Source organism: Mytilus trossulus, chromosome 3 (assembly GCF_036588685.1).
Source record: "Mytilus trossulus isolate FHL-02 chromosome 3, PNRI_Mtr1.1.1.hap1, whole genome shotgun sequence".
NCBI classification, from domain to species: domain Eukaryota; kingdom Metazoa; phylum Mollusca; class Bivalvia; order Mytilida; family Mytilidae; genus Mytilus; species Mytilus trossulus.
Genome location: NC_086375.1, coordinates 7,631,581 through 7,692,627, shown reverse-complemented (window position 1 = coordinate 7,692,627; position 61,047 = coordinate 7,631,581). Strand labels below are relative to the sequence as shown.

At 32.0% G+C, this 61,047-nt stretch overlaps 4 protein-coding genes across 6 annotated transcripts; 3 read left to right on the top strand and 1 right to left on the bottom strand.

Moving 5' to 3' along the window:
- Nucleotides 1–2,347: 2,347 nt before the first annotated feature.
- LOC134710076 (uncharacterized) lies at nt 2,348–9,485 on the top strand. Its single transcript, XM_063570252.1, has 3 exons — nt 2,348–2,575; nt 6,936–7,601; nt 8,375–9,485. The coding sequence occupies exons 1-3, from the start codon at nt 2,546–2,548 to the stop codon at nt 9,101–9,103; spliced, it is 1,425 nt and encodes a 474-aa protein (XP_063426322.1). The 5' UTR covers nt 2,348–2,545; the 3' UTR covers nt 9,104–9,485.
- Nucleotides 9,486–12,319: 2,834 nt separating this feature from the next.
- On the top strand, nt 12,320–13,192 carry LOC134709930 (serine-enriched protein-like). The gene has a single exon (XM_063570052.1). It carries the CDS (start codon nt 12,320–12,322, stop codon nt 13,190–13,192), a length of 873 nt encoding a protein of 290 aa, XP_063426122.1.
- A 3,567-nt stretch (nt 13,193–16,759) lies between these two features.
- LOC134710074 (thiosulfate sulfurtransferase-like) lies at nt 16,760–35,779 on the bottom strand. 3 transcript variants are annotated; one of them, XM_063570249.1, is made up of 8 exons: nt 35,644–35,779; nt 26,005–26,179; nt 24,522–24,717; nt 22,864–22,959; nt 21,851–21,992; nt 20,331–20,429; nt 18,370–18,494; nt 16,760–16,979 (listed from the first exon to the last, which is right to left on the bottom strand). In XM_063570249.1, the coding sequence occupies exons 2-8, from the start codon at nt 26,166–26,168 to the stop codon at nt 16,941–16,943; spliced, it is 861 nt and encodes a 286-aa protein (XP_063426319.1). In that variant the 5' UTR covers nt 26,169–26,179; nt 35,644–35,779; the 3' UTR covers nt 16,760–16,940. The 3 variants fall into 3 exon arrangements, with proteins under 3 accessions (XP_063426319.1, XP_063426320.1, XP_063426321.1); XM_063570250.1 differs by lacking the exon at nt 35,644–35,779 and adding an exon at nt 28,092–28,210; XM_063570251.1 differs by lacking the exon at nt 35,644–35,779 and adding an exon at nt 28,044–28,063.
- A 186-nt stretch (nt 35,780–35,965) lies between these two features.
- Nucleotides 35,966–47,613, top strand: LOC134710073 (ankyrin-3-like). Its single transcript, XM_063570248.1, has 5 exons — nt 35,966–36,058; nt 37,507–37,546; nt 43,594–43,710; nt 45,152–45,859; nt 46,647–47,613. Exons 2-5 carry the CDS (start codon nt 37,516–37,518, stop codon nt 47,561–47,563), a joined length of 1,773 nt encoding a protein of 590 aa, XP_063426318.1. The 5' UTR covers nt 35,966–36,058; nt 37,507–37,515; the 3' UTR covers nt 47,564–47,613.
- The last annotated feature ends 13,434 nt before the right edge of the window (nt 47,614–61,047 follow it).

Below are 61,047 nucleotides of genomic sequence, written 5' to 3'. Positions count from 1 at the left end.
TTAAGCAAAACAAACCCCATCAAGCACCATAATGTTATAATATGACTGTATACTGGAATACTAATACAAGTATTATACATGGTATGTGTATACTATCAAAACATCAGGCCTTGAAGGCATAAAACTTTGCTCAGTGCTCGGAGCAGAATAACCATGCTCGAAACATGAAATCCAGCAATTTGATTGGTTGATTTTCGAATCTTAGTACAAAAATCATGCTCGAAAGTTTTATGACCGTAAGTTCCACTTGTTTCTGCTTCTATGTGATTCAAATATAATTCAAATTACTGTTGAGGTCTTACATGATTCAGTTTCAACCAATCTGTATTTCTGTTAAAAAAAATAACAAACGGTAAAAACTGGGAATAAATAAAGAATATGTCAACAATATACTAAATGTTTTAAATTACATATTTATTTTATTTGATTGTTGGCTGCTTACGTGCAGTGGCAAATATGTCATGCATGTTCAGGACGAACATCTCCTTAAAAAAACAAGATGTGGTACCGGATTACTATTGAGATAACTCTCCTACAAAGATCTGTCAATAGAAAAAAATCATGACAGTTTCTACCACTAAATAGATATAAGAAGATGTGGCATGAGTGCCAATAAAATTACTCTCCATCCAAGTCACAATTTGTAAAAAGTAAACCATTATAGGTCAACACAGCCTTGCCTCACACCGGAAACCATTAAAGGCCCCAAAAATGATTTTTGTAAAACCATTCAAACAGGAAAAACAACGTTCTAATCTCTATATATATAAACGATAAATACTTATAAACAAACAACAACCAATGAACAACAGGTCCCTGACTTAGGACAGGTACAAACAAATGAAACGGGTTTAAACAGTTTTATCAGGTGCCAAAATTCACCCAAACCTGAATTAACATCAAAACATAAAAAAAACACTGGTCTAAGAAAATAAGATTCCTATTCACATCACACCACAGAAATATGTTCTCGTTCAGGGCTGCATGTTATACTTGCCACTGGACACACATCCATCCATACTTAATTGATTAAATAAAAAGTACACAGATGCACAAAATGTCAGAATTATATCATAGAAGTGAAGGCCCGTATTTAAAAACAAAAATATACGGATTGAAAGCAAGTGACCATCACATTTCGACTGCGAAAGAGCCTATTGTGGTATATCTGATGGTTACTTGCTTTCAAGTCGTTTAAATGTTCAAAAACACAGAATTCATTTCTTACATATTTACATATATATATAGTTTCAAAATGCAAATAAAAAAGAGAAAATCAATGCAAATGTGGAATGTGTCAAAGAGACAACAACCCAAGCAAAGAATAAAAAAACACAGCCGAGGGCCATCAATGGGTGTTAAACACTGCGAGAAAATCCTACACCCGGAGGCGGACTTCAGCTAAACAAACTGTGTATACAGTTCAGTTCAAACGGGTGTCAAAATTATTCTCCTTTTAACGGATGATATATGAGTAAAACTTCCAACACAGTTCGTCTGACTGAATTGTCTGCATGAGATGAAAACAGTATCATTCCACGCAATATAGATTTAAAAACGAAATACCGCTTAATTTTTCGTATAAAGTTGTCGATTTTAAAGAAGAAAGCTGGTTATATAAGCATTAATTTGTTGAATTTTAATCATTATTATACATATATGAGCTATGTCGGATATAGATGGACCTTTTACAAGTGCACGTAAACATGTACACTTGGTTTCAGAATGTTCATTCAAATATGATATAAAAGATGAATTATGGTCTGTTTTGTATCATCTCAAATTAAAGACTTGGCATAAAGATTATATATATATACAAATTAAAAGCATATGACGGAATCTAATGATTCGTCTTTTCGCCTATAAAAGATCATTACTTGTTTGAATTGAACACCTACTGTAAAATATATGAAAGAAGGGACAGCAAACAAACACACAAAAGGTGAAATTGCTGTTCTTCTTCAATGCACAGTGGGGTCGTCATGTTGACACAAAACAATTTACGTTATTTGAGTGGGTTTTTTCATTTGCAGGTAGTTTATTAATTGCTTTAAGCCCTGATAACCAAACATTTTTTGAATAAAAGTTTTGTGAAATTTGACTATTGGACTCTTTGTGTCGGCCTTCGACAGTTTAGGTCATTGACAGTTAGTATACAAGTTGTTTTCTTAATGTTTTATGAGACCAAGTGCAATCTGTTAAAAAATAAAATCAATTGTTATGTTTTTGTTGGTTTTCTTTGTTATGTGCTATATAATTATGCTGTAACATGTTAAATACGCATTTGGTCAGCCAATTAAGTTGATTACACCTTCCGATACCGTCCTCCATATTATATAATTATATCAATACTCTTGACCGTACACGGTGGTTACTTGTTTTGTTTTGGAAAATAAAAGACCCCAGTGGAATTTCTTGCTATCGAATCAGCCAAGTATTCAGGCATTCCATTTATAATTAATTCTTACCTGAGATGGAGGTATTAATAATTTATCAGGTAGATTTAGTTGGAAACATTTAATCACACAGAAGACGTGGAGACAAGATGCCAGCACCGTATCACTATGATGAACAGGTTGGATATTATTACTGTTTATTTGTTTTAATTTTCTTCTTTTATGAATTAATTGTTAAGAAATATTTATCTAATACTAGAACGATAAATGTGATATCGGGATTAACTTCATTGTATTTTTTTTATACCTTATCATTACTATAGGTGGGAGAAAATTTTGTAATTAATGGAGTTAGGTAAGGGGGATGGAAGAGATATGTTCTTCCGGGTCTGATATATAAATATTAAACTTTTTTGAAGTATGACAAGATCATATATGTTTGCAGTCATTGCTTTTCTAATTTTGTAATATTCAGCTTTTTACCGTTTTTTTTTCATATGTTAAATGTTAATGTTAATGGAAAGAAAAAAACTACCACTTTAATGAAGAATGAGAATATATAAAAAAAAAGATGATGTGGTATGATTGCCAATGAGACAACTATCCACAAAAGACCAAAATGACACAGACATTAACAACTATAGGTCATCGTACGGCCTTCAACAATGAGCAAAGTCCATACCGCATAGTCAGCTATAAAAGGCCCCGATAAGACAATGTAAAACAATTCAAACGAGAAAACAAACGGCCTTATTAATGTAAAAATAATGAACGAAAAACAAATATGTAACACTTAAACAAACGACAACCACTGAGGTACAGGTTCCTGGCTTGGGACAGGCACATACATAAATAATGTGGCGGGGTTAATCATGTTAGCGGGATCCCAACCCTCCCCTAACCTGGGACAGTGGTATAACAGTACAACATAAGAACGAACTATAAAAATTAGTTGAAATCAGATGGACAAAAATACAAGTGGACGTGGCCGGATACTTATATATATATATATATATATAATTATTCATCCCGACATAAAAAGACACAATGAACAGATTTGTGAGTACTCGCAGTTATCTGACAGATTGTTCAAAGCCACTTACAACTGATAAAAAAAATCATGCATCTAAGACTAAACATGAAATAAATAAGAGAAACATGTTATAGTAATTTTTCAATTTTGTATCAATATCCTTGGAAATTGCAACGAAAGAATTAAGAGTAACGGCTTAGTAGTTTCCTCTGCTATTCATTTCACAATAGCATTTTCCTTTACTGTTATTTCAATAGCTACATATAGCAAGGTCGTTTTTCTTCTCTGATTTTTATTTTATTTCACTAGCAATGTAATTTTTTTTACTCTGGTTTTTCATTTCACATGTCACTTTCTATCCACTGACTTTATTTCACATGCAAGTCAATTTCAGGTAGTCCTTAAATTGGAACTAAAATACACTGTAATTACTACCTCATGGGTATATTTTAAGGTGCTGTCTTTATTTTGTCACATATTCGAATATTTAATGATAACTTAAACACTTGAATTTTCGTTTTAAAAAGTTAAATAAATAACATAATGAATCAAAACCCAGATATTTTTGAATAACTGTATTGGTGTGAAATTAACATCTTTATGTTTTGTCCTGTACATACTAGAAAATCAAATGAAACAGCAAAATAGAAAAACAAACATTAAATGCACAGCAAAAAGAAACACACACAAATCTAAAAGTAACAGCGCTTGTATTGCTGTTCTTTATCTTCAAGTCACAATGAGGTCTTCAACAGTGAGCAAGCAACCTCGTACCTCACTACAAGACGGTCCTTAGAACCGAATGAGAGAAAATCTTAGCAAAATCAATTTGCATAGACTTAATTTGAAGCAACACCACCTAATCGGGCCTGGTAAAAAAAGAACATACTGGACAGTTGTACATATTTACAACAAAATAGTTCCAACGCATAGGTGCAAAACTAATCTTAAACTATGTAGAATATACTTTAGAAACAAAGGTGTTATATCATGTATAATTTATTATAGCTTTTAAATGTGTTTTTAAAGAAAACACTTTGTTTTTTGAAAATCTGTTATATATATGTGGAGGAGACATCGAAATCGATGCAATAAAAATAGGGTGTTGCTTAACTTATGGCGGACTATATATGTATGTGGAAAAGACCTTCGGCAACACGTAGCCTCAGGTTGTTAGCAATCCCCTATAAAAATAGATAAATAAATAAATTTAGAATTCGGTTCGGTTATGGACGCTCAATCTATTGCAATATTTGACAAGCCTTGAGGTTTTGGCGTATACACTTATTGTATCAAATTTTATAAGTAACTCATTTGTTTCAAAGGGTACTGAAAATAGATCCCACGTACATATTTATGTTTCCTGAAAAAAACGCAAGGCAATTAGAGTCCATTTATATCTACGAAGTCGGCCATAGCTGCAATTACTATTAAAATTTGATTCATTGCAATCGTATCGTTGCCTCGTGGTCGCCTCGACATTGAAAGGTTATTGGTTTCAACCTCCAACCAGGGCAAACCAATGACTTCAAATTGGTATTTGCTGCTTTTCTCCTTAGCAAGCAGCTGCAATGTTATATGAGCAACTACCCAACTCTAAATTAGAATGATGTGTCATTATAGCGTGCATGCGATATATGTTTTCCTGTGGACTGTTACCTTCTGAAAATCAAGATCAACGTGTCAAAAGTTCTTATGACAGAAATGTTCTCTTTACGGAAATGCATGTTATATTTGCTCATGGATGTTAAACATCAATGTATTTAATTTCAAATTGTTATACTTGTCATCATATATAAAGTAATGCGTCTTAGTTAGTTATATAATTTTTTTTTTAAAGTAGATCGTGGTATGATTGACAATATGTCTCTTATTTACAATTTTTTGTACTACAGTATTTTACTAGCGTGACAGTATTAAGTCTGAAACCTTTATGATGAAATTCAGCACCAAACGATAAAACCAGCACGAGGACACAGTTCCGTTTCAACTCTGTCGTTTTCAAAAGTTAATAACCGTTGTGGATGTTTATTGCTTTGATTGAGACAACAGGTCTTAAGATGGCATTACTGAAGGTTACAAAACACTTTAATTAATGGACTAAGTGATGAAACACTTTAGGTCGATAACTAGCCATTAAATGTATCTGATTAATTATTTACCGTATAGAAATCGGTTGCGATTGGCTACCACACAATATTTATTAGAACCAACACGCACCTGTCTCAGAGATCCTTACCTTATCAAACATTTAATATACATTGTAAGGGAATCTGTAAACTAATTAGATAGGATCGTGATTAATATACCAGCAACCAGATTCTGAATATCGTCGTTTTATACAATAGACTTTGACCCATTGTTTCTTTTTACATAACACATTTCCCCTCTCCCACCTTCTTTTGTCACGGCATATATATATTCATAATAAAATTGAAAATGGAAATAGAGAATGTGTCATAAAGGTAATAACCCGACTACAGAGCAGAAAACAGCCGAAGGCCAACAATGGGTCCTCAACACAGCGAGGAAACCTGAACTCGATCGGAGTGTACTAGTTTAGTGATAATGGACGTCATACTAAACTTTAATACATATAGATCTAAATGAACTAGAGTAAAAATTTAAACAATACAGTTAAATGCCAGAGGCTCCTGACTAGAGGCAGGCGCAAAAATTCGGCAGGGTTTAACACGTTTTGTAAGATCTCAATTATAAATGGATATGATTATCTCTTTCATCGATCAAAAGAGACCTGTGTTGCTTGCATGTGTTGGGATTCAAACCAGTGGTGACATGAAATATTATAATTTATAGGAGTTTTCTCATTTCTGAATATAAAAAAGAAGATGTGGTATGATTGCTAATGAGATAACTGTCCACAAGAGACCAGAATGACACAGACATAAACAACTATAGGTCACCGTACGGCTTTCAACAATGAGCAAAGCCCATACCGCATAGTCAGCTATAAAAGGCCCCGAAAAGACAATGTAAAGGCTGTACGGTTGCATATAATTGCTGACATCCACTTCATTGGTGGAAAGTTGTCTCATTGACAATCATACAACATCTCCTTATTTTTTATAACCCTCTTGGTTGCATTAACGATGAGTTAACATGTACCACGTTTATGGTATTGTTTGTAGAATGGTTTAAATCTTTACCAGGATAAATACAAATAAGAAACAATTTTTAGATACTTGTCAACGTACGTACGTATTCTGTAATACCCCACGAATCAATATACAGTAACATATAAAATATATCTGATATTAAAAAAAATGAAAAAATCTAATGGTATTTTTTAATGCGATGTATATACATGTATACAATTGTATTTGAATCTTGAGATACTCATTAAATATAAAAAAGAAGATGTGGTATGATTGCCAATGAGACAACTATCCACAAAAGACCAAAATGACACAAACATTAACAACTATAGGTCACCGTATTAAAGTCAACTGATCAAAACCAAGAACTTGTATTTCTTTATTCTTCAGAGATATGTTTCGGAGGATGACAGTGGTCTGAGAGGCTCACGTCAGTACCAGGCGCAACCTAATATGGCACGCTATGAACGTTATGAAATTGACCCTCCTTCCTTGAAAGCAAGACAAGACGATATGAAAGGAAAGAAAGTGACCTTCTGTATGTCTGGCGACAAAGATAGTAAAGGGGTAGATCTTTGTATTAACAACAAGATACGTACGTTCGGAAGTCTGTTGGCAGAGCTGGATAAGCATCCAAAGATCAAACCTAAAGGAGGTGTCCGATTTGTGTTCCGAAAAGACGAAAATAACAGATACAAGAGGATAGAGGATCTGGGCGAGATACAAAGTGGTGATCTCTTGGTGGTATCAGACAGAGCAAGAATTGACAAGAGCATTGACTATGGCTTTCCACTAGGACCTAGTCCTACAAAAAGTTTACAAAGGTCGCCCCTCCCACGGAGGTCAACAAAGGTTACTGCACCCTTCAGACGTAGTCTATCCAGGAAAAACGACACGATTGTAGTGATGAACAAGGAAAGGATGACAACCTATAAGGTCAATCCTAACACCACACAACTGTTTGAGCAAATTCTTGATGATATTGGTGATATGTTGAAGCTCAGTGCATACAAACCACTAAGTATGCATTCGGTCACACCAGCAGCATACACTCAGGTACGTTCACACTTTCGATCACACCAGGAACATACACTTTGGCAAATTCTCACATTCGATCACACCAAGAGCATACACTCAGGTAAGTTAGTTCATTTAATCACACCAGGAGCATACACTCAGGTAAATTCACACTTTCGATCACGTCAGGAGCATAAACGCAGGTTAGTTCACACATTCGATCACACCAGGAACATACACTTTGGTAAGTTCACACATTCGATCACACCATCAGCATACAATGAGGTAAATTCACACATTCGATCACACCAGGAGCATACACTTTGGTAAGTTCACACATTCGATCACACCATGCAGGAGCATACACTCAGGGAAGTTCACACATTCGATCACACCTAGATCATACACTCAAGTGAATCCACACATTTGTTCACACCAGGAGTAAACGGTGTTCGGTATTTTTTTTCCAACCAAATTTCTTATCAAAATGTAACAACTAAACCGAAGTTTTGAAAGCAAAAAAAGAAACAACGAAATACGAATAAAAACATCTTCACAACTTGGTAAAATGCAGAAAATTAGAGGAAAAACATAATTAAAAAGAGTTTAACACGTAAGAAGGGATTGACAAAACGAAGATCTTTTAAATGGAAAGTATCGAATTAACATTTAATACCACAAGTTTTATGAGTGACTGAGTCCGATAAAAAATGTTTAAGCACCTTCCCTAATTCATAATACATAACAGAAAACAAAACCAAAGACGAAGGAATGCAATTTTGTTCTAACATTTATATTTTTCATTACAACAGATAGACAGCTTCACTAAGTTAAACTCACAGTTACACACAACAGAACTGCGCAGTAGCGGAAAAGAAGTGCCGAAATTTGTCGTCTGCAAATCTGGTGAACATCCAGAGGACGCACTTTCTGAGAAACTGAGGAAAGCATACGAAAAGAAAGGCTTAATTAAATCAAATGATAAAAGTCCGGTGCAAAATGGTATTGGAAGATACGATGATGACGATGAAGATGCAGGTTATGATCAGGTAGAAGACGGAGCGCCAGAACCTGAAAAACATCCAAGAGGTTACCAGAGAAGTAAAGACTACGGCAGGGAACCATCCCCACAAAGACGGAACCAGAGAAGCAGAGACTTTGAACAGGAACAATCTCCTCCAAGACGGAACCAAAGAAATCGTGAATATGACCGCGATCCGTCTCCACCCAAACAGGTTGAAGAGCCACAAACTGCTCGTAGACCTACTCAAAGACAGAATGGTTTGTCGAAGTCCCAGTCGAAAGAAAGCGTTGGATCAAAACAGACTACTGGCCGCACCCCGCCTAGACAAGCTGCACCGCCGACCAAACCACAAACAAGAAAACAACCACCACAAAGAAAACAAGTGGAAGAAGAAACCAGTTCCGAATCTCAACAGAACCAAGAAGAAAGTGGCGAGGACTCCGATTCCGATTACCCAACTCCGAGACTTCTTACACCCAAAAGACCAAAGGAACGTGTCGAGACGCCTGAATGTTAAACTCACTGATTGATATAGATCGTAATGTTGTTGTATCTTGTATTGACAAACCCTTTTTTTTATATGTGCACCAAAACGTGTAAATGATATTGTTGATGGGTCTTAGGAAACTGTGATAATTGGTCTACTATTTTGAAGACGAGAACTTGTGTTCCATGTAATTTGTGTGAAAAATTACCTCAACCATACTTAATTATTATGTTGACGAATTATTATTACGCAACACAAAAATGTGCTGACTTTTTGGGTATTGGTTTTGCATTCATTTGTATATCCGCACTCTTGTACATGGAATAGACTGTATACTGATACCGCCTTTTCATGCCGTTCGTCTGTCCGTGATTTTTGTAACATTTGATATTTGGTCTGAAACTTACTAATGATGATTAGATTTGTACCGTGTTAACCTCTGATCTGCCAGGCAGTTACTGCCTACATGTTGACGATACGTTGAATAACACCCCCTGAACATTATTGTTTTCGTTATAAACTACATTTGCTTTAAATGATAGACAAAATTTAATATTTGGTCTGACTCTTTATAACTATCGAAGCAGGGACGTATATCGACGTCTATATATATAAGTCCTTGATCGACGTTAAGCGATTTAAAATCTGCCAGAGAATTACTTCATATGAAAAATGAAGCTTTTTTAGGTAAATTTATAATGACGAGCGATCAGAAATCATGTGCAGCTTTTTTAAATAACATTCATTCGAATAGTGCTTGTTCATCTCTCGAAATTTCAGTGTTAACTTGTTTTTCGGGAAAATAATTAATTTTCAATTCGAGGGATGACGATATAGCTTTATTCAATTGATATTTTGTAAAACGTATGTCTTACAATTAAAACAATTGAAACTAAGGACATGAACCGCTAGTTGACTAAATCAAAAAGACAAATTATTAATCTTATAATTGTTAAAATTGATCTATATATATATTTATGTTGAAATAAAAGTTTTATAACCCAAGAGACTTTAACAGATCCATTAATGCATTGTAAACAATCTGAAAAGGGTATCGTATATTTATTTTAGCAACCAATTGTCATGATTGAGAACTTTAGTATAAAATTAAGAATAGAAACGGGCACTGGGGAGGGAATGTGTCAAAGAGACAGCAACCCGACCAAAGGGCAATAAACACAAAAGGCCACCAATTGATCATCAACACAACGAGAAAATCACACACCTGGAAAACAAATTTAAATCGTTAAAGAAAGTTTTAGTGCATCATATATATATATGTCTTGCACGATGAAACCAATCAAGACTGGGTACAAGGCGAAAGAGTCAAATAATACATGGAAAACAAATTGTTAAAACAAAAAGGCAATTTGATAAAGAAAAAAAAAAACCCAAAAAAAAAAAAAAAAAAAACAGGATAATAAATCAGTTTCAATTTAGAATTTTAAAACCCAGAAAAAAATAAGAGGATAACATAATCTTTAACAAGTGACCAGTGCCGAAACAGGTTTTCAAGGTCTAAATCGCAAGGGTTCCAAGATCCAGTGTCGCTCAACGTGGTCTATATCATATTCAACATAGAACACTCTCCAACATTGTAGACGAGAATGGAATTAATAACAAAAATCTCTGTACTTGTATAACCGGAAGAAAAGTGACATTTAGCTTTTGCTCTGAATATAACAGAGGGTTAACAAAGTCCTTTAAAGAGTAATAGTCTACTTGTTATATCAGCAAACTTTGACTTGTTAGTATAGGTTTTGTCTTATAATGCAAACAGCAAACAAGTGACAAAAGTCGTAATTTAAGGGCATCCTATAAAAAGTCTTCAGGCAATTTTCCCGCCATTTGTCTTAACTGTAGACCATGTCTTTCTGATCATTTTAGTATACATTGTATTTAAGTTTCTTTATATCTATTGTTAGTTTTAAGATTTTTAAAGACAAAAAACGGCAAATGAATCAAACACCTGACTTTTTATCATTTTGACTCATTGGACTAGAATGAGGTCCATCAAAGAAAACAAAACAAAAGAATGGCACAAAAAAAAAGATTCCATCTTCTAGTTTTAAACCGTGACAATAAAACACAAATAGATGTCATAGATGTCAATACAGCGACTTATTTCACAGGACATTTTGAGACAAAGAAAAGAACACTGAGTCTCGTAAAAATTTTATAAGTCATAAAAATTTTTGTATAATTTATGATCAATTTATTGGTAAGATTTTTGGCAAAAAGAGACCATGATTTTCTGTAAGTTTATATTGATCCACAGCGCCAAAAAAAGCGCACGTAGACAATAAAAACAATGTTTTTAGGAGTATTTTGTCAAGATAATACGGAATGATGCCATGTTACACACTTAATTATTTTAAGATCACGTGATGATAGACCTACTTTACAAAATATTTCAGTAACATCATCATATGAACGACAAAGGAAGACATGATATCATGCAATGCTCAGAATAAACCTGTACAGAATTACAATGTAGGAAAAAAAATAAAAACGTAAGCTTACTTCAATCAATAAATATGCAAAATCAATAATGAGCACCGCAAAATATATAAGTCGCAATGATTAAACAATAATACTTTAATTGTAACCGTTAATAAATGGACCCAAAAAAAACCCAGCATCAACGTGAAAGCTTTATACAAATTTTATATGCATTCTGTTTAATTTTTGATAGATATTTTAAGCTCTAAATGAAGGCTTTAATAGAAGAAAACGAAGATTGTCATGCAGTACTCAAAGTTACTAATAAAAGAAAACTAGAGATATATTTTTCTCTCATTTTAAGAATTATGTATTTTAACAACTGGTTTTTTTTGCTAAACTATTATATACATCTCTCACAATTCATGATGTTTGGTTTTCTTTGCTAAATATCATTATTTTTTAAAAGTTTATTCCACATTCTTAAGTTTGACAAGGCTTATTAAGTTACTAAACACTGATTACTCGTCAACTCATAAAGGGCGATTAATCGTAATTATACAATTAATTATATCACTAGAATTGAATGCGGTTTGACTGATTACCCCAAGCCGACATTTTGAACAGAGTTTAGAACACAATTTTCGACAACTGAAAATCTGCTCTATGTGTCACGACCCTGACATATTGCAGTTCAAAATGTCATGTGACTTTGATCTATAAAATCAGATCAAGTTTTAGAATTTTCATCAAATATTCGATTTCAACAGTTCAATATACACGTTTTAATATTCTCAAATCAAGATGGCTTTATTTACTAGTACTCCCAAGTCTAAGCGGGGAGAAAAGGTTTTGTTACTGAATCTTGACAATAGTGACGATGATGTTTCATCTGGCTACGATTCTCCTGTATATATCTCAGACGAAAACAAAGACGATAAGAAAACAGTTACAGATAAAATGGTTGCCTCCGATTCATCAGACGATTCAGATTTCTCATCCGATGAAGCAGACGATGATTCCTCAGACGACGACAGCGACGATTTAGATGATATAGATGACATACAGTCAACCAATGATTCGATGAAAGTAACAAAGATACAGGCTGTGGTTGATAATATTCGCTATATTCTGTCTATGCCAGACTTATGTGACGTCATGTTCCTTGTTGGAGAACAGAGAATACCAGTGTATGGATTAAAGTCGATTCTTGGGATAAGGAGCAAAAATTTCCTCGATATGTTCATAAAGCAGTCGAGAGAAGACATGAATAGCAAGAAAAAATTGAAGAAATCCAAAGATGAGAAGCAAACCAGTAGTAGCACCAAGACCACCATAATAGTTGGAAGTTACGACATCGAAGTGTTCCGTTCATTTTTATTGTTTTTGCATTGTGGATCCGTTACCATGGATGCATCAACTGTTGTTGGTCTTCTTTGTTGTGCTGTTGAATTTGACATTGCAGATTTGAAGAAGGCATGCTTGGAATTTGTAGATACCTGTTTGTCGTCTGTTAGTACCGACATTGTTATAAAAGAAACATTCCGTTACGATGATCATAGTGCTGCACAGAAATTAAGACAAGTTGTTCTGAGCCGGCAAACCAGCATGACATTGAAAACCAGGAATGTTACGAAGCAGCGCCAATCTCCAATTGGACAAGAAACTGAAGTGTAGAGTAATGTTCTTGGATAGCAGAGTTTTAGTGCTGCCTACGTGTTTTATTTGACCATAATATGTACTAAACATTAACGAAAGTGCTCACAATTTATTATGTTATACTTGTATATTTTATAGTGCTTCATTAAATAATGTTTTTAATCAAGATGGTTCTTCGTTTTGATTGTAGTAAACGTTAAAGAAAAATTCAAAAGAACAAAACAAAACAAAGAACACACGAAATATTGACTGTTTTAATATTTACAGTAATCTTTTAAGGTTCCATTAGAAGATATTTCATGTTAACGGGTTAATGCCTACACATCAGTTCTTTCTTTGCATATGACAAAGGCTTACAACAATATTCCTATAATCAAACGCACCTTTATCAGATCTCTACCAAAGATTGCAGTACAAGCGAAAACAGTACTAAATTATCATTTACTGTTATTCTTCTTCCGTTAACACCCATATACCACAACCACTGATAATAATCATACTAATAAATAACAACAAATAGTAAAGTGCAATACCACACGACAGAGCCGAGGGCTGGTTTAATAACAACCATTAAATGATATTTATTGTATACAAATTTCGAATCAGTACGAAAAGTCATCATTTATATAGATATATATACAACTCGTCTAAACATCAACCAAATTAGATCTGTAAATTTGCTTCCGCAAATTCTTGTTCTTCCCTCGCCGGGATACGAACCTATGCTACTGAGATATCGTGACACCAAATCGCCTGCACTCTAGCCTTCCCGCTATATATATATGTATTAGTATTTCAATACAAACAAACATTTGTAAACAATCGATCTCTTAATGCATGATACAAACTAATATCAAATAGCATGGATGTAAAAATTAACGTGACCTATCGAGTAGACCCTGTCGTGCCGAATGATTTAACCGCCAAATCACACAAACCACTTAACCTAAACGCCACCTATATGGGCAGACAATTCAGAAGAAAATAATTTCATTCTAATTCATAAAATCAACCGACTGAAATTATATTCACTTTTTTGTAACTATTAAATATTCTACGTATACTGGATAATCCAATGCAAATATGATGTGCAGCATCGCTTCTAACAAAAACCTCAAAATCATCTTGCTCATGCATAGCTGTTAGATATGGACTAGTTTCTGGTCTTTTTCCGGGTTCAGTGGGCACGGTTTCAAGTAATATCTTTAGATTCAGTCAATATTTCGGTCTCGATGATCAGTGCAAAACATTGTACATCTGAAATGAACATCTAGTTAATCTTCATCGCACTGTTAGAACTATTTCTGTCCGTCTATGTTCAAGACATTAATCAAAGCGTTGTGTAGACATTTATGGAAAAACAGAAACATCATGACGTGTTTAATGTGTTGCATACAATAATCGTTATATCATAACGTGCATACAGTAATCATTACATCGTGACGTGTTTAATGTGTTGCATACAGTAATCATTACATCGTGACGTGTTTAATGTGTTGCATACAGTGAACATTACATCATGACGTGTTTAATGTGTAGCATACAGTAGTCATTACATCATGACGTGTTTAATGTGTTACATACAGTAATCATTACAATGTCATCATGTAGTGTTCAATGTGTTGCATACAGTAATCATTACATCATGACGCATTTAATGTATTGCATATAGTAATCATAATTTACATCGTGACGTGTTTAATGTGTTGCATACAGTAATCATTATATCGTGACGTGTTTAATGTGTTGCATACAGTTATCATTAAATCGTGACGTGTTTAAAGTGTTGCATACAGTAATCATTATATCGTGACGTGTTTAATGTGTTGCATACAGTTATCATTATATCGTGACGTGTTTAATGTGTTGCATACAGTAGTCATCACATCATGACGTGTTTAATGTGTTGCATACAGTAGTCATTACAATGTCATCATGTAGTGTTTAATGTGTTGCATACAGTAGTCATTATATCGTGACGTGTTTAATGTGTTGCATACAGTTATCATTACATCGTGACATGTTTAATGTGTTGCATACAGTAATCATTATATTGTGACGTGTTTAATGTGTTGCATTCTTGTCCCTTTCAATGAGGTATTGATAACTGTATTCAACTTTCTGAGAAAACTTTGATCTTTGAACTAACACTTACGTCAAGAAAAACGGATATTTATGAAATTTATTACTAATGAAAAGATATCACTTGTCCATATATTGATTGTCTTGTTTATTTTTATACTTAAAGTAAATGTAGACATGGGGCACACATCAATGAGACAGCAATTCAACAATACAAAATAACCAAAAAAAAAAACACCTGAAGGTCAATATACGGAACTCACCAACAGAAAATAATTTAGTGTTCTGATAATTTTCAAATAGGTCCAAAACATGATTGAAATGTCGTGAATGTATAATGACAGTCTATCAAAGATCTATCATTTACACAAATGACAAGCACAAGATATATGACAGAAAAACTAATTGCAACAACAGCATGTAATAATGTATTGCCTTCATTGATATTCCAAAGTAGTCTGACAAGGCAACAACTTGCTATGTAAGCAAGATATTAATCTGCCAAGATTACAAACGCGGAGAAAAGCAAAAATATCAAGTGTTAGCATGTGCACAATGTCTATTCTAGTCATAACAAAACCTCCATAAAGCAATATATCTGTGACAACAAATGAAGACACCAGGCAGTTGATGCAATAGTTTTTAAAAGTGTATAAAGCAGTTGTAATTCTCCTCTTTAGTGAGACACAAGATTTTCTATATCAATTCAGACATCCTCTTCCTTTGACGTGAAGATAACAAAGGTGGCTGTGTGTCAAATACTTATTCAGAATTGTTATAGCTTAAAGAAAAGAAACACTTTATATGAATTTAACGAATATCGAGTAATTTTAAGGTATGGATGAGTCAGACAGAGTTCACCCGACCTCGACCATATTTCTGAAACAGTTATTATGCATGTTTCTCAGATACTATACTTGATAAGCATTTGGTAAACTATATATTTGGTGTATGATTGATTGGAGTTGGTGCATGGATGTTTGCAGGTTTCATCCGACCTAGACCTCATTTTCATGGTTCATTGATCAACTAAAAAAATGGACTGGACACTGGACAGACAATCCAAGTGCCATGCATGTAAGATTTTTACTTGCTTGGCAAACAATATGCATCTTTAATATCTATCCAACCTACTTCAAAACATTACTGTTGAGTGCCACACAGAATTTTGACGTAACACATAATGCCAGAGTGCTTGATTTTGGAAAATGGCCAACTCCCTAAGCTGACCGCTCTTTGTTCTTACTCTTTTATGCTGAGTGATAAGTGGAGAGGCGTCAAATACCAATTTTATAGTGTTTGTATTCACCCCACCTGGGTTTGATACCACAACCCCCTGCATTCAAGGCAAACATGCTACCACAAGACCACTGAAATTGTAAATTTTTAACAGACATCAGTTCAGCCAGATAAAAATTAAGACAAAATTACGACCTTGCTTTTAAAGTTTAATAATCAAATATATCACCAAATACAAAATATGATGTACAAATTATAACAAAATCACACAAAATAAAATTTATTTCTGGATTAATATGAAAGTCATATACATGTAGTTATGTACTAAAAGTGAATAACAAATTTTACAAGGTATAAAATTCGTTAAAATCATGTGGTTTAAATGGTAACAAAGCTATGGGTCAACAATCTTCACAATCTTTATCAATGTACAGCTATGTCTATGTTACTCAGTCATTCTCCCACTCCATTCTTTCCAGGAACCCTGAAAAATATCACAATGGTTTAAAAACAAAATATTTTCAGCCTTATGTCTGATATTAACAGATCAGTTTTAGAGGGTACAAACACTTGTGCATAAATTTTTCCAGGTATAATATATATTAAATTACACATTAACTGACTAGTTCTTTCTAATTGTGAATATTACATTTCTGGTTAGTGTTGAAATGCAAAGTAAAGATCATGAGCTATACTCTTAAGAACCTGTGTCACTCATCTTGGTCTATGTGCATATTCAACAAAGGACATTATCTAACATTGTAGATGAGAATTGAATTTATTATGAAAATCTCTGTTTAGTATTGTTTTGATATAGTGTCTTTCTATCATTTTTAGTTTTTGCTCAAAACATAAAGAGGTAAAAAAATCCTAATATAAAAGCATACAGAAGAAGTACATATGGTCTACTAACAATATTGACAAAACTTGACAATTTAGTAAAAATTGCCTTATTGTTTATATAAATGTGATTTAAAGTGTCTGTTTGTCTATCACGATTTGAACATTTAAGGCAAAACACAAAAAAAGGTAAATACTATATAACTCTAATAAAAAGTGAACTGAAGATTTTGACTTTGCAGACTAATTTGTAGAATTTGTCATGCAAAATATTTTCTTAGATTTCAACATAATAGGCAAAACATAACAAAAATGAAAAAAATGAACATTTAAGGGAAATAACTCATAAGTTATCTGACAGTTTTGACATACTGTGGATTCATTATTATTCGTTGACTACTAATTCAAGTATAGGTGAACCACAAATTCAAATATTCAAGAATAATATATTTTCAATAGGTTTACTATAACCAAATTGCACCTATTCAACATAAACAGCTGAGAAATTCTTAAAAGTTTAACAATTTGTATTTGGATTATTTGACATTTTACACGTCTTACAAAATAGGTGAGTTAATTCAAGTATACACTAAACATTCACAATTTATATTAATAGATGAAGCTTTCATTGGAAAAGAAAAATGTATAAAAACACTGACATGCAATATTCACAAAAAGAGTCGTCTTGATCATGAAAAAAACATAGGTAAAAAACTGTCAAAATAGGTGCAATTTGGGTACTGTTACTTAACAGAGATTTGTCAAAATCATGAAATGAATTATTCACGAATATGCATGTTTTCAGTAATCCATGAAATTATACCCACAAAAATAGATGAATTCATGGTATATGAATAGTTACTGAATTAGAAAAGAGCTTATCAATCCGAATATTACTGCACTGTGAGATTTTAAATCTCCCTCATCAGTATAACAATTTTCAAAACAAAACTTGCAATTTTTATTTTAAACCATGGAGTGAAACCTTTATAATATAGAGGTGTAACATTTTTGCCTACAGATTTAAAACCTACGTAATATAAAGGTGTATCATGTTTGCCCAGAAGTTCAGCTGCTGCAGACAAAGCACAGCCAGTTATTCCTCTGTAACACATGGCTACCAATGGACGACTCAAATCAACATTTTGTTGGTTAAATACTGAAAATAAAGTACAAATACAAATATTAACACAATACATTTACAAACATTTCTATAGTTTTTGTATTCATCAAATCAGAACAAACTTTTTATAGGCTTTACTGTTAATCATGTTAAAATTTTCACACCAAATACAGAATTGAATCACTATAAACATCAAACAAAATGAAATGATTTGGCTTAATCTGGTACTGTGACTATCTTGAATATTCAGTTAGACACACTATCTAGTTTGTTGTTGAAAGGTTTGTGATAAAGAACAGCAATGAAGGGTTGTTCCTTTGCTACAGGTTTTTGTAAAGTATGTGTGTAGGGATGTAGTGTCATGAATGAATGGCAGTTGGTAAATTAAGAAATAATTCATGGAAGCCATAGATTATTGGAAATTTACACATGGCCTGGGCCGTGATATTCGAATTTTATCCTGAGGGTTAGCGAGGGATAAAATCAACGAATATCACGGCCCAGGCCATGTGTAAATTTCCAATAATCTATGGCTTCCATGAGTTATTTCGATTCTAATAGGACAAATACGATCATTAAAAAAACTGAAGCGAGGGTGGGTAAATCTGTGTGTATGGCTGTTCTTTTTTACTCCCTGTTAGATAAAGCTCATCATTTTAATAGATCCGTAGCTTGCACGGATTATTTCGTGAACAACCGCTGAAAAAAAATGTTTCATTCTCAAAACCATGTTGATTTATATGTTTTTTCCCGTGAGCTACCGTCAAATCCAAAGTTGACATTTCGTAACCAATGAGCCGCCATGTTGACTTGCTGAAATCAGTACATATGCGAATAATGCAATAGAATAGAAAATCAAACATAACCTACCTTGATAATCAATTTTAATACAATTGTAAACGACATGTCAATAGTTAACATAACAGAAAACGTTCAACTCTAGAGTTTTCATTTGTATGACGTCATGTTTTGAAATGACTTAAATGCGCCAAAAACATTAATAGACTTTCGCGGAATTTTATTTAAATTTTATTTTGTTGGTTTCTCCGAGCTCTTATGCATTACTTCTTTTTATTATGCATCCGAATAAGAATAAAAATGATTTTGTCTTTTCTGAATTGCAATTTTTAAAACAATTAAATCGGGTTTGCAAATAGGTTTCAATACATGTGGATTTACGTGGGAAGTATATTGTAACAGCCATTATTATGTACACCACGGAGTCTGCGCTAAGTATAGATATATCGAGAATTTTATCACAGTGTTGTTTACAAAGCGAAAGAAGCACGTCATATTAGAATAGTAATTAACAGCATCTGTATTTATGATGGTACCTAACACCTTCACTAAAATTAATTTGGCTCGTTTAATTTTCGTAAAATATTGACCAAGTATTTATTTTGACCCTTTGACATAAATATAAAAATTTTGAACCAACCATTTAATCAGAAAAATTACACAGGTTATAAAGCAGTTTAGCAAAAACTTACACATTTACTTAACAACAAAACGCCTTTTAAACGTTCTGCTGATTTTACAGAGTTATCTCCCTGTAGTGTTCGATACCACCTAAATTGATTATTATCTTTGTTATCTTCTGAATTAATTTTCAATAGGTTTCTCTGTTTATTACATGTATATCAATGGATATTGAATGTAATTTAGCAAAGAACTAAAGAGAATCTCGCTCAATTTTTATTTCATTTTATCTCATTTCATGTTTTTTTTTTATTGTAGCTGATTCAAGGACTGAAGTTGTCTCATAGGTAATTATACTACTATAAGCAAAATACATAGTGCAAATATCATTTGTACTAACATCATCCAAAAGAAATGTTTAACTTGGAGCTATTCGTATGACTATATTCTTACATTCCTTAATTTCATCTACAGCTTTAAAAGTTCCATCATCATTAAACAATGATCTATATGGTATATTCTTAGCACCGGGAATAAAGTTCTTTATATCACCTGAAATAGAAAAAAAATAAATAAATAAAATACTTCAAAGCAAATGTTTTTACAAGCATGATAAGTGGTCTGATTTTAAAAGATATTTGTTACTTAATTTTTATTCTAATTCAGTCCTAAATCCATGCACAAGAAAGTGAAAATTTCATATCTTCTCTCAATTATAAAATGGTTAAGTAGGGCTGTAAATTTGTCATTTCATACTGACAAGGCGACCGTTTATATCACTTAACAAACAGATTCTTTTAAACACAAAATTGTAACATTTTGAAAGTTTTAGGAAAATGCACAGACACATTGGGGTTGAAAAGCCTCCCCCTTTTTTAAAATTAAAAAAAAATTGGCAGGGGGGGGGGGGGGGGGGTAACATATTCTTTGAGTTTGTTAATCATGACTTTCAAGGTTTATTTGAAAACTAATTATTTTTGCAGATGGTTTTTAAATTATTCTTATCTTGCAATTTTTGAAAGAAAACAAATTTTGTAAAAAAAATCTAAATCACATACATTTGTATATATAATGAAAAAAAAGATACTTTTCTTGATTGGTATTGTGTATTTCATTTTTATTTCTTTTTGCAACAATTTTCACCTATAAATTGAGAGAGAAACCATGTGGTATCTGTGAACTAACATAATATAATTGATATGACAGTTTAATTTTAAAATATGGTGTTTTCTAAGTGGTGCAGGAGATAAGTTCACTTTTTATTCAACATCATTTTGATGCAAATTCTTGGGCTTAGATCATGGACTAAATTTACAATTTCTTGTATTTAAAAAAGTTGAAGAAATAAAAAATATAAGAACAAATGTGCCAAGAAACATGTCCTGATGAAAAGTAGTTATCACATCATAGAAAGGTAAATTTTAAGACTTCAATGAAGTTCATATATTTTGGTAGATTTTTAAATGGTTTTGGGCAGTCTTCTTATTTCAAACAAAAGTGCTGATGCCATAAATCTCATTAATAAGATTTTGTTTTCTTCATTTAATACCAAATACACAAAAACAAATGAAATAAATACCTTACTTACCTCAACCATTGTCATAAGATCACTTTGCCTGCTTACATATTAAAAACATTTGTCATAAAATAACTGTTGATGTGAAATTCAGGTGGAGTGTAGATCCAGGGCCCCCTTAAACATCCTCTAACAAAAATGTGCCCCTAGTACCTGGATGCCCTATTGGCACTATCATTTTGTATGTTCAATAAAATGTGAAAATGGGGTAAAAACTCTAATTTGGCATTAACATTAGAAAAATCATATCATAGGGAACATGTGTACTAAGTTTCAGGTTGATTGGATTTTAACTTTATCAAAACCTACCTCGACCAAAATCTTTAACCTGAAGCAGGACAGACCAGAAATCATAATGGCCATACATTGGGCATACAAATTTCATCTATAATGTTACCTATACTTGTCTGTATTACTTTATTAAATGCACCAGGACCACGAGCATCTATGATTTCCTCTTTCTGTGAATTGACACTATCCTTCATATGGTGGTAATTCTTCATCAATGATTGATCTAGTCTCGATTTGAAATCTCCTCTCTGATAAATAACAAAGGAAGATGAAACTGACATTTACCAAAATTATCTAAAGTTCTATAGAAATGTATACAGACTTTTGCAAAACTGTAACATCATTTTCGTGGGTATAGGCTATACAACTAAATCAAATATTTATGAAACATCATAGGTTCAATTTTTTTTTATAGATTTGCAAAACCATGAAATCAAATATCCACTAAAAAGTAAAGTGTCCACAATTTGCAAAAATGTGTATCAACGAAAATTAATGAATCCACTATATAATTATTATATATTTAAGAAAAGGAAGTTTTTCTGACTCCGTGATAATAGGTACCCACAAAAATTAAATGAATCTACAGTGCTTTTATTGTTATTAAAGTATAGAAAAAAAAAGAACCATACTATGAACAATAATCTATCCCTTGTGGTCAAGCAACTACTCAATTTTCAAATCAAAAGGTTTTTTGTTCTTGTGAAATTCAGGGTCAAATGAGCTTTAAAAATTTCTGCTTTCTTTGTTTTAATGATGGAAATTGACAAAAATGGCCTCTATATCTCAGTCAAAAGACATATGGCTCAAAGTTGCCTAGTCTTGTGCTATTTTAGCATGAGACTCATACATTTTCCTGTTTACTGATTTTCCTTTGATGTTTTGTTTTTTCTCGTTAATCTTTACTATTTTGGCTAGATCTCATGCATTTGCTTCATGAAAACTTGGCAGTGCTGTATGGCTTAAATCACACAAGCCAAGAACACCTTCAAAGTTGTTTTTTTCTGCTTTTTTGAAACTTGACATCTGAAGCATTTCAACATCAATTTTATTGAAATTTTACCCTTCAGACATAGGTTTAACAGTCATGCTGTAAAATATATTTTGAGCTCTATATACCTCTATATCTGGTTCCTCTGTAGTAACTGGATAACCATCTCTCACCCATTTTCTGAGTCCACCATCTAATACTGATGTGTTTCTGTGGCCATACAACTATAACATACACACAAAATTGTTATTGAAGAAAAAGTTCCAGGTATGAGATTGTAGACAAACAAAAATATTCATCTTAAAATTGAATGATTGGTTTACAAAATATTCTACAGAATATGTGATTTGTCACTTGCTTTCATTTCTAATAAAATTTTAAAGTTTATGTTTACAGATCTTAGAAATATAACATATCTGTTATCAACTAAGACATTGTATCTGAACTTAAACCTTTCATCAGAACATACACTGTTATATTATTCCACATGCTTTCAACTGTTTCAGTCATCAAGCCAAAAGGAGTAGGTCCCCCAAGACCCTTTTTTGGCCCCAAAATATAGCAGTTTTACAAAATTGTGTAAATGTTAAATTTTAGTTATTTATTGGGCAGAAGAATGCTTCTGCTACATAAATATGGGCTGTTTTTGAAAATACAATGCACATATATTGGGTACTAGCACCATTAAGTCCTGCTAAATTACTGAATTCTTCACAATTCCAGTATTGTAGTTAAATTTTAGACGGTTTCCGTGTAAAATGAAAGTGGCCGCATTCCTGTTCATCCAAAATATTGAAATGGAAGTTGTATTTGATGATAATACATAACATATATAAAGATTGAGGATGAACACGGATGAGGCCATTTTCGTTTTTAACAAAAAGATCTGAAAAGTGACATTTTTTCACATATTTGCTAGATTTTACATATTTGAGCTTGAATCCGATCGTTTTTAATGTCTTAATAAGTTAAAATCTTTCACATAAATTAATTGAATCATATGAAATAGACACTTAAGTGTTTAAAAAGTGGTCAAAATCTTTCTTTAGATGAAACTGAAATTTGAGGCCAAAATCCGTCCTTACTGGACCTACTCCTTTGTATAATATATGAAAGAAGTCCATTTGAAAGCAACCAGTAAGGATGTGTTGTAGCTATAGAAAAGTCATATGTCTCATGTTTCTGGTTCATATTTTTACTACTTATGTCTGAATTTTTGACAACTTTCGTAATGATGTGTTCACTGTGAAATTGGAGTAAAAATAATTAATTTGGCATTTAAGTTAGAAAGATCATATCATAGGGAACATGTTTACTAAGTTTCAAGTTGATTGGACTTCAACTTCAACAAAAATTACCTTGACCAAGAACTTTAACCTGAAGCGTGACAGACCAACTAACAGACAAATTGACGTACGAACTGACCCACACACCAGAAAACACAATGTCCCTCCATTATTGTAGGTGGGTTATAAAAATTGAGGTCATTGTTCATTTCATGTCATAAATGGCAATTTTGCACAAAAGGGAGATAGTTTTGAGCTTTTTCAATGATATAAACATTTTAAAGTCATTTGGGGCCAAAAAGAATTGATTTGTTTGGTTGATTTTTGTACCATATCATAAAGTTACTACTTACAGCATTGTACAGTGTAATAAATAAACTGTATAATGAAAAAAAAAATTATACCCTCGAGTCTCCTTAACATAAAAATCTCCCTTTGTTACTCTCTATCACATTAAAACATGAAAGCTCTGTAATACATTAACAACTATAATATATTACCCTAAGAAGCCACCAAGCTCTGAGCGCAGCATCAGAATTCATTCTATCGTATACTACAACATGCGTATCTGGTGAAACACCAAGACTCTGTACATAATCGGTGAAGCAATGGGGGTCCGGCAAGTCAAACGGAATTAGTGGAGTGCTCTTTGAACAATTCTGTGGATTAAAATACACAGAGGATGGTATGTGGCCCCTGTAATAAATAAAAAAAAGAATGTGTATCACGAAATAGGATATGTAATATGTATTGCTAATGTAGAAAAATAAACATGATCATAATGACTATGGTTTATATGGCCCCTCTCAAAACATTAAAACTGTTCATTATGGAATATATATGGTCTAAATTGCCCCTGTACAAAATTGAACAGTTCATGATGATATATAGTAGATTATGTCAAAAAAGTTTTTAATGACCTTTACTGGCTATATATACAGCCTAATGCACTGTTAGCTTTTCTTCACCGACCATGCAAGGGCTGTATAGCCAGTCAAGGTCGTTAAAAACTTCAATTTGTTAGCTTTTCTGGAACCATTTTTTTACATGCACTAAATAGATTATAAGCATATGAAGCATATATTTACAATATATGCTGATTTATTGCAAACAACCTTTAAAAAACTCAATTATCAAAATTTGCAATTTATGATAAAAACTAGATGTGTCAAAGCAACACAAATGTCACTGTCCAAAAAAGTTGGAAAATCTGCAATTTCAATATAAACACATGTGGACACAAACATGATGGTAGTCTCACATATCAAAAATCAGCTCAAAATCTGGAGGGAAATAGAAAAAAAGTCTGTATAACTGTGATTTTCAACAATTTCTCAAAGTCCAAACCCATTAATTTCAGCGAAAATAAGCAGAGTGGAACGAAACTTAAACTTGATCTGTAACTCAATATGGTTATCTCACATACCAAAAATCAGCCCAATATCTGAAAGCGTTAAGAAAAATGTCTGTATAACTGTGATTTTCAGCAATTTCTCAAAGTCCAAAGCCTGTAATTTCGGCAAAAATTAGTGGAGGGGAACAAAACTTAAACTTGATCTGTAACTCATCTTGGATAACTCACATACCAAAAATCAAAGGCATTTGAAAAAAATTCTGTATAATACTTTGTTGTGGAATGTCAAAATTTAGGAATGACGGACAAGGGTAAAACTATATGGCACCGACATCTTCGTTGGGGGTCATAAAAAATAATGATTTCCTGAATTTTATCATTCAGATTTTCCTCACATATGAATTAAAATTAATTTGCTAGTCAAAACTTTCTTTACATAGGCAGTAAGAGTTATGAAATATAAATTGGATTTTTTCAGACAAGTCAGAAAATTTGGTATCATGAGTTATCTCCCATCCTTTTTTATTTTTTTTATTTTAAAACAGACTTCTACATGTCATATAAATGTTCATACAATTTTTCTTATAAAATATATATTATACTTTGATAATAAGATCAAATATACATACTGTTGATAGAAATCTTTATATCCGTCAATTTTGTCATCATCAAAATCATAGGATGAATCAAGGACTCTGAAATCTTTACCAAGTCTGTTTCCTCTCCATACAGAGGCTAGCTTCTCCCTCAGATGGTTAGTGGAGACCAATAAACCAACCCTTTTTATGGTCATGTCTTCTTATTCTTAAATAAAAAGTATAAACACTTCTAATTAGGCCACAATAAATATAAAATTGTTTCCAGCCTCATGGCAGAACAAAATGTAGTGTATAAATGTTGTCTACGGCATGTATGGGGTGAGGATGGGTGTCTTTAAAAAAAAAAAATTCAAACCATTTATCTCTGATAATTATATATGTTTGCCCATAATCTCTATTCTTTATATTTTAGCTTCCACTTATTCCCTTTCACTTTTATTATTTCTAAGCTTAAAATTTTTCTCTTTTTTTTAATTGTTTTTCCTTTTTTCTGTCCCTTTTACCACTATTATATATTCTATAAACCTATCCAAACCCTCAATGAGGTGGTTAAACCCAACACCTTCACTAAAATTAATTCAGCTAGTTTAATTTTCATAAAATTTTGACAAAGTATTTACTTTGACCCTTTGACAAAAATATAAAAATTTCAAATATTTGAACCAACCATTTTATCAGAAAATTACACTTGCATGACTGGTTATATAATGTATATATATATATATAGTAGTTTGACAAACACTAATTTTGATCGTTGAGAAGCTTAATATTCCCTTAACAACACAACGTAATTAAAACATTTTAGTTGATTTTACAGAGTTATCTCCCTGTAGTGTTATTGTGATACATCTTTTTAACTCTTAAAGTATCTATAATTTATTTTAGTTCAGCAATTTTATGAATATCTAAAAAAAACTTTCTAGAAAATACTATATATCACAATCATGTCAGTCAATTTCAATGAAAATTGAATACACAGAAATTGTCTAATGCACACCTTTCATTTTTAAAATTGTGGTATGTTTGGGTTTTTAAACATGTAAAAAACATATATATGCAGTTGAGTGACTTCTTTTAGATTTTTTGGAATTTAAAAAAATAATAATATGCCAATCAATTCTTGCATCAATCAAAGCAACTGTACATACAAGGTTGTTTAATACATGTATGTACTCTTTATATTTTAAAAGTACATGTTTAAATAATAAAGCGCAAATTTATCCATGCATCTACCCCTTGTACATATTTTAGTTGTAGTGTTTCCTTAGAAAGTTTATGCATGGTGGGCTTCCATGCATTAATTAAGACCTTCATATCCTTTAAAATTCATTACTACTCCCATACACATGTATATATAAAAGCCCATTCTTCAAGATATTTGACTTTATCGCTATTTTGTTCATTTTTCCTTTGATCTTTTTTTTTGTTAATTATCATATCATGCTTCTCGCTTGATATGGAAAAATTATCGCTAGAAACTAAGGAGGCCACGTGGCTTGCTAACGAAATTGACATTGAAATTGATGTCATAGGTAAAATAGCTATAAACAGATTATCATTGGTCATCTCAACTCGATTGCTTTTCTCACTTTCGCTGTACCAGCTCAAGCGAGAAAATCAATCTCGTAGAGATAATCAACGATAATCTATAAATATCATCCTATCAGTCAGTATAATTAGAGGTAACATCATGAACATTCTTGGGAAGATTTCAAATTTTCTTCTCAAATTTTGGTTGTTTCTAAAAATCATGAAATTGTTGCACTCATAAATCCAATATGTCCAACATGCATGTCCAAGGGGATGCAATTCAATATATATTAAAATTTAGTATATATAACATGTATAAGTACTTATCAAAAGTGTAATCAACGAATTAACATTTATATATATTTGTAATAACTCTATAATTTCATATTTAGTTTTGAATTCACAGCAAACATTTCATAACATGTATATTACATTAAAAAATACAATTTCTATCTTGTTTCTTTCTTTAATTTGGTCATCATATAAAATTTTGTTATCATTTTTATACAAATACCTATATATATAAATGCTATTCAAACCTTTAGATAACTGATCCATGTATAAGTATTATAGCTCAAATACATTACATTTAAATATCTCTTAACAACAATTCTTCACATATGTCCCATTCACCATCAAACAAAATGAAAAATAATAATTATAATAATCTGTTTATATATAATGTTTTCTTGTTTTTTTATTATATAATCATATGCAGAACGTGCATCCTGAAGTTGACCTTGATCTGAAAACAAGGCCAAACTTACAATATCAATCAGTAGGAAATGATGTAATATTTTTTACATGTCAATGACCTCAAAAGTCACGTCTTCATTTCTAAGTCACATTTACCTATAATATAATAAAAAAAAGAAGATGTGGTATGATTAATAAAGAGACAACTGTTCACAAGAGATCAAAATGACATTTACAACTATAGGTCACCGTACGGCCTTCAACAATGAGCGAAGCAAAGCCCATACCGCATAGTCAGCTGTAAAAGGCCCCAATAAGACAATGTAAAACAATTCAAACAAGAAAACTTACGGCCTTATATATATATATAAATGAACGAAAACAAATATTTTGATTTGTCTACCCTGTCATTTTCCTGTATACGACATTGCCTCACATTCTCATTAAGAAAAATTCACACACCTAATTAAATGGGCATTCAAAAAATCAGAATGTGAATATATAACTCTTTTAGGTCATTTTTTAGTAGCAATAAACCAAAAAACTATGTTAATTGGACATGCTTTGATACTATATATATGTCCTTGAATTTTTACTAGATAACATTTTTGTTCGCTTTGGGGATTCTGTATATCGTCAGATTATCGGAATTCCAATGGGGACTCACTGTGCACCACTTATTGCGGACCTCTTTTTGTATTGTTATGAGTTACAATTTATGACAAAAATAGGCAAAGCCCCATGGAAACAACATCTGATAAACAAATTTAATAATACTTTTAGATATTTGGATGATATTTTGGCTCTCAATAATGATACTTCAGTATGCATATAAATGAAATTTATCCTGTTGAACTTACTTTAGATAAAGCTAATACTAACAATGACCACTGCCCTTTCCTCGATCTTGATATCTATATCACTAACGGAAAGCTGAATACTAAAATTTATGATAAAAGGGATGATTTTTCATTTCCTATCGTTAATTATCTGTTTTTAGATAGTGATGTTCCCTTGTCACCATCTTAAGGTGTTTATACATCTCAACTTGTACGATTCGCTAGTGTATGTAACAATGTTTTAGATTTTAACGAGAGAAATTTATGTATTACTGAAAAATTATTACACCAGGGTTTTCTATATCACAAACTAGTCAAAACATTACTAAATTTTATCATCGGTATAAAGACATCATTCGTTAATATAGCTCAACATGCAGACTTCTTATATGTTCAGGTAATTTTTTCACATCCAATTTTTTATGGAAATATTCTTTATAAAGCACAAAGGTGTCAGTATTCACCTCAGAAACTTACAAAACCTTTGAATAGACTTATTAAGAAGGGATATAATTACGATACTGTTGTCAAGTCATTAAAGATTGCATATTTTGGCGTTAATATTGAGTCAATGATAAGGTCTTTGCATCGGAACTAAACACATTTAATCTAAAAACATTTGTTGGCATGACACAGGTTATGTTCTTCTCATATATATGTTATGATGGTATGATACTAAACCCCTTACATCTTCTGACATCAGACTCGGACTTCTCTTGAACTGAATTTTAATGTGCGTATTGTTATGCTTTTACTGTTCTACATTGGTTAGAGGTATAGGGGGTTGAGATCTCACAAACATGTTTAACCCCGCCGCCTTTTTGCGCCTGTCCCAAGTCAGGAGCCTCTGGCCTTTGTTAGTCTTGTATTATTTTAATTTTAGTTTCTTGTGTACAATTTGGAAATTAGTATGGTGTTCATTTTCACTGAACTAGTATGTTTAAGGGCCAGCTGAAGGACGCCTCCAGGTGCCGGAATTTCTCGCTACATTGAAGACCTGTTGGTCGGGTTGTTGTCCCTTTGACACATTCCCCATGTCCATTCTCAATTTTATGTAACACATAAACAAACGAAAACCACTGAATTACAGGCTATAACGTCTGTCTGGGTTGCACACCAAATTTTGTCAATACAACTATCACACAAGTGGGTGGTTTGGCTAGCTATAAAACCAAGTTAAACCAGTTATTTCTTTAGAAAAAGTCTGTTCAAAGTCAGCAATATGACAGTTTTTTTTCTCATGTTCCTTTGATTCATAATGTTTGAATTAATCCACGTCAGTTTTAATCTAGCGGCGTACTACAGTACATGATATATTAGGCATGAAGATGTTTTTGTTACAGATCAGCTAAATTATCTATAGTAAAGGATCCTACAAATTAATGTAAGATACAGTCACAGAAAATAATTATATGCATAAGTACGTCTGAGTCAGTGACAACCCTACAACAGATGTATCCATCGGATCGCCATCAATGATGGTGATACATGGCTGTGTACATAATGTATATACAACTCGTCTAAACATCAACCCAACAATGTTAGATCTGTAAATTTGCTTTTGCAAATTTTTGGTTCTTCCCTCGCCGGGATTCGAACCCATGCTACTGTGATATCGTGACACTAAATATATATATATGTACATTCTTCAATTTGAAAAAAAATAACAAATAAACAAACTGATTTCCCACATTTTATCTGTTAGTTCATGGTCCCTCAGCGCACCGGTTATTAGAAACTACCGAGTTCAAACAGCAGTGATGTTATAAGATATCGGGGAAAAACAATTTGTGTCGTGTTCATATAGAAATTCAAAAGGTGCTTCAGAGTTTGGTATTTTTGTTATTTCTGTTTAACTTCATATAACCTAAACATGCTAAACCATCATAATGAAATTCGGGCAACATTAATGTACATGATGTATTTCAAACTAACAAGAATGTGTCCATAGTACACTGATGCCCCACTCGCACTATCATTTTCTATGTTCAGTAGATCGTGAAATTGGGGTCAAAACTTTAATTTTGAATTAAGATTAGAAAGATCATATCATAGGAAACATGTGTACTAAGTTTCAAGTTGATTGGACTTTAACTTCATCAAAAACTACCTTGACCAAAAACTTTAACCTGAACTTCACACTATCATTTTCTATGTTCAGTAGACCATAAAATTGGGGTCAAAACTATAATTTGGCATTAAAATTAGAAAGATCATATCATGGGGAACATGTGCACTAAGTTTCAAGTTGATTGGACTTCAACTTCTTTAAAAACTACCTTGGGTAGCAATACACAGTTAGGAGTTTAGTTTCGCATTATGGCCCCTGTGGATTTTTCAAATAGGAAAGTTATTGTGTAATAAAATTCATTTTAAGACAGATGAGTGCTAATTTAGCCTTCAAAGATGGTTTATAAGAGCATCAAGATTATTTTTTACATGTTTTATGGGCTGTTTTCTGTTTGACAGTCTGTATTTTCATAGCTAGACCGGCCATCGGTCCAGAAATTACTGTACTGTTTACAAACACTCTTTTTCTACACGAAGTTTTTGACGCAATTTTACAAAAAAATGAGACGAAAGACATATGATTTTCATTGGATTTGCTGAATGGTATATGTACACAGTTTCAGAAAAGGTATTACTTCAAGCGATTGAAATTCTAATTTTAGCCAAATTTTGGGGAAATATGTGACATCTTTCCCCCCCCTTTTTGCAATATTTTATAACAAATTAATGCAGATTGTTGCCATGGATACACCAAAAGAAATTATATTTTACAATTTTATATACTAGAAATAAAATATATGGAAGATTCTGATTCCATACATATGCCCATATATGACACAAACAGTAAGCTTGATATTGCAAGAAAGCAATGAAAAGGGAATGGTAAAATTCATAAGGGCAAATTTTAGTACTTTTTCCTAACTGTTTATTGCTACCTTATGGCATACTTACCAAGCTCAGAATTGTATAATTTAAGACTTTTCATGCCACAAATCTATTGATATTTAAATTCAAAATCAACTTCTGAGTAAATTAAGTGTTTAACAATGACAATATGTGTCAATTTTATTGTTTACAGTCCTTAGCAACCAAAATTAGACATTTTGACACTAGGCTTATATTTGTACTCCAGCGGCTTAACGCTTGCTTCTAATGGATTGGGCTGCATGTAGTAGCCTAAGTATTGAACGCGTTGGTTTTTTTCTTGCGAATATATCAAGTTATTGTTTTTATCAAGATTTCATGTTACATTTTGGCATATATTAAATGTATAGTTAAATCAGATGTAAGAAATTGATTCCCTATCACCAAGTTTCTTAATCAAGTCTTTGGTATGGAATAAGCATAAAGATTAACATTTTTATGCTTAAAATTGCTAAATTTTGTACAATGTTGCATCATCAGAGATCTTATTATGATATTCAACATAAAAAAACTGACAAAAGAGGTACAGTTTTTAAAATTTGGCTAAAAATTGAGGTAGAGACAAGATTTTACACTTTGACTTGGCACCTTTCTTAAAATCAGTTTTTGTCGTGTTTCAGTGTCAACTGCTAACCTTCATAAAATATTCATTACTCAACCAATTTTCAAAAATAAAAGGCCATTTTACTCGTTTTAGCTAGCAGAACTCAGAAAATAATTTAAAAGGGAGAATTTGAAAAAAATATTTACTATTAAGGTAGCAATACACAGTTAGGAGTTTAGTTTCGCATTATGGCCCCTGTGGATTTTTCAAATAGGAAAGTTATTGTGTAATAAAATTCATTTTAAGACAGATGAGTGCTAATTTAGCCTTCAAAGATGGTTTATAAGAGCATCAAGATTATTTTTTACATGTTTTATGGGCTGTTTTCTGTTTGACAGTCCGTATTTTCATAGCTAGACCGGCCATCGGTCCAGAAATTACTGTACTGTTTACAAACACTCTTTTTCTACACGAAGTTTTTGACGCAATTTTACAAAAAAATGAGACGAAAGACATATGATTTTCATTGGATTTGCTGAATGGTATATGTACACAGTTTCAGAAAAGGTATTACTTCAAGCGATTGAAATTCTAATTTTAGCCAAATTTTGGGGAAATATGTGACATCTTTCCCCCCCCCTTTTTGCAATATTTTATAACAAATTAATGCAGATTGTTGCCATGGATACACCAAAAGAAATTATATTTTACTATTTTATATACTAGAAATAAAATATATGGAAGATTCTGATTCCATACATATGCCCATATATGACACAAACAGTAAGCTTGATATTGCAAGAAAGCAATGAAAAGGGAATGGTAAAATTCATAAGGGCAAATTTTAGTACTTTTTCCTAACTGTTAGTCTGTTTATTGCTACCTTGACCAAAAACTTTAACCTGAAGCGAAAGGACGCATGGACGCACAGACGGATGAACGGAGGCACAGACCAGAAAACATAATGCCCCTCTACTATCGTAGGTGGGGCATAAAAAGTGTGAATATGCTGCAATATGTGCACGAAAATAACGCTTTACCACCTTCTATCCAGTCAAAAAAAATTATGTCCGCTGGTAAGGGAATAGCTTGCCAGACATCATAATTATTTAGACTACCCTCTTTCAAGACAGCAGAGTTATTAATGGACTATAAACAGGTTTATATAATATGATATAACAGGGGCGGATTCAGGATTTTATAAAGGGGGGCAATTTTTTTTTAAGGGTTGGCGAGTGGAGCGTGGCGTAACTTTTTTTGGTGACCTTTTTGGGGATAAAAATATAAAATAAGTATAATATGCACTTTTTTAACAGTTCCTGGGGTGGGGCATGTTTATTTTGTAGTTGCTGTAAAGTGTAAGGCTTGGACATTTTTAATGCTGTAATCTCTTTATTAATTGTCTATCATAAAATGATAGTATGATCCAAAGCTATGTACTGATAATTTGATGTTGGACTTGTTAGTAAAAAATAGAGATTGAAATTTCATGCCGTTTTGTTGTAAGTTAAGTGATCATAACCTCACAGATTTCTTGTTGTAAACAAGATATACGCCGGGCTATTCAATGACATTTAAAATACGACCGACACCAGTTAAAAAAAACTAGCAATTTTTATCCAAAAGTTTGGTTGATATGTTTCACACAATAAATTTAAGGAAAGTGAGGGTTTCCAAATCAACCAAAAGCTACGAATGAGTCTAAAATGAAAATGAATTTATGAATGATGATCAACAAATGGAGACATAAAGGCCACACCCAGCAGGGTGGTTGCAGTTGGTCTTGAAAAAAGTGTTAATATGTCAGTTTGGGCCATAATAAATAATAGGTTTGTTTGCCCAAACGCTACCTACCCAGAAAAAAGCTGCCTACTAAAATTCTTTTATTGTCCTGATTTGAAGAAGTTTTTTTTTAATCAATTAGGCATGAAGACTAATAAACATCTGATACTTAAATTTCTTTTTTTGAAAAAAAAAAGAAAATGCCTACCTACCTACCCATTGTCTCAACCTTTGGGTAGGGTTTGGGCAAACCAAAATATTTTTAAGTGTGGCCTTGGCAAAACAGACATTCTGGTCCCTGCCACAAAAAAAAATATGCCCGTTTTTATTCGTCATGTTCATTTAACATGTTTAATGCTAAATAACTCTGTTGGAAATTTTCGTTTCTTATAGCTATATGGACAAGATTATAATGTTTCCAATCCAGTTACAGCCAAAATTTTTATGTAAGGCAAAAATCAGTCATTTTTTTCTCTCTCAAATATCTCAGACTGTCTCCACAAATCAAATGGTTCGTACCTTAGACTTTAAATATATATAGAGCTTATACTGACTGGGGATCATTATTCAGCTATGTTATTTTAAAATAGGCAGGGGCATTTTGGGTTAAACATATTTTCGTAGGTAAACAATATTGCCTTGGAACTTTTTTCACAAGAGTGAAATAGTCTATATATATATATATAGAGAGTATAATTAACTTTCTGTTTGGTAGAATAGTGAAATAGAAGTCAATATGTTCTTGCTCAATCTTATTTCACTTTGTCACTGGGCCTAAGCAATGTGTTAATGAAATATGAATTTCAAAATGACTGAGCAATGTTTTTTCGACACACTGGTCAACTCCACAATAGCAACGATCAGTAATTTCCAGTGAAAAATATCTTCATAAAGAATTGTTGCATAAAAATTAAATTCGAGAGTAGACGGGAAATGGCAAAGTTCACAAAGTCTAGTCTGCTTTATCATTTTACCCCCCAAAAAAAGCCTGAGCAAAAAGAGGGGGTTGGCGTACGCCCTCTACGCTCCCCTCTGGATTCGCCACTGTATAATCTAAAATTATTTTTTCTGCTTATAAAATATGATCTATTATCTATAGTTTAACCTGGTATTATACAGAAACAGTGAAGATAACCTATCATTGAGAAATTGTGCCTCTTATCATTGAAAGAATATATATCTCTTTATATTTCTTTTTTGTTTATTTTTGTATTTGTACTTATAATAAAAGGTGAAAAAGTATTTTGAAACATAATTTTGACCTTTGACAGTTAGTTCATAAGACCCACTTGAAGTTTTCAATTCGTTCAATCATAAAACTGTATAAATTTATAGTTTCCTTACTTTCAATTTCCCCATTAAACTTTTCAACACAGGTAAAAACTTCTGCTCCACTGGGTTGATACTCATGGGAGATAACTAGAAATTAGTGCCACAAGAAGGGACCATCTCAAAATCCGACAAATAAATTACTTCAAGAAAGTATGCATTTTTTTGGTTCATCACTTCTAAGATCGTTATTTTTCCTTGTTTTGGACAATATATTGTAATGTCCAGTCGACATAAATACAAAGTAAAATAAAATTCATACAAATCATAAAGTTCTAATTTTTTTTGGTCACAGTTGTCTCCCCTTCCGAGCTCTTTTTTTTTATTTACTGGGTCCCTGTTATCTCCTAAGTAAGAAACCAGATAAACTTCGGACAAGGAATTGATTTTTTCTTTGATCAACATATAACTTAGTTATTAACAAACAGTGGTAATTGTTTACAGATAAAAACAAGAAATATTAACCGGATCCTTTTAACCGATGTATCACACATTTTTCAGAATTGAAAGTTTTGTGAAACGAAAAGCTTCAAAAGATAAACATAAACATGAAATCTATGTTACAGCCAAAATTTTTATGTAAGGCAATTGATTCATTCCTATTTTGTTATCCATGTTGTCAGACTTCTGTCACGTCTGTTGTTCTAGACAAAAGTACTGCATGATTTCACATTGTAAAAGACAAGACTTGGTGTCAGTGATGATTGCTTATATCTCCAATTATATATGAAGAGACATAATATGTGACCAATGACACTTTTTTAACTTGTTTATGTCACCTGTTTTGGTGAATTTATTAGAGAATGACACTATTGTTCGCATAAAAACTGTAGAGAGCTTTAAATCTGCTTTCGCGAAACATCAGTAAATCGACTGCACCTTCACTCCCATTGTTTAAAAGCCAGAATTGGTAATTATGTACCCATACAGATACAGAATGAAAAGAAAAGTTTGTTTTTCAAAATATATTGACTAATCTCTATTAGATATTACAAAAAAAAAAGTGTTATATAGAAGACTGATGTTACCTGAAATAAAAATACAATTAATTATTATTATATACACCAAACAAAGATCGAATTATCAAGACCTTGTTCATTACATAACTTTAATTTATCAGGATTTGATTGACTTAAGTGATTACGAGTGGCATTACCTTAGTTCACAATCATCAGACAATTGAATAAAAAAAACAATTATAGACTAATGATTTCTTTTCTAATTATACTGTTCAAAATTGTCACAAATTCCTCCATAGAGTGAATATAAGTTATTCATATTTTATTATCGACTTGGGGACGGATCAACTTGGGCTGGATCGACTTTGGACCGGATTGACTTGGGGCCAGATCGGTTTGGGGGCCGAACGACCGGATACGGATTTAATAAAAGATATAAAAAAAATGAAAGAGATTAATTCTGGTCAGTTTTTGAGTTACATTTTTGCAAAAGCTTTAAAGTTTAAGCATGTTAAGGTTGAACTTAGTCCAAATAATTATGACGTCTGGCAAGGCTATTTTAATTTTTTTTCTGGGACGCCTTCCTGTGACATCGTTAAAAAATAAAGTAGCCTTGCCAGACGTCATAATTATTTGGACTAGCTATAGGTTGAACTCTGATTATAATTATCAAACTAGAAAAATTTATGTGAAAGCATGTTTTGACTTCCCTCAACATGATGATGAACACAAGAGAATTAAGTTGCTGTAAAAATTGTAGAAGAATACTTTAAGTCAAGAGAAGATTACAGGAAAACTCTATATACATGATCATGATGATGTACACAGCTGTGTTCATTTTCTGGGGAAAATAAAAATTAAATAAGAAAATGTTTTAAAAAAAGTGTAATTAACTGATTACAATACTAATCTTTTTCAGAAAGAAGAGATGGATGAAGAATCAAAAATGTCTGATACAGGTGAACAATATTATATATCTTTTACATTTGTACCTTAATATTTAAGGTTGCAGTCTTGTAATTGACTGCTCCATAGGCTTACATGTTAAACAGCTGATCTTTGAAAATAAAAAAATAAAAAATGCTACATAGAAAAAAAAAATCATTTTCATATCATGTATGTACTAATGTGAAATTGTGATTTAATCGAAAAAAAAGGGGGTGTTGCCACGAAGAATAAAAAGTTACGCAATCCTGAAGTCAAAACATTGTTTTTCTACTTTCTGTTTGCTATTTTTACTAGGCCGCACCACTGCCAGTAAACATGATATCCTTCCTCTTTCCTGGATTGATATCCCCAAAAGATGCAAGATTTTTTTTAAAGTCTATATATATCTTTCAATTCAGCATAAACCTATAATCAAACAGAAAAAATTGAGTTCAGAAAAAAATTCAGAAAAAAATGCACTATTTTGTTTCCCTCCATGTTTTGACATGCACCGGAAATTGGAGTTGTAATACAAGACTGGTACCTATAACATTAATGAAATGTCTTAAAAAAATAATTCATTTACTTAGTTTCATTAAGTAGCCATATTTGAACATAAAAATGCCATTATTAGAACTGTTTGGCTATATTTATAAAAATAACCCCACTATTAAAGCAGTACCCCTTTCTGAAAACAGGCAAAATTTGGAAATCAGTCATGTCTACTAAATGATCTGTAAATCTCATTCTAGTCTATCTTCATGAATGTTTTTCTATTATTTGGATACTTTGGAGCTAGAAGAGTATTCTGATCTATTATTTTTATTTTTTTCCTCCTGTTTAAATGAACCACATTCAATAGTTTACCCCTCCCCCTTTTTTCAATGAAATCTACACAAGTGGGCCTCTTGTTTAAGTCAAAATTGAAAAACTACCCAAAACTTTTTCATATTGAAGAATTTGCTACAATACAACTATCTGGACACAAGAAATACCATACCTTTCTCTTGTTTCACTATACTGGTCTTTAAACATGCCTACTATATCATGGTTTTTAGCCTGTACTTGACCCACCTATGCATATAAAACTTGAAATAAAATTCAAGAAAAAGCAAAATGAATACTCAAGTTAGTGTTTTTGGTAAGAATATTGATTACTTGACACACCTAATCACAAAAAACCATGTCATGATGGATAGTTTTAGAAAAATTCAACTTTTTAAACAAATTTTTAACCCAAATATGGAAATTTCAATTAACCATGCAGTGCCGCAGACAGGAAAAGAAGTATATACTCATGAAAAATTAACATTTTGTGAAAATCTTTTCACCAAAAGTTCATTTTATACATATTCTACCTAAATGTCAACAATTGAGCCGTGAAAATAATAACACTAAAGAAAAAACAGTAATTTTGTATGTAGCTGTCTCTTCAACTTTGCTCTTATTTTCAATAAAACTGTGCAACTAAAGATTGCATCATAAGAAGAAGAATTCATTGAGAAAAAAATCTTTCTATGTTCTTTTTGATTAAAAATCATGTATGTAATACCATCAAAATCTCAATTTGCCTCAAACTGTTGTGCTTTATATCTATTAATACTTTTGAATGGTGTCTAGTATGAAAATGCATAATTATTACATAATTTCAGTTTTTTCAGTGTAACTTGATACCCCATAATTTTTTTCTCTTAAAAAGTTCTTAAATCATGATGTTTTATCATTCTGGGCACACATAAGTCCACATGAGCTACTTTCTTGCAGTGAACATATGAACAAATTACCCTATGCAGGTTGCAGTCTTGTAATTGACTGCTCCATAGGCTTACATGTTAAACAGCTGATCTTTGAAAATAAAAAAATAAAAAATGCTACATAGAAAAAAAAAATCATTTTCATATCATGTATGTACTAATGTGAAATTGTGATTTAATCGAAAAAAAAGGGGGTGTTGCCACGAAGAATAAAAAGTTACGCAATCCTGAAGTCAAAACATTGTTTTTCTACTTTCTGTTTGCTATTTTTACTAGGCCGCACCACTGCCAGTAAACATGATATCCTTCCTCTTTCCTGGATTGATATCCCCAAAAGATGCAAGATTTTTTTTAAAGTCTATATATATCTTTCAATTCAGCATAAACCTATAATCAAACAGAAAAAATTGAGTTCAGAAAAAAATTCAGAAAAAAATGCACTATTTTGTTTCCCTCCATGTTTTGACATGCACCGGAAATTGGAGTTGTAATACAAGACTGGTACCTTTAATCTTTGAAGCCTGAAACATATATATATATATATATAGCATTTATACCATGCCACTTTCTTGTTTGACACATTTGGTAATGTGATTTTTAATCTTCATTTTTTGTCCATCAAAGAAGCAGCTTCTGATTTCACTGAATTATGTGCATGTATCATACTGATCTGTATGTTGCTGGCACTTTATGGTCATTTTAATTAATGAGAAAAATGCATTATCAAGTACTCGCATTCTGACATTATTTCCTAAAATCCCAATAATTAGTCATGCATATTGTTCAGTTCATGTATAAATATTTAAAAAATCGTAAGGCTTAAATTAAAATATTGTTTGTTTGCAGTTTACCGACCGACCGACCCTTAAAAATCCTCCCAACTGTGAAAATTTTATTGCTTTAAATTTGAAGAATTTTTTTTTAATACCTCTATTGACGCAATCCGGAACTTTGGGTCCTTTCCGGAAATGATTTAAAGTCTGGGTCAATTACGCATTTCAAGTTCGGTTTTTCTTAGCTTCCCGTCAAGCGTTTATGTGACCGTTTAATGACAAAGCAAGTCACGGAGGAGTACTTTACGCTGTCGTCTCGTGTCAATTTTAAGACAAATAACAAACAAAAAAGTTTATTAGTAAACTGTTTATACAGATTCAGGCACATGTAATGATGTGTGATGATATCATTGACGATGATGCAGCGGATATTCATAACTGACACGATAACCATTCTGTCTCAAACAAATGGGGTTCAGAATCTGTGGAGCCTGACTTTATGGAACCAATTTCAGTGGTTAAATAATTCGACAGCAGCTTGAAGTATGGCATATTTTCTACAAATCGTTGTGAAGACGACAAAGATGAAACCACTCCTCCGTGACTTAAATCTTCATGGATATCTGTAAACACGCCTGTACGGAGGAAGGGCTCATTTGAAATGTTAATGGATAAAGATCATGCCACATCAATAAGAAGCAACCCTAACTACACAAAGATGTAGAGAAAATGAATGGTTAGCTTGAAAAATAAATATACCCTCTCTATCTTCGATTGCAATGAGTATGCTCCTTTAGGATAAGGGGGGCTGCCCCACTCATTGCAATTATTCTCTTTCTTACAATATTAAATATACCCAAACTGTGTGGCCTGTGTGAATTCAATTAAAACATGTCATTAGGAGCTATGCTGCCAATTTTTTTTATGCATTAAAAACATTTCAGTACATTTCAGTACAGACCATATACTTTTAATGGGGTGCTATGGATTTCACCCCAAACTTTAGATTTCTTTGGTTTTCATTAAAGCCTGGCAAAAATATAACCTTATCACATATAATTAAATATTGTTAGAAAAACAGTCGGATGTCTTAATACTTTTTTTTCAATTGAGGAAGATTCAATGGTTATTTTTTTTTTTATTAAAAATACACTTCATGCTCTTTAATAATTGTCTTATAAATCAATAATATATACATTTTTCTGATGAAAATACTCTACTCATGAAAACATTCTAGTCAAGAAGCATACATGTCTGATTATATTTCTTTAAAACAGTTCTAGTCATGACATTCCTTGTTTATAAGTGTTCCAGTATTTACTAATTATACCATATTTTATGTCATAAATTGGATAATGACACTATGTTAAAGTTTCAGTTTTGGTTAAAAAGTTTTTTATCTGAAAATGCCTGTTCATTTGATGTTGGTTTTCAGCATGTCCAGTGTTTGTTGTTTTAAAATGTTGTTTTTTTCTTCACAAGAAACTTGGTTTAGTGTAACTGCTTGTTTAAACTGTTTTTTGGCTGATAAAATAAAATATTTTTCCTACCTACCGACCCTTCAGTCTGATGGTACAGTCGGAAAACTGCAAACAAACATATTTTTAAGGTTGGCCTTGCAGTTTTCCGACTGTACCTTCAGACTGAAGGGTCGGTAGGTAGGAAAAATATTTTATTTTATCAGCCAAAAAACAGTTTAAACAAGCAGTTACACTAAACCAAGTTTCTTGTGAAGAAAAAAACAACATTTTAAAACAACAAACACTGGACATGCTGAAAACCAACATCAAATGAACAGGCATTTTCAGATAAAAAACTTTTTAACCAAAACTGAAACTTTAACATAGTGTCATTATCCAATTTATGACATAAAATATGGTATAATTAGTAAATACTGGAACACTTATAAACAAGGAATGTCATGACTAGAACTGTTTTAAAGAAATATAATCAGACATGTATGCTTCTTGACTAGAATGTTTTCATGAGTAGAGTATTTTCATCAGAAAAATGTATATATTATTGATTTATAAGACAATTATTAAAGAGCATGAAGTGTATTTTTAATAAAAAAAAAAATAACCATTGAATCTTCCTCAATTGAAAAAAAAGTATTAAGACATCCGACTGTTTTTCTAACAATATTTAATTATATGTGATAAGGTTATATTTTTGCCAGGCTTTAATGAAAACCAAAGAAATCTAAAGTTTGGGGTGAAATCCATAGCACCCCATTAAAAGTATATGGTCTGTACTGAAATGTACTGAAATGTTTTTAACGCATAAAAAAAATTGGCAGCATAGCTCCTAATGACATGTTTTAATTGAATTCACACAGGCCACACAGTTTGGGTATATTTAATATTGTAAGAAAGAGAATAATTGCAATGAGTGGGGCAGCCCCCCTTATCCTAAAGGAGCATACTCATTGCAATCGAAGATAGAGAGGGTATATTTATTTTTCAAGCTAACCATTCATTTTCTCTACATCTTTGTGTAGTTAGGGTTGCTTCTTATTGATGTGGCATGATCTTTATCCATTAACATTTCAAATGAGCCCTTCCTCCGTACAGGCGTGTTTACAGATATCCATGAAGATTTAAGTCACGGAGGAGTGGTTTCATCTTTGTCGTCTTCACAACGATTTGTAGAAAATATGCCATACTTCAAGCTGCTGTCGAATTATTTAACCACTGAAATTGGTTCCATAAAGTCAGGCTCCACAGATTCTGAACCCCATTTGTTTGAGACAGAATGGTTATCGTGTCAGTTATGAATATCCGCTGCATCATCGTCAATGATATCATCACACATCATTACATGTGCCTGAATCTGTATAAACAGTTTACTAATAAACTTTTTTGTTTGTTATTTGTCTTAAAATTGACACGAGACGACAGCGTAAAGTACTCCTCCGTGACTTGCTTTGTCATTAAACGGTCACATAAACGCTTGACGGGAAGCTAAGAAAAACCGAACTTGAAATGCGTAATTGACCCAGACTTTAAATCATTTCCGGAAAGGACCCAAAGTTCCGGATTGCGTCAATAGAGGTATTAAAAAAAAATTCTTCAAATTTAAAGCAATAAAATTTTCACAGTCGGGAGGATTTTTAAGGGTCGGTCGGTAAACTGCAAACAAACAATATTTTAATTTAAGCCCAAACAAACATATTTTTAAGGTTGGCCTAATGATAATCATGATAAATGCACAAAATATTTTCTGAATTTTTTATACATGTAATATTAGAGTATGAATTCAAAGCACAAAAAAAAATTTACATACACTTTAAAGACTCAAGTACTGATCTAAGAGAACTCACAGTTATCCAAAACTAGTTCAAAGCCAATATCAAATAATAAATAAGTCATGTTGTCTCAGACTCAAAAGTATTACATGGTGCAACATTACTGAAAGTCAATATAATATTCACTATACTTACATTCAATTACTAGAAAAGAGTAGTATACTGAAATGAACCCAGTTTATCTGAGTTTACATTTTTTATTTATAGATATGAAATTAATCTTGTTTATCTTAATCTATTTATAGATATCAGACATATACAGGCTCTGTTGTTTGAACAGATTGTTATGTACGGTGAAAGTGAAGACACAGTGAAGTTATTGGACAAACACAAAGATATCTTAGACTTGGAAATATTTATTGGTAGGTATTATGAGGTATAAATGCCCTTTACTGTCAGGCGTCAAATTTGGGATTTTCAGTTGAAGTTTATGTCAAATTGGTTAAACAATTTTTGTACTGTGATTTGTAAAAATATCCTTAAGGTAATTTATCAGAGTTCTCAAATAATGATCATTACCATTATTTCCATATTTTCTTTATTGATACAGGATACCATAATCGTTGTTTATTGATGTTTTAGCCAAAAAAATGTATTTATACTTTGTTTTGAAATTCCAGTTATATACAATTTATTTCAAATCATTGGCAATGTAAAAGTCTTTAAATCCAGTAAAAAATTCACTTTTAACTTGGAATTAAAATCTTTAAAATAGGCACCATGTGAAATTTGTGACCTGTACACCATCTACATGGTTTCCACATTTTAACCTTCTTTAGTGGGCTAAAATCAATAAAGTACTTTCTTTTTAAGTCATGCATGGTAAAAGTTTACTTTTCCTTTGACAAGTCTATTGCGTTTCTGAAAAGTGTTTACAGAACATGATTAAATTATTTTTTTTTAAATTGTGACAAAGATACCAACTTTGTACATTCCAAGTGTAAGGGTGTTTTAACATGTTTTTTTTTATTAAATTATCTTTATTCACCTAAAATATCCAGTAATATTTATATTATAATTACTGCTGAAGCAAAATCAATTCATCTAGCATCGGCTCATATTTAATGCTTCCTCAACAAATGTACTTTATATGTAATGTAATGTAAACTAATGTGTTTTTCTGTATACCTTTGTCCAACTTAGGTGATACCAGAATAAATGATATATATATATATAGAAGTTGTAAATAAGAAACGTAATGTTGATTGAATTTTCCAAGGACCCTTTTTCATCGTTATCCGGAAACAATCTTTAAATTTACCAGAGTTACGCACTTCAGAAGTGAAAATGATGCTAAGAAACGACACAGAAAAGGGGCCGAATAATCTGAAATATTTGTTTATTTCAAATTCTCTCTAGGGGAGAGTAGAAAGCACCTTTCTTTTAATAGAAATAATAGCATTTGATGGTGGAGCAACAACTTCTCTCACCAAAATACAATATTTTATCACTTTTCTATTGTTATCAGAAACAGTCCCAATACCAAATTATGGTCCATATGTCAGTATGTAATATTAAAATGTGAAAAAATGAAATGTGATACATGTATCAATACACTGACATCAATTCACGAACAAACAAAGGGGACAAACTTGTAGAAAATAACAGGGAACTCACTATGGCTTGAGCAATACTCAAAATATAAAGTAGAATTAAATCAACACGACAAACACAATAATTTTGAATTTTATGCAATGCCAATGTATATATATTATACATGTTATAAGTGAATCGGTATGTGTCAAAATAAATATGAACTTTATGTAATGCTGCATAATTAACTGTTAATTTCATATTTTATAGAAACTGATCAAACATGTACCTGTGCCAAAATATATGAATCCTTCCCTTACGCTTCACTGCCAGACAGCACAAGTCAAGTGGAGGCTTTGTTAGATGTTTTATTGGACGATATTCGTAGCGGAATTTGCCATTGTCATTCCAGTGATGAGAGTAGACTCAGGGACTGCAAACCATCGCTAAGTTTGATACACATAGCCTCTGGGCTAGGATTACAGAACATTGTCCGACTGTTTAAACAGTATGGTTGTAATCTTAACGTGAGAACAAGTATATATGAAAGGACAGCACTTCATTTTGCAGTGAAGAAACATCAAATCGATGTTGTCGACTTTTTATTATCACAAAACGTTGATGTGAATGTCCAAAGTAATCCAGATAAAGTATCGCCACTAGCCTTAGCAATGGTCAGTCGTTTTAAAGATATAGTAGAAAAGTTGTTGAAAGTGAAGAATATTGATTTAGATATTCGTAACAGTAGTAACGAAGGTCCAGTTATCTTGGCAATGCATCTGGTGGATGAAGAGATGTTTGGGATGCTTCTAGATGCTGGGGCCAGTCCAAATGTGACTGATGATCGGGGGAATTCAGCATTGATGTTAGGTACCGTCAGGGGAGCTTGTTATGTTAAAAAGTTAATTTCCAAAGGAGTCAATCTTAATGCTAGGAACAGGAGACATGAATCAGCACTGTTCTTTGCTACTTATGTTGGTATGTATAAACATGTGTTAAAGTTGTTTAACAAAATCTGTGATAAAATCTATTTATAAAGTGCTAAAATTGAAAAAAAAATCATCACCATGTGAATGTTTTTGAGTGCAGACATGGCATCCATGGCAGAAGACCACAAAAAACAGGTTTGAAAACAAGAAAAAAAATCTAAATCAGTGATGCTTCTTGAAATGAAAATTTACTAATAAAGCTATGATACTGTATGAACATGCATGACATGCATGGTTATGGCAGATTTATATTGTAAAACTAGGGAATTGGTTGAGTATTTTTGTCACTTTGTGGCATCGTTCTTAACTATATAGATTGTTGCACATTTTAAAGTTAAAACTGTTTAAGGCATTTAGGTTTAATGTGTCCTTCCAGACATTGTAAGTTTTAAAGTTGGTTTGTGTCCTCTAACTCTGGTTTGCCTGAAACATGTGAAATGTTATCATGGTTATGAAGTTATATTACACACTGCTTGTTTATAACAACACACACTGAATCAGGTTTAATTTGAATAGTGTCACTGTGTTCAATTTGGGAAGCATCACTTTTACTGTTCTAGCCCTACATTGTATATCCCTTTATCATCATGATCATGTTTAAATGAGTTTATAAATGGAAAATTAAAGTTGCTAATTTTCAAACATCAATGGTTTTAATTAGTACATGGACTCTGGAATATTAAGATACACTGTACATTCTCCTGTTATTATTTGCAAGCATTAAAACAAATTCATGAAATTTGAAAGTTTGTAATCAATAAATTATATTTTTCCAGAAAATGAAGAGATCGTACAGATGTTACTCCAGGCTGGTGCCGACCCTAATCTGACCTCAAGTGATGGAACTACTGCTCTTTTAACAGCCTGTTATCAAGGATCAACAAAAATTGTTCAGATTCTGGTCAACCATAAATCTGACATTAATGTCAGTAATCCACAGAGATATTCCTCTATCCACATTGCTGCATGGAATGGATACTATCAGATAGTCAACATTCTGCTCAAGGCAGGAATGCACCACGACACACCCACACGAGATGGTAACACACCCATTGCCTTAGCAGCACATGGGGGCCATCAGAGTGTCATTGATATTTTATTGCCATTAGGTTGTAATGTAAACAATGCCGATAAGGACAAGGACACTGCTTTACATTATGCGGCATACAACAATATGGTCGAAGGAGTCCGAAAACTTCTGGAATGTGGAGCCGATCCAAATTGCCAAAACAGCTACAAAGCCACTCCTCTTTGGAATGCCGTGTACATGAAACACAAAGACATTGTAAAACTACTTCTAACGGCTAATGTAGAAATGGAAGTAACAAGCGTAGGTATTAATCAACATTCCCAAAGTGACACAGCAGTACAGATTTATCCCAAGCCTCGCTCGCCTCTCTATGTTGCAGTTGACCGAGGATGTTTTGAAATTATGTTGTTACTGATAGCAGCTGGTTACAATCTTCATAGTGAGGCATGGGTATTTAGTGACGATATGTATCCTAAAGAAAATCGTGATTTAAACATGCAAGCATTATTGAAAAAGTTTGCCTCAGAACCTCCACGAATGATAGCAGTGTGTAGAAACTTTTTCAGAAGGTCATTTGGTCAGCAGATTCACAATAAAGTGCAACATTTAGAACTTCCAGTGACTTTAAAGAATTATTTGATATTAGGAGATGTACTCAGTTGATTTCTCTGTTTATGTTCCCAACTTTCTGTGATTAAATATATATTAAATGTTGCTGTGATACACGGGCTCTAAGGGAATATTTTTATGCCCCGACTACTATAATAGAGGGGTTTTATGTTATAGGTCTATGGACATGTGTGCTTTCATTCATTTGATCATCCTGTATCAGGCTGAAATTTTTGTTGATGAAAATTTGTTATGGAAAAAAATGGAAAAACGGTCAAAACAACTTAAAGATAATAAGAACTCATTTCCATTAATTAAACTTTTAAATATATATGCAAAAGTAGAATTTGGACTAAGATTTTACAGTTTATTAAACCAGTAAATGTCATAGTGGGAATGGGCATGGTACCCTGTGCCCTGTGGACACTATTTTTTCTCCTATATTTTACTGATTAATGGATTAAATTTGTTTTGCAGTTTACATTTAGATAAATTCTAGGATTTAGATTAAAAACATTTTTTTAAACTTCATGGATTGTTGTACAACTTGGACAGAAGATTGTTCAAGATCATGAAATGGGATCTAAAAAAAAGTTAGAATTTTTTAATAGTTCAATATTTTTCTAATAATAATTGTTTTGTTTTTTTTGGCAGTAAATATATTGCTTTTACTCTAACAGCAGTGAAACTATTTACACATTTATACAATTTTTTACTAAAATGTCCTATACCCATCTACTAGGTTTATACTCTTTATCTTCAAGTGTTTGAATTTTATATTTTTTGCTCCTTGATGAAGGTTATTTTGAACACTTTGTCAAACACATTGAAATTGGCATCTTGCATTTAAATATGAATTGTATATTAATATTCAAGATGCAAATAACAATTTTCAATTTGGCATTGTTAGTGTTAAGTCTTGTGATAGACTAAAAAATGATGTTTTCAGATATTTTTGTTTTGTAATGTGTTAAATTATTCTGAAATATATACATGTGTAATATATCATTTTCATTTCAAACATTGAACATTACACAACGTTCTGTATAAGAATTTAGATAGACAATGTGTACGTACATGTAGATATAATCATTTCATTACAAAAAAATCTAGATACATGTAGCACAGCATGCACATATAATGTATACATATTTCATTATTTTCTGCCATGAACATGTACCAATATTTGTTTATGTGGTATCTGGGTTTAAGAATAGATGTGAAAATAGTTTAAATCAAAAGAGTTACTAAAAGTACAACTAGTCATTGTAGAACTTTTATTCATTTTACTTCAAAATTTAATATGTTATACCCCAATCATGACTACAGTGACTTAAGTTTTATTCAAGTTCATCTTAATGTGCATAAAAAATTGGTTTCTGCAGTTCACAATTTTTTCATATATTTTAACAAAAATGTATACAAATGTGTATCTTTTCATAAATTTTTGACAGAAAATATACTTAAAGCTATCATGACTACCCTATGGCTACTTCATAGTGAGGTAAAACAATTCATTTAAATGCATATATATATGTTATTAAGAGTGTCCTTTCTTTTTGTATGTGACTGAAGATTCCTCATACATGTACATGTTTATACACTTATTTGTTTTCAATGATCATGTTCAATACATTTACCTGTTTTTTTTTCATGACATCCCCATCAAGTTATATGTGGGAGAAGTTATTTAAAAGATTAGTATCATGTAAAATTCTTGACACATTAGTTCTCAATGAAAGAAATGTCAAAGCTTTAATTCAAATATAAAAAAGAAGATGTAGTATGATTGCCAATGAGACAACTGTTCACAAGAGACCAAAATGACACAGACATTAACAACTATAGGTCACGGTACGGCCTTCAACAATGCGCAAAGCCCATACTGCATAGTCTGCTATAAAAGGCCCCGATATGACAATGTAAAACAATTCAAACAAGAAAACTAACGGCATTATTTATATAAATAATGGAGAAAAAAATATGTAACACATAACCAAACGACAACTTTGTAGATTTTATAAATTGATTTTCTTACATATTTTGCAGCTTACAAATCTTATGATTTAAATCATGAAACTTTCTAAAGGAGTAGGTTCATGCATCAGGGGTAATTAGAATTAATGCAAAATTTCAAAGTTGTCAAGCAGTTTCTTATATATTTCATACAAATTGTGCTAAATTTAATGGAGAAATTTCTACTTTGATTTCAAAACTTTTGAATTTGATAATATGACATCATTTATGTCCTACCTATATTCTGATAATCATTAGTATTTGATACCATGGATTTATTATTTTTTGTTGGATACTAATTTTTCGTGGATTTCGTGGATAAAAATTAATCATGAAATAAAATGTTCAAAGAATGACACATTTTCTGTAATCATGTATGCAGATTTGGCAAAACCGTGGAATTAAATATCCACAAAGATGTAAATTTTCCTTAATCCACAAAATTGGTACCCACAAAATAAATGAATCCACAGTATGCTAATTTTTTGCCAGATATGGCCAATTCATTATATTCAATAACATACTGTGTAATAATGCATGATAGATTGAAAGTTTTTTGTAGGTGAATTCGTTACTTGTGCATGGCCTGGAATTTTAAAATGCAAGGAATGACAGGGATATAAAAATATGGTCACCTTGACTACCTCTGTTCTACATGTTTATGATGTTCTAGTTGAAAAAAATAACAGGAAAAACATTTTTTAATTTGGTCATCTTTTTTGGTGTGCAGGATGTATGAATCTACAGCTATTTGCAGTCAGAATGGGAACTTTAAATCTGATGCATTTTCAGCCATTGTATTGACAGCATGGCACTCTGTCGACACAATGGCTGACAATGCATGCTGGCTACACACAGCTTATGGTAACCATCTGTTGGTAACATATGGTGCCTTTTCAACATTTTCAACTGATATATAAATTTCCTGCCTTTATTGCAATCAAACCCAACCTTCCAGAACCTACCTATAGTATCAATTGTTAACCTTCTTGTAATTATATGCATGAAATATTTGGATAAGATTTTATGCAAACATCAATGAATCAATCAGTAATGAACATTTACAAGTGACGGATTAAAAATGACGAGTGAAGAGACTTCAATTTGAAAATTTATTTGTTGAGATAGAATAGTAAATAAATCGACCATATGCAAGAAAATTTGTGAGAAAGACATGTTAAACAAAACTTTTTTATTCTGTGATTTGGCCAAAGTATGAATTTTTTAAAATTTAGTATGAAATGTTAGCTGTCAGATTTGAACGTTAAGCTTAAATGTGTTAATTAAATTTTGATTTTGAGATGTAAGCAAATGGATAATTGATGTTGTCTTGCATTGCAAGCTTGAATAGATTTTTTGAATGATAACATTTTGTATTGCTATTGATATGCATAAATATATACCATCGTTATAAATTTGTTTTTATTTATTTCATTGTTGTGTGTAGATTGTTATTATTTGAATAATACTTTTTTTCATGAATAAAACTCAGTTTATATAATTTGAAGTTCTCTTTAATCCCGTGAAATCGATATTTATCTGTCAAACTAGCAGCAATCACTTCAAGTTATAACAGTCCCAAGCAATACTTGTGTTCATTAGGCAGAAATTGCTTGACAGAAAGCTTGCATATTTGGTTAGATCATTTGTCCTCATATTCTCTTGACAGAACAATACTGGCAGTAATTTGGAAATATTTACAGAAGTTGGTATACAAGGATCATATTTAGCTTATTTGGCATATAGATCGTACATGTACAGGACCTTGTGAACAAACATCATCATTTTTCATTCGTCCTTGTTTGTCTGATAATACATCATCTATGAAACCACTGGGCCAAAATTGCAGGAACTATTTAAAGTTATTGATTCAGTCCAACTGATGTAAAACATAGTTGACAGAGGCAATTCACGATTCTCATAAAACACAGTTTCAAATGGTCACAACTTGAACACGAATTTAAATAATGATAATGGGGTCTCAAGTAATTGAAAGACTACACGGGGATGACTTGCTTTTAATTTAACTACTTGGCCAAATTAAATCAAACTTGTTCTCAATCATTATTTTATCTAATACTATCTATTATGATTTAAACCATGATTTCCTAAACCACAGTAAATACAGTTGACCAACACAGGCTCTTGAGAGCCTCTAGTTTTAGGTATTTTAACAATTACACCTTGTATATGCAATTCCTTCCTCTGAGACTTTTTTTTACAGAAATTTGTAATAGCTGGTATGATTGTTTGCAATCATTTATATTTCAGTAAACAAAACCATTTTTATTCGACCTTTGTTATGACCAAATATTGAAATAACAAAAATACCTAACACCAATAAAATTTAAACGAAAAGCCCCTGATGGAATTGCAAAATCAAAGACTAAAACACATCACCCAATTGCTATATCTGTGGTAGATATTTCCTTATATAGGATGGATTAATATAGTAAAAATACAGTTGACTGCTATTCACTAGTCATAAATCGATTGAGCGAAAACAAATCTTTGTCTCAAACAAAATCGAGGGAAACATCAAATATAAGAGGAAAACAACGGGATAACAGAAACACTGAGATGCAACAAATAGAAACACAAACGTACATAGAAACGACAAGTATAGATAACAACGCCATATTTTAGCACGTATATACACGACATCAAAACAAATGGCGGGTAGAAACGGGGTTAATGGCTATACAAACCTCACGCTTATACGAGAATAATTTAAAACTACCGCTAAAATGACAACATTACGTGACAGGAATATGGAACAAATACACGCAAGAATACGCATTACAGCAATTCATAGATTATTGATACAGAAGTACATTACAAGGGCCTCGGACGAGTGGTCTAAGTGGTTACTTATCTAATCACTAGCAAGTTTACACTGAGATTGTGAGTTCGAACCACGCTCGTGCGGGGGCACACGACTCCAAACTTTATTGGCTAGGATTATCAGTTTTCCTATTGAAGGTCGGTGATTTTCTCTAAAAAAATAAAACTTGCCTTAACGAAATAGCTTAAAAGATTTGCTTAAAAATGGTGCTTAAACACAAAAAATCAAATTAAAGAATAAACACAAAATAATAGTACATTACAACATATAGAACACAAAATAACAACTGACATCTTTATTGGCTGTAGAGCAACCTGATTCATCATTTATTTATCAAATAGAGATAATAGTCTCTTAATAAAAGCCAATCATTTGTGTCAAACAAAGTAGCCACGTGCCTTTCTATTTAAAGAACTATTTAAAATAAAAAACATCCGGGTGACCAACCCAGGTAGTATATCAGGACGAGCGCGCTCCCGCCTCATGCTTATTTAAAGTAAAGATTTGTTGAACAAGGGAGGGTCAACATTACTAGGGAGGGAAAATAAACCCTCGAAGCCTTACGGCTTATTCAGAGAATAATCCTCATCCATTACATCCCTTGGATGTCTATATGTCTATAATTGAAATTATCAAAACAAAAATATCTTTTCATTTCCCGATGTGCAACGAGGCATCTCATTTAAAAGAGGTCAAAATCCTTGACCTATGGGTATGACGTAGCTATACCTAGCTATAAATACTGCGGCTATTACCTGTGCCAATCATTATTCAAAGTTTGTTTGTGCAACCAAAACAATTGGGATGGGCAAACAGTACCCTCCAAACTGGGTGGGTAAATTGTTACATCCTCTTGAGCCTCAGGCTCCATTACTAGAATGACTCTCATCCTTCATATTCCAAGTTATACTTGGATGAGAGTCCATTCTACTAATTACGCTCCTCGGCTCTTCGAGGATGTAACTTTAGCATATTCAAAAGTGTTGGCACAAACAAGTAGTTCCCTGAACAACTTACAGAGAGCAAATCATTATTTGCTGAGTCAGTCCAGAATATACTGGAGACTAAGATAGTAGTCAATCTAACTAATCTTTCTGAATTAATTATAAATATGATCTAAATATAAAGGTAAAGAACTAAAATTATTAGTCCAGGTATAAAAATAAATAGTTTCAAAAACATTTAGAGTAATTTTGAAAATAAATGTATCTTAAATGTTTTTTTCAATAACTTGTTCTTTTATATATTGACGTCTACAGTAGGAATGGTTTATTAATGTAATTCCAATAGTATTTTGAAATAATAATATCATCTAGCAGAGAAAAAAGTAGAGACTCCAAGAAGCCTATGTCGCTCACCTGCTATTTTATTTACATCTAATGCATGAAATAATACAACCGTTATACTTTTGCTTTAGTTTTAGAGATATAATCAAATACTGCATTTTACTTTTAAACTAAATAATATAATGCTGATTGTGGCCAAGTTTGGTTAAGATTGTCACAATTGTTTCAGGTAAAGACTTTTGTAAAAATTACAAAAAATCACGAAAAATTGATAAACTTTAAAGGGCAATTACTCCTACGGCCATTTTGGTCATGTAGCCGTATTTGTAGGTAAAACTTTTCTGAACTTTATTCCTGTTTACAGTTTATCTCTTTTTATAATAATATTCAATACAGTAATCCAAAAATTTCCTTAAAATCACCAATTCAGGACAAGCAACCAAACGACGGCTTTTCTGATTCGTTTGAAAATTTCAGGACTGATAAATCTTTACCTGATGAACATATTAACAAATCGTCGAACTTACTCTGAATGCTTTGGTTTCAGAGATATAAACCAAATTCTGCATTTTACTATTATGTTTTATTACAAAGATTACAAAAATTATAAAGGACAATAACTTCTTAAGGGATTAATTAACCTTTTTGGTCATGATGCCTTATTTGTAGCGCTTACTTTGCTGAAATTGACATGGTGACAATGTTATCCATGTCAGATTTTCTAGTCGTGGTTTAGGTTTCAGAGATATAAGCCACATTCTAACATGACGTCCTTCAAACGCTTTGAGTACATACCCGTGGTAAAATATGAATATATTGCATTGGCTGTTCCGATCGTACTCCCACGTCATATGTTTTTTTAATGAATGAAGTACCCGACGTCATAGAATGATGACGTTATAATTTAAGCATTTTACGGGAAAATACACGCTTTTGATACCGAAAATCATCACAACAAGGAAACGTAAACAAACGATGCTAAAATGTGGTATAAGCCCATTTTTTTATATACATAGAAGGCATATAAGTAAGTTATCATTAAAATTCATCGAAATCTATCTTTATAAGTTTTGTGAATAGTTTGAGCATGTCACTTATTCTGTTTGCTCCGTTCTTTACGCCAATCTAAAAGTGCGTGAATTTATGGGAACGGCAAATAATGGCCTCCACCTAGAGCGCTTCGATCCAAAAAAGTAGCCGTATTTGTCCTATTAGAATCGAAATAATTCATGGGGGCTTGAATATATCTAGATTTTACCACGGGTTGTCCCTTTATGCCGATATTTTACCCCTCGCTATCGCTCAGGGTAAAATATTTGTCATAAAGGGCCAACCCGTGGTAAAATAACGATATATTCAAGCCCCCATGAATTATTTCTTAAATTTACATTTTACCCGTATGTTCTACTTTTAGCCATGTTGCCATCTTGTTTGATTGAACGGGTCATAGGACACATTTCTAATAATACATTTTAATACCCTTTTTTGTCGGTTCTAACTTCATACATATTGTAGTCCTCGTTGAAAATGAAAAGAACCATGATTAATTGCCTTTTGGATAAAGATTTTTTGCATCTTATCACACATTTCCTACTTACACACAATTTTTAACAAATAACAGAAGCCCTTACCTCGGTAGATGCTCTTTTGAATGGAAACCCTCCTATAGTTTATAAGAAAACAACATAAATCAGGATAACAGGAACTTATATTGTGTTAAATCAGACTAAAACAATTAATATGTGTAATAAGATTCCTGTAATCAAACGCGTTGGTAAACGTATATACATCTGTATTTTCATCATGCAGATGCAATGACAAAACTGTATATGTTGCAAAACATACCGGTATCTTCGCTGAATTAGTAGCCATTATTGTTTAGGGGACCACCTTAAGCGCATATCTAGATGCGGAGTTTTCTTGCTACGTTGCAGAACCATCGTTGATTTTTGATAGTTTTTGGTAAGGGGACTCTTTGGTCCAGTTATTGGTTCTTTGACATATTCCTATTTTCCATTTATTTATTCCAAGGTGAGATATTATATAAAAGAAAAGAAAAGCAAAGTAAGCTGAACACTATCAATATTGGTAAATATTTAACATTATTTTATTTTAATTTAAATTTTAATGTATGTATGACAAATCAATTTACAACATCAAAGACATTATAATTTAACAATCTAAAGCTATAGGTAAATTATTTATGGATGTGCATTGAAATATGTCCTGGCTATATCATGATTTTAACAACGCACACAACAGGCATAACATCTTTCATATTATTAATAGAATCTCTCACAAGAGAAAACAGCTCATCACTCCAACATACTGCATTTTCTACCTGAAAAAAACTAAAGAACAAAAGCGCTCCGAAATTGCAAAAGTTCATTTCACAATTATAATCTGAAGATTGTTAATTTGGTAAATAATTCAATACGACATACTTTCTAAATCATTGTTAATTGCAAAAAATACTCATGACATATGAAGACATCGCTCCTTATTGGTCAACAATAATAAATTGAAGTCTAAAAAATAGAAAAGGAAATTTAACAAGCTAAAAATGATGGGTGCATTACCCAGTGCATTATATATATACGTATCAATTTGTGTCATCTTTAACACTCCATAGTATGCACAGGGTAAAGGTATCACATTACTTTAAAAATTTAAAAAGAAAAGAATACACTAAGATAATCAATGTATTCGTAGATAGTAGATGTGTTTGTGTTCTGTTAAATTGTTCCTTTTAAAATTGTTATACGATAATAACTGATGTACCCATGTTTTGAATATTTTGTTCAACGCATCAATGTAAATAAACGGAATTTGATAAGACTTTCATTAAAGTGAGAGGGTAAGCGCTATAGAACCAGGTTTAATCCACCATTTTCTACATTTGAAAATGCCTGTACTAAGTCAGGAATATGACAGTTCTCGTCCATTCGTTTTTGATGCGTTTTGCTATTTGATTTTGCCATGTGATTATGGACTTTCCGAATTGATTTTTCTGTAATTTCAGTATTTCTGTGATTTTACTTTTTATGACACGGTGTTTAAAATTGGCACGTTATGTCATATATTTGTTACATTAGTATATGGACATGATCGAATTGATTCAACGATAATCCATTCTAGTTTTTCTCCATTGTGAGTTGATTTTTGAATTCGACTCATCTTCAATTTTCACTTGGAATTACGGCACAGATTGTGCCACTTGAGAATGAAATACAGAAGGCACTGATTACTCCGCGTAATTATTTAAAAATGCAGTTATCTATAAGAAGTGAACACTTTTAGCAAACTTTGTTTGCGTTACAATACAATTAAGTTTGATTACTAACCACATTTATGGCATGTTTGGAATTCCAAACAGCGTAGGTTTCACCGGGTTTCATGAATTGCGTATTATTTAATCTTTGTGTGGTGTTTGTTCAAAGTTTTTCTTTGAGTTGCATATTTTTGCAATATATATTAAATAGACTCCTGTAACTCTTCTCACTTTTTTGTTTAAAGGTATATTTTGACAATGAAGATAATTCTCGAATTATATTAACATGATCACTACCTGGAAAATAAATAAAGTATTAGTTTAGGTAACATTTAAAGTAACATTCAAAATGTCAAAATAGATACAAAAGACACAACTTTGTTTTATCATATAACTTGATTAACTGAAGATAAGATTAAAATGTAATTTACTGAAATAGTGTAATAATGTGAAATTTGACACTTATATTGTATGAATTCACTGAAAATCAAAATGTGTTGATTATTATTATTCATTAAAAAGTATTTTAAAAATTATATAATATATTTATACAATATATGAAAATATAACACTATTATTTGTTAGACAGAAGAAGTTATATGTAGATTAAGGCTTATAACTGCGTATATTAGGAAAAAGCAAAGTTCACACAAAGTACAGTGTTTAGGATTATACTACATTATAAAAAGAAAACAATATAATGAGAACTTTAAAAATATTCAACCCACGTTTGATAATGCTATACCAGGAACCCATTCGTTTTTTTTTATATTATTATATTTTCTTATACATAAGACGTGCAAATTACTATTTTGTCACAAAATGCTAAAAAAATAAACACTAAAGCACTTGTTGCTGATATAATGATAGTAATCGTAAAAATACAACATACATTTTGTTTTATCTTCAATGTGCACAATACTTTGATAGCTAATTATAATGAACTCGCTCATATTTCATTATAAAGTAGCATTCAAAGTTAAGGTATTGTATATTATTAACTGAGTTTTACTGTGCGTATTGCTATGTGTTTCTTTAATCGACATTGGCTAAAAGTATAGGGGGAGGATTGAGACATAAAACAAGAGGCTCTCAAAAGCCTGAATCGCTCACCTTAATTTTTTTGGTTAAATCTCTCATCAATGATTATTTTGGCTTTTCATTTTATTTAAATGATCTTTGAATCGTTCTATTTTTTTCAAAAGCAAAAAAAAATCATTTTCCCCTATGTTCTATTTTAGCCATAGGAGCTATGTTTCTTGACATACAGGGTTATGAAATATAAAATTTGTACTAGATACTCTGAAACTCATTTAGCCTAAGTTTGGCTGAAATTGATACAGCAGTTTCAAAGGAGAAGATTTTTAAAAGTAAGTCAACATGATGAACAAATTGTGAAAAAAGTCTTTAAAGGGCAATAACTCCTTAAGGGGTCAATTGACAATTTTGGTCAAATAAACTTATTTGTAGATCTTACTTTGCTTAACATTTTTGCTATTAACAGTTTATCTGTATCTATAATAATATTCAAGATAATAACCAAAAACTGCAAAATTTCTTTAAAATCATCAATTCAGGGGCATAATACCTAAAAAAACAGTTACCCAATTCGGCTGAAAATTTCAGGACAGGTAGACCTTGGCCTAATAAATACTTTAACTTCTTGTCTTATTTGCTCTAAATGCTGGAGTTTTTGAGATATAAGCCAAAAACTGCATTTTAACCTGTGTTCTATTTTTAGCCATGACGGCCATGTTTTTTGACGAAATAGAAAATAAAACACAAACTCTGTTTTATACACCCTACTGATCATTCAGTTGAATTTGGTTGAATTTGGTTGAGTAGTTTAAGAGAAGAAGATTTTTTAAAGTTAGCAAATATGATGAACAAATTGTGAAAAATTGTCATTAAAGGACAATAACCCCTTAAGGGGTCAATTGACAATTTTGGTCATATTAACTAATTTGTAGATCTTACTTTGTTGATCATTTTTGCTGTTTACAGTTTATCTTTATCTATAATAATATTCAAGATAATGACCAAAAACTGCAAAATTTCCTTAAAATTACCAGTTAAGTGGCAGCAACCCAACAATGGGTTGTTTGATTCATCTGAAAATTTCAGGGCTGATAGATCTTGACCTAATGAACATTTTCCCCATGTCAGATTTACTCAGGTTTTTTAAATATAAGCCAAAAACTGCATTTGACCCCTATGTTCTATTTTAAGTAACGGCGGCCATGTTTTTTGACGGATCAAAAATCGAAGTACAAACTTTGTGCAGGATAATCTAAGGAACAATCATGCTAAGTTTCATCCAAATCCATTCAGTAGTTTCAGAGGAGAAGATGTTTAAAAAATTGTTAACGACGACAGACGACGACGACGACGACGACGACGGACGCCAAGTGATAAGAAAAGCTCACATTTCCTTTTAGGAAAGGTGAGCTAAAAACATGTTTTATTCCGCTGCATTTTTGCGCCTGTTCAAAGTCAAGAGCCTCTGGTTTTTGTAAGTCTTGTATGTTTTTATAATTTTAGTTCATTTATATGTTTTTGAATTTATTTTGACGTCCATTTTCACTGAACTAGCACACACTTTTATCAACGGTCAATCTGAGGACAACCTCCAGGTGCGGGATTTTCTCGATGTGTTGAAGACCCATTTGTGGCCTCAGGCTGTTGTCTACTCTTTGGTCAGGTTGTTGTCTTTTAGACATTTTCCTCATTTCCATTCTCAATTTTATTCGAGTGGATACATTTAGCTAAAATAGTATTTGGTGAATCAATAAAGCAAAACCGAAAGTTCAGCATTTTGCCGACAAGTGAAATCCATATAAGAAACTTTGATTTATACAGTGTACAGCGATGAAGTAAACGTTTCTTAAAACTTTCATTATCAAAAGCTTATTGATATTCAATAGATGTGGTTTTCAAACTCTGCCAGTAAACGATTTGTAGATATTTTCGGTCTACGTCCTTGCTAAACAAAGTGTGTATCAAAGCGGATAATTTAACATTAGATGTCTACAATTATATTAATAAATGTACCTTATACTATCTAGAACAACCACCTTATCAATTTCAGATAGGTTAAACAGAGGCAAAAATTCCCGGAAGGATATTTAAACCCATTAGACAAAAATATACCGACAACGCTATAACAAAAAAGTATGAAAAAGACCAAACAAACGTACAACTGTGCAGACAACACAACATAGTAAACAAAAAATGAGCAATACAAACCCTACCAAATACCAGTGGTATTCTTAGCTTCCGCCGAAAGAAGGATAATCAGATCCTGCTCTACGTGTGACACCAATCCAACAGTCCAATATCTTAAATGCAAACTCTGCAGTTATCTTGAATATACATGTTCAAATATAGGGAAGTTTTATGATTGAGACAAATGTCAATAACAATTTAGATGACGTGGTATTTTATTTCTTGTATATATACCATGCACACGTACATGTTTTCCTTTCTTACCTGCACATGTAGCACCGGTCCAGTTACCAATGCACGAACAAACTAAATCACCATAACTGTTTTGACTACAGAATCCACCGTTTGAACAATAGTCAGGATGACAGGAATAGCCTTTAAAAAAATAACTTTTCTCATCCAGATTTTAATATGTAGTTTATTTTTTTAATTTATATAAAATAGGAAAATGAAAAGCAGCAAAACTGTTTAAACTAATAATTGTTCTAAAAGTGATTATAACATTTGTATGAAAATCACGATTGCTACATATAAGCAGTTTCTGTATTTTAGATAATCTAATAAATATGAAAACACTGCCGTATGTTATGAAAAATTGTTGCGAAAAAGAGGATTGTTGATCAGGAAATACTAACGACAAGAACAATTGACAGATCTTCTCAGTTTGAAAATGGTTTATTAAAAAAAGTGCCTTTATTTAACGAACTTCTTGACAAAATTAGATTTTCATTAAACTTTCCCAAACTTAAAAAAAGTATTTTCGAACTTATTGGGTGTTGCGTACCATTGAAGTTGAAGAAAAACATGTAAGCAACGTTTGATGATGCTAAGTTTGTTGTATCCAAAAGAGCTGGACAAAAATATTGAGCAAGAAGACAACATATTAATCAAATGT

Excerpts from the sequence above, each read along its gene's own strand:
- LOC134710076 (XM_063570252.1), top strand. The coding sequence starts at position 2,546 with ATGCCAGCACCGTATCACTATGATGAACAG. Across the intron at positions 2,576-6,935 it reads CGTATCACTATGATGAACAG|AGATATGTTTCGGAGGATGA; the intron begins GTTGGATATTAT and ends TTTATTCTTCAG. Across the intron at positions 7,602-8,374 it reads CACCAGCAGCATACACTCAG|ATAGACAGCTTCACTAAGTT; the intron begins GTACGTTCACAC and ends TCATTACAACAG.
- LOC134709930 (XM_063570052.1), top strand. The coding sequence starts at position 12,320 with ATGGCTTTATTTACTAGTACTCCCAAGTCTAAGCGGGGAGAAAAGGTT.
- LOC134710074 (XM_063570249.1), bottom strand. The coding sequence starts at position 26,168 with ATGACCATAAAAAGGGTTGGTTTATTGGTCTCCACTAACCATCTGAGG. Across the intron at positions 18,495-20,330 it reads TGTAGATGAAATTAAGGAAT|TATTTAACCAACAAAATGTT; the intron begins GTAAGAATATAG and ends CTTTATTTTCAG. Across the intron at positions 16,980-18,369 it reads ATGATACACCTTTATATTAC|GGTTCCTGGAAAGAATGGAG; the intron begins GTAGGTTTTAAA and ends GATATTTTTCAG.
- LOC134710073 (XM_063570248.1), top strand. The coding sequence starts at position 37,516 with ATGGATGAAGAATCAAAAATGTCTGATACAG. Across the intron at positions 37,547-43,593 it reads ATCAAAAATGTCTGATACAG|ATATCAGACATATACAGGCT; the intron begins GTGAACAATATT and ends ATCTATTTATAG. Across the intron at positions 43,711-45,151 it reads AGACTTGGAAATATTTATTG|AAACTGATCAAACATGTACC; the intron begins GTAGGTATTATG and ends CATATTTTATAG.